This window comes from Pelobates fuscus, chromosome 5 (assembly GCF_036172605.1).
Source record: "Pelobates fuscus isolate aPelFus1 chromosome 5, aPelFus1.pri, whole genome shotgun sequence".
In the NCBI taxonomy this organism is placed as follows: domain Eukaryota; kingdom Metazoa; phylum Chordata; class Amphibia; order Anura; family Pelobatidae; genus Pelobates; species Pelobates fuscus.
In genome coordinates, this window is record NC_086321.1 from 208,849,974 (window position 1) to 208,922,062 (window position 72,089).

The window sequence follows — 72,089 nt, forward strand, 5'->3', positions numbered from 1 at the left end:
AAAGTAAATAAATCCCTGTTTTTTTTTACTGCTTGGGTATTGTCCGTAAATTAAATGCTGCCATGATAAACCAGGAATTAGGAAAATGAATTCATACTTACCATAATTTTCTTTTCCTGGCTATTACTCATGGCAGCATTTGGATTTCCCACCCTTCAAATTAAAGGGATCCAATAGTGCCAGGAAAACAAAGCCATTTTCCTGGCACTATAGGGTTGATAGTTCTCCCCCTTCAGCCACTTACCTGAATCCAGCGTCGATGTCCCTCAGCGCTGGGTCACACTCCTTCCCCACCGACGTAAGCTGGCGGGGAGACCTAATGCACATGCGCGACAATGGCCGCATGCGCATTATTCCTCCCATAGGAAAGCATTATTCAATGCTTTCCTATAGGGAAAATCTGACGCTGGAGGTCAGAGAGGACGCCCAGAGTCAGATAACGGACAAAAAGTCTGTTTGGATTCCGGAAGCCCTCTAGTGGCTGTCTGTTAGACAGCCACTGAGGGCAGACTTAGAGCTGCAAAGTAAACATTGCAGTTTTCTGGAACTGCAATGTTTAACATTGCAGCACTAAGTGCATAAGGGTCACAGCACCCAGACTACTCCAATTAGCTGAAGTGTACTGGGTGCCTATAGTGTCTCTTTAATATGAAAAGTCATAACCATATTTTGCTAGATTGGATACTCTTTACTTCTCCTGATAGAATCCAGGAGGCGGGCATACTCCCCAACCATTCAGCGACCACTTTCAAGTGTACTATGTGCACAATAAAGGGCACTAAATCCTCCCCAAGGTTTTAATCACCAGGTCATTCAAGAAATGTAATGTAGAATCCTTTATAAATTATCTCAAGCACCTCCCATGGCAATGATTAAGTCTAATCCCAGATCTAAACTGCGCATCTGATTTTTTTTAAATCTGGGTTCTTGCGAGTTTGGAATTGGCATACGTAAAGTGAGTAAAACTATGGCGAAATGCATGCACAAAACAACAACAAAAATGGCATATATATCTCCATGAAGAAAGGCACACGCTGGGCTTCTTGAAGAAAATCGACGTTTCAGTCCATCATAGGACAAAACACGTGTGTTGTTAATAAAGACAAATAATTTTCTTCAAGAAGCCCAGCGTGTGCCTTTCTTCGTGGTGTTTTATGTTGATTTGGCTTGATTTTTATGTTGATTTGGCACTGTGGCACTTGTACTACAAATGTGAGCGCAGGATCGTGGAATATATATATATACTTTACGTATGCCAATTCCAAACTCGCAAGAACCCAGATTTAAAAAAAATCAGATGCGCAGTTTATATCTGGGATTAGACTTAATCATTGCCATGGGAGGTGCTTGAGATAATTTATAAAGGATTCTACATTACATTTCTTGAATATATATATACACACACACACACACACACACATTCAATCCCTGGTGGACTCCAAAGGATGAGAGCACATTATGCACATTCACAGGCAGTGCAAGCTGTAGGATCTTGTCATCACTGATGACACCATAAGGTCAATCAATTGTACATGCATGACTAAGTTGCACATGCACAATGCTATTTTCCATGACAGCTAGGGATTGGCTGGATCAATGTTCCCCCCTAAGGTAGTCATGGGAAACGTAAGGATGAAAAAAAATATTACCTGCAGAATGAGAAAACCATCTATTTCAAAAGCAAAGCCTGAGACCGTTATTTCAAAGGAATGCATGTCCCTTTAATGAGAAAGCGTTAAATCATAAGGGAAAGAACACAAAGCTAAAATGCCAAAAAGGACGTCACAAAAGCACAGAATCTCAAAAAAGGCAGTCTCAAAGGTGTTAATAAAAATTAAGAAAAAAAAAACTAACATTAAAAAAATGCAAACGCATGTAAAAGCAGTTTTATTGTACGAATAACCACTGGATTTGAAAAAAAAAAATCAGTGTAAATACTTTATTTAAACATTAAAGTGATTATCATATCAAGTTCAACTTAAGGTATTTAATGTAAGTATATGGCAGGTGAAATGTTAAGGTGCATTAAAGCATAACAATCAGAATGTTTTAAATATCAGTTAGAGACAGATTGTAGTCATTACAGGGAAAGTGTTCTACAACCATGCATTGTGTTCACATGAAGTAGTGTTATTTATTAAAAAAAAAAAAAAATGCAATATACAGTAGAACTGATTTCAGCAAAGTTCTCATTAACATTTGAGCAAGAGGCATATACAGATCTTAGCTTCCTATAAAACAGACCAAATATTTACAATATTCCACGTATTATTAATAAATAATTCACAATAGATTTAACCTTCGCCTTAAGAAGCGCATTGTTTCTACAGTTACTTCTTCCAGAGCTACCACACTGCCTTCAGGCTTTGTTGGATCATATGAAATGGTCATAATGCCACAAAAATCAGTGAGTTCCATTTGGCACTTTTGAAGGCCTGCCTTGAGTTTTTCTTTCTGGGAGGGATCCTTTTTAATTGTTTTCATTTCAGGCACTGAAAATCCAATCAGCTTTCTAAGAACATTGTCACTGAAGTCCACATCTAGATATCCTGTCCCATCTGATATTTTCGCCCTAATATTCCAGTAGCCACCACTGCTAGTAAGATTGCCATTCAAAGTCACTATAAATGCCTTAAGATTTACTAGTTTCATCTCCGTACATTTGTTAGTCAATATAAGTGACAAGTATGTGAATGGAGGATTATCAAAATTATTTTCATTCATAGATGTATGACTGGTATGTGTGGTTACAGATGTGGTTTCAGCTGTGTTTGGACATTTTCTTGTTGTTAAGCTTTGATTTCTATTTATTGCTAAAGGCTGATCCATGGACATTTCCTCTAACTCACGCTGAACTTCCTCCTCCAACAATAAATCATCTTCCAAATCATAGTCTTCTTCCAACCCAACTATTCTGTTTACCTGAACAGTGTGAGTTGACCCAGAAATACTGCCTTGCCTAGATCTTGGGTTTGGTATTTGCGGAGTTTCTTGACGTGATGTACTCTGAGCAGACAGAGTGGACTCTAGAATCCTCCCTTGTCTAGATGATGAGTGTTCCATTTGCTGCGTTTCAAAGCGTGAATTCTCATTCTGGCTATAAAACCCACTGTCTGGGACTGTTCCATTGTTAACAGTGAATTCATCATTGACATCAAGGCTTGCCAAAAGATCTTCATCAGACAATCCTAAGGCTTCTCCTAATTCATCATTACTCCTTGCAGAAACCTGATCTTGAATATTTGAACTCTGAGGTAAAGGATTTTCCTCTACTCCAATCAATCTGGATAGAATTTTGTCTTGTGTATACTCCGCGCCTAGAGCTTCCACTTCTCCACCTAAAACTTTCATATTCTCTGATTTAAGAAGAAGGACACCCAAGCGACAAACAATGGTGCCTTGTAACAAGATTTTGGTACCTGGTGGAAGGTTACAATTAAGCATCGGAAGAGGTTGGTATTCCATCCCCTGGATTTGTTGTATTCCATCAGTAAGTTGTATCATGAGCATTCTATTTGGCTTAGTTTCCCATGGTTTCTGAGAAACCTGAGTAGTAGCTGTAACTTGTTCATTTAAGTTGTCCCTTCCTCTTATTTTCTGAAGCTGTGAATATGCAGGTAGGCTCACATCCACCAGGGAATCTATTTGAATTGCATAATAACCACTGAGTTCACATTTCAGAGACTCCAGTATTCCAACAGGTAATACTGGGTACTGTAAATCCCTAAGATCTGTTAGAAGCCACTGCTCAAAAACCTGTTTATTAATTTCTGCTTGTGACAAGGAAGAGGTGTTTTCTTCTTGGATCCAACTGATGCAAGCTTCTAGCCACTGGTCTGGAACTTTAACATGCCAGGTAGATGAAAGCCAGGTTTTCACTCGAACAGGTACTGCAGCGGTGTTCATAATTTGTGAAGGTCCTAGATTTAAACAAGATTGAAAAAATCCATGAGAGAGCTGTATGTGTGAAGGATTATGCAAAACACACGTATATTACTGCAGCAAATGTACTATTCTCAGACTATTTTAAAAATGAGTCAATCCAACATATGTTGCTCGTATGTACCACATTTTCCAATCTACATATAAATATACATCAAGCACGATTCAGGGAATAAAAGTCAAGTAAAACATTACCAGCCAGGCAATCTTTCTAAAGGGACACTGTAGGCACCTAGACACTTCAATTCATTGATGTCGTCTGGGTGCAAAATCTCATCACCCTTAACCTTGAACATGTAATTATTGCATTTTTTATAAACTGCAATAATTACCTGCTAGATTTAACTCCTCCTCTAGTGGCTGTCTACCAAACAGAGCCTTGACAGAGGTAAAAGCTAAAGTGCCAGGGAAACAAGTTTGTTTTCCTGGCACTATAGTTTCCTTTTAAAGATGAACGCAGTACACAGCCCTTTGAATCACCATGGTAGAATGAGCACACTCCGTCATGTCGGTTGCGATATTCCGAGATTGCCTCTGAAACAAGTTGGCCAAAAGAGTCTGAAAGGTTCCCAATCAGGTATCTCGGCATGCCAAAGTGATTGGTTCTAGGCTGTGCATGCTGCATGTCTGTTATTTGACCCTACATGTCCCTGAAATATCTGATAAAAGTACACCTGTAGAATATTGTTGTACTATGGGGCAGTAGTAGGACATACATGAACTGTGAAATTCTACATGAAAAGGAAGCATGTGTGAAAAAACACAAAATACTAAATATAACCAGTAGATCTTACAGAAATTGGTGACACAACGTTTAACCCCTTAAGGACCAAACTTCTGGAATAAAAGGGAATCATGACATGTCACACACGTCATGTGTCCTTAAGGGGTTAAAGGGAAACTGTAGGCAGAACAGCAGCTTAATCTAATTGAAGTAGTTATAGTCGCTGGAGTTCCCTGGCACCATCCTTCCATTTAGTTTGAAACCATCTTTAATGTTTTAATGCTAAAAGAGTCTCCAGCAGCCCATGCAATCTGTGCTTTTAATTCCAATGAGAAAGTATTAGTATAAGCAGCAATGTGCAGCACTCAAGCAGCTAAGAGTGTCAGTTGACCATTTTAAGCCCATTACAGATGACCATTGTTGATATGGGGAAAAGAAAATGTGTTACTATCCACTTATAGTCTATCAAGTTAACATATAACATAGCAAAGCTGTAATTTTGTTTAAAGGATAGCATTATGTGTTATTTTTTTCCATTTTCATGCACCCCTTTCAACTGTATGACTTTGCAAAAGTTAGCCTGCAGTGACTGCATCAAGGCTTCAAGACCACTACAGGAGATGAAATGTTTTTTTAAAGTGTCCAACCCGCAGTATACTCTTAAGATATATTTACCTAGATCTGTAGTCATGCATGTGTAGGATCAATTGCATAACAAGTGTATAAATCATACACAAAATACCCATACTTTTCACAAAGATTAAAAATATACCCACATAAATATTTATCAAATACTGACTATAGACACTAGAAGTTACAGGTAAATTAAAGTCACCAGAACAACTACAGATTATTGTATTGGTGAGTATAATCATTCCCTTATCAGAGAAAATACAGTGTTTACATTACAACATAGGAACACATCCACCAGCCACTCCTCAGAGGTGCTTCCTGTGTCAGTGCTACTTGACATTTAGTGTCTCTACCCTCTGCATGAAGACACTGACCTTTCCTCATAGATATGTATTAATTCAGTTCATCGCTATGAGGAGATGCTGATTGGCCAGGGCTGTGTTTGAATTGTGCTGGCTCTGCCCCTGATCTGCCTCCTTAACAGTCTTAGCCAATCCAATTCTTTCTTAAAGCGGCACTGTCATGCCGAACTTACCTTTCCTCAATCTCTTCCTCTTCTACCCCTCTCTCAGGATCTGTTCTTCTTTTCTTCCTGTCTCCTTTAGTTTTCTTTAAAACCATAAGACAAAGTAGGGACTCTTTGTCTTATGGGATTCCTCCGCTTGACCAGCTCTGACCAGCGGAGGAGCAAAGTGTGCTTCATTTCCGCTGGTCAGAGCAATTTTCCCATGATCCCTAGCTTTCCTCCCTGTTCCCACAATGCTTCCTGTCAGTATTGCCAAACGTCCTGTCACTTAGACAGAACGCCGGCAAAACTGCCGAATTGCATCCTAACAGAATTCTCCATTGGTGTTAGGATGCAATTCGGTACTTTGTTTGTATCGGAATTTCATTCTAATGAATGAAACTCCGATCCTATTCATTGCCGCGGCTGCATCTTGCAGCCGCTTAGTAGATAACTCCCTAATTCCCACGGTATCAGGGAGCTATCTACTAAAAGGCTGAAAGACCTGAATTGGTCTTTCAGCCAACTTTACTAATACTAAGTAAAGATTACTTAGTATTAGTAAATAATATGCCCCTACTCGCTATACCGCGAGTAGGGGCATGTCTAGTAAGCAGTGAGCAGCCTGTGGCTGCTCACTGTAAAAAACAAAAAAAACAATAAACACCCCCCCTCCCCTGCGCGGGGTTAAAGATTGGGGGGGGGGGGGACCTACTGCCCCCCCCCAGCCCCCACCCCTGCGCGGTGGGTGGGGGCCCTAATAAAACAATAAGGGGGGGGGACCTACTGTCCTCCCCCCCGGCCCCCACCCCTGAGCGGTGGGTGGGGGCCCTAATAAAACAATAAGGGGGGGGACCTATTGTCCTCCCCCCGGCCCCCACCCCTGAGCGGTGGGTGGGGGCCCTAATAAAACAATAAGGGGGGGGACCTACTGTCCCCCCCCCGGCCCCCACCCCTGCGCGGTGGGTGGGGCCCTAATAAAACAATAAGGGGGGGGGGACCTACTGTCCTCCCCCCCCGGCCCCCACCCCTGCGCGGTGGGTGGGGGCCCTAATAAAAACAATAAGGGGGGGGACCTACTGTCCTCCCCCCCCGGCCCCCACCCCTGAGCGGTGGGTGGGGGCCCTAATAAAACAATAAGGGGGGGGGACCTATTGTCCTCCCCCCCTGGCCCCCACCCCTGCGCGGTGGGTGGGGCCCTAATAAAAACAATAAGGGGGGGGGGACCTACTGTCCCCCCCCCCTGGCCCCCACCCCTGAGCGGTGGGTGGGGGCCCTAATAAAACAATAAGGGGGGGGGACCTACTGTCCTCCCCCCCTAGCCCCCACCCCTGCGCGGTGGGTGGGGGCCCTAAATGAACCCCCCCCCCATCAAGGTGACTAGGGGTCCCAAGCCCCTAGTCACCCCCCACCCAAAACATTCTATCCCCTACCTACCCCCCTCACCCTAATAATAGTGAGGGGGGAATAAAATAACTAACCTGTAAAAAAAAAAAAATTAAACTTGCCATTTGACGTCTTCTCTTTTCTAAATTCTTCTTACTTCAGCCCCCCAAAAGGCCAAATAAAAATCCATAAACCCGTCGCACTTTAAAAAAACAAAACAAAAAAAACGAGCGCAAACAAAAATTAATCCATCTTCACCCATGGAGGGCACGCCGCGTACTGAGCTCCGCAGGGCGGGTCAAGGCTTATAAAGCCTTGCCCCGCCCTGCAATTAGGCTTAGAACACAATGATTGGTTGGTTTAAGCCAATCAGAGTGCTCTGTGTCATTTTACACAGCGTGGGAAAATTCAAAAGAACTTTCCCACGCTGTGTAAAATGACAGATCACTGTGATTGGATGGTTTTCAAGCCATCCAATCACAGTGCTCTGTGTCATTTTACAAGCGTGGGAAAATTCCAAAGAACTTTCCCACGCTTGTAAAATGACACAGAGCACTGTGATTGGATGGATTTCAAACCATCCAATCACAGTGCTCTGTGTCATTTTACACAGCGTGGGAAAGTTCTTTGGAATTTTCCCACGCTTGTAAAATGACAGAGCACTGTGATTGGATGGCTTGAAAACCATCCAATCACAGTGATCTGTCATTTTACACAGCGTGGGAAAGTTCTTTTGAATTTTCCCACGCTGTGTAAAATGACACAGAGCACTCTGATTGGTTTAAACCAACCAATCATTGTGTTCTAAGCCTAATTGCAGGGCGGGGCAAGGCTTTATAAGCCTTGACCCGCCCTGCGGAGCTCAGTACGCGGCGTGCCCTCCATGGGTGAAGATGGATTAATTTTTGTTTGCGCTCTGTTTTTTTTTTTTTTTTTTTTTTTTTAAAGTGCGACGGGTTTATGGATTTTTATTTGGCCTTTTGGGGGGCTGAAGTAAGAAGAATTTAGAAAAAAGAAGACGTCAAATGGTAAGTTTAATTTTTTTTTTTTACAGGTTAGTTATTTTATTCCCCCCTCACTATTTTTAGGGTGAGGGGGGTAGGTAGGGGATAGAATGTTTTGGGTGGGGGGTGACTAGGGGCTTGGGACCCCTAGTCACCTTGATGGGGGGGGGGTCATTTAGGGCCCCCACCCACCGCGCAAGGGTGGGGGCCAGGGGGGGAGGACAGTAGGTCCCCCCCCCTTATTGTTTTATTAGGGCCCCCACCCACCGCTCAGGGGTGGGGGCCAGGGGGGAGGACAGTAGGTCCCCCCCCTTATTGTTTTATTAGGGCCCCCACCCACCGCTCAGGGGTGGGGGCCGGGGGGGAGGACAGTAGGTCCCCCCCCTTATTGTTTTATTAGGGCCCCCACCCACCGCGCAGGGGTGGGGGCCAGGGGGGGGAGGACAATCGGTCCCCCCCCCTTATTGTTTTATTAGGGCCCCCACCCACCGCGCAGGGGTGGGGGCCAGGGGGGAGGACAATAGGTCCCCCCCCCCCTTATTGTTTTATTAGGGCCCCCACCCACCGCGCAGGGGTGGGGGCCAGGGGGGGAGGACAATAGGTCCCCCCCCCCTTATTGTTTTATTAGGGCCCCCACCCACCGCGCAGGGGTGGGGGCCAGGGGGGAGGACAATAGGTCCCCCCCCTTATTGTTTTTATTAGGGCCCCCACCCACCGCTCAGGGGTGGGGGCCGGGGGGGAGGACAGAAGGTCCCCCCCCTTATTGTTTTATTAGGGCCCCCACCCACCGCGCAGGGGTGGGGGCCGGGGGGGGGGGGACAGTAGGTCCCCCCCTTATTACCATTTTTTTTTTTTACAGTGAGCAGCCACAGGCTGCTCACTGTTTAGTGGACATGCCCCTACTCGCGGTATAGCGAGTAGGGGCATTGGGGAGATTTTAATCTCCCTTGTCCTATTATGGGGGTCATATTGACCCCCATAGAGTGAGGGGGGACATGGGGGGCTTAGGAAGTGGCGAGGAGCACTGCTCCCTGCCGCTTCTATAGTTACATATTACAAGGAGGGAGCTGCACGCCGGTAGCTCCCTCCTTGTAATAAACTGAACGAACAAACTAACACTGATACACAGTGTTAGTTTGTTCGTCTGATTTTTTCTATTCATTCATTCGTCTGTCTGATGAATGAATGAATAGATGAAATTCCCGTTCGCATGTCCAGGTGTTTCACTGGGCATGTGCGGGAATCTCACAGTCTGTGTAGTGTGGGTAGATGACGTATCCCACAGGGACTTCACCTACCCACACAAAGATGGCGGCGCCCTGAATAAAGATCGGGGCAGAAGATAAAGAATTAAAAAGAGGTAATGTCGGGGGCTTAGGGGCATTTGGGGGTGACTAGGGGGTCGATTGGATGTAGTGGAGGCGGGAGGGGGGTTAAAAAAAAACGGGATTCGGCATGACAGTGCCGCTTTAAGCATTGTGATTGGTATTGAGCAACGCTTCTGATGATGTCAGCCAAGCAGGCAGACCAGGGGCAGAGCCAGCAGCAGCAAACTAGAGTAAAGATTAAACTTTATTTATGGAGGGTAAAGGGGGAGCAGATGGTGGTTTAACACTATAGGGTCAGGAATACGTGTTTGTGTTTCTGACCTTATAGCGTTCCTTTAAAGGGACACTATAGTCACCTGAACAACTTTAGCTTAATGAAGCAGTTTAGGTGTATAGAACATGCCCCTGCAGCCTCACTACTCAATCCTCTGCCATTTAGGAGTTAAATCCCTTTGTTTATGAACCCTAGTCACACCTCCCTGCATGTGACTTGCACAGCCTTCCATAAACACTTCCTGTAAAGAGAGCCCTATTTAGGCTTTCTTTATTGCAAGTTCTGTTTAATTAAGATTTCCTTATCCCCTGCTATGTTAATAGCTTGCTAGACCCTGCAAGAGCCTCCTGTATGCGATTAAAGTTCAATTTAGAGATTGAGATACAATTATTTAAGGTAAATTACATCTGTTTGAAAGTGAAACCAGTTTTTTTTTTCATGCAGGCTCTGTCAATCATAGCCAGGGGAGGTGTGGCTAGGGCTGCATAAACAGAAAAGGTGATTTAACTCCTAAATGACAGTTAATTGAGCAGTGAAATTGCAGGGGAATGATCTATACACTAAAACTGCTTTATTTAGCTAGTAAGTAATTTAGGTGACTACAGTGTTCCTTTAACAAAACATACTAGATATTGTTATTTAGTGTTAGTGAGGACTTATAAAAGGCTCCAACATTAATATATTAGAGCTCCAACAACTAAATGTTGTCAACAAATCTCAGAGATTATTCATTCTGCGCATGGACACTGGGCATGTTTTCTCATTGTGTTACTTCTGTTGCAAAAAACTGTTATTGTTACAATAGTACTTTGAAAAAAGAAAATTGTGAAATGTGTTGTTCAGTTTTAATTTTTAATATCTAGTTTGGAGTTTTCAGCATGTATAAGTTCAGCTGCTGTTTTACACGGATGAAGGTTCCGGAATGTTTCTAGTGTGACACAGGTGCTTAACCCCTTTAGGACGGAGTCAATAGTGCACGTTCTGATCAAAACAAAACGTAAACAAAAACTGGAATTTGCGCTATATGTCTATTCATCCGTAATTCACCGCTGTCACATTAAGTGCACCCCCACTTATTATATATCATTTTGTTCAGGAGAAACAGGGCTTTAATTGATCATTAACTATTCATTTATGGAACATAATTTATTATGAATAAAATGTACAAAAAAAAAAATGTAAGAAAAAATTATTTTTTTTGATTTGTATTTCCGTCTGACATTTTAGCTGTGAGTGTCATAATACGGTTTTACTGCAAAAAATGCACATATTTGTAATCAGCGATGTTTGCCCTTTAAAAGGACATGAATCAATTGACAATCTTTTCTAAACCTGTAACGTTCACAAGGGAACCCTAATACGCAGACAGGACAGAGCAGAGAGAATTGCAATACCGTTCCTTAGTATGGTGGGGTTATGCAAAAAGGGATAGTCAAAACACGAGCCGAGGTCAAGGGAAACAGAGACGGAATAACGAGAGACAAAGCCAAATATCAGTAACCAGGAAATCCAAATAACAAGTGCAACGCTCAGGGGTAAACCAAAGACCACAACAGGGCACTAAGGCAAGGGAGAGGTTAGATTATATACACAGGGTGTGTCTAATTGGCTAATCTCCAATTAGTGTTAATCACAACACTTAGAAGGAGTTTCTTCCTTCCCTTGTGGTCTCTGAGGTCATCAATGTGTGCCAAGTCACATGACCGGGTGCAGCACACATATAAGGAAGCTGCACTGGAGCGTGTAGCGTCAGACACGCTGCCAGCCTGGAGACAGGCACCAGATGACGCCGCTCGCTGTAAAGAGGTAAGCAAGGTAGCCGCGAGCGGTGTAGGGGCCAGGGACCTGACATAACCCCCCCACCCCCTTCCGACGACCACCAGGAGTGCAGGAAGCTGAAGGCTTCAAGGGAAAACGAGCATGGAAGGTCCTAACAAGACGAGGGGAGTTCAAATCAGAGGCGGACACCAGGAACGCTCCTCCGGGCTGTAACCCTGTGAACCAGGTACTGTAAGGTGCCCCTGAAGAAGCGAGAGTCGAGAAGGGACCGCACCTCGTACTTCTCGCTAGAGTTGTCACGGACAGGGCCAGGGTGCCTAACAGGCCTCGAATACCGGTTACACAGGAGGGGCTTCAGAAGGGAGGTATGAAACGTATTAGGGATGTGCAGGGATGGAGGCAAGTCCAGAGTGTAAGAGACAGGATTAACCCTGTGCAAGACTTTATAAGGCCCAATATATTTCGGTGCCAACTTCCTGGAGGGGACACGGAGGCGTATGTTTTTCGTGGACAGCCATACTCTGTCACCCGGCACATAAACGGGAGCCGCAGCCCTATGATGATCAGTGAACTTTTTCTGGGATTCCACAGCACGTGTTAGAGCAAGGTGGACCCAGTCCCACATCTCCCAAAGAGAGGCTTGGTGTTCGTCCAAAGTGGGTATTCCCTTGTTGGAGAATACACCGGGAAGGACATGAGGTTGTGCACCTTAAGCCACCTGGAAAGGACTCATGCCAGTGGAGGTATGGGAGGCTGTGTTTCTGGCAAACTCAGCCCACGGGAGGAGACGGGACCAATTATCTTGATGCTCGTTCACGAAACAGCGTAAATTGAATTCCAGTGATTGGTTCGCTATTTCAGTAGCCCCGTTTGACTGTCGGTGATAAGATGAGGAAAAGGACAAGAATATACCCATTTCAGTAGAGAAACCCCTCCAGAATCGTGAGATAAACGGAGGGCTCCTGTCAGAGACAATATCGATGGGTATGCCAAGAAGCCGGAATTCCTCTTTTGCTAAGACATCCGTTAAATGCGCAGCAGAAGGAAGCTTCTTCAGCGGAACAAAGTGAGCGCTCTTAGAGAACATATCGGTCAGCATAAGAATGACCGTGTGACCCTCGGAGGGGGGGGGGGGAGAAGATCCACTATAAAATCCATGGACAGGTGCGTCCAAGGCGTCTTGGGCACTGAGAGTGGCATAAGGAGACCAGGTGGCTTGCTTGTGGGAGACTTGGCCTAAGTACAAATTTGACAAGCCATAACGTACTCTTTGACGCCCCTCCTAACAGAAAGCCACCAGAACTGTCTTGTTATATTATCATAAGTTTTTGTGATGCCTGGGTGTCCCAATGTTTTGGACCTATGAAACGATGTCATGACTTTTTCCCTGTCCCTTCCCTGTACAATAAACAATAAACCTGTAGGTGTTTTAGGTAGTGCTTGGCTTTGATATCTCTTCACTTGATCTAAAAAAGAGGGAAGAGATAACCAGGTGTGTAGCTGCAATAATGTTGGCAGAAGAGACTATGGGTTCTGGAGGGATGGGGTCGACCTCCAGTGGTTCAAGTTGCCTGGATATGGCATTTGCCTTAATGTTGCGGTATCCAGGTCTGTATGTTATGGTATACTGGAAGCAAGACAAAAATAAGGACCACCTAGCCTGGCGAGAAAACAGACGTCTGGCTTCGGCAATGTAGGAGAGGTTCTTGTGTTCTGTAATCAACAGTGCAGGGTGTTAAGAAACTTCCCATAGGTGTCTCAACTCTTTAAATGCCAAAACTATGGCCAGCAATTTCCTGTTCCCCACAGCATAGTTTTTTTTCTGCATCAGACAGTTTCTTGGAGACAAAACAACATGGGTGAAGAGGATTGTTGTGGGTTTTTCTCTGAGAAAGTATTGCACCAACACCTGACAGACGCATCAACTTTGACAATAAAGGGCAGCGAAGGGTCAGAGTGGTGCAAAACAGGAACTGACATATACGCTTCTTTAAGTGTTTTGAAAGCCTCAAGGGCTTCAGAACTCCAAACACAGGGATTACCCCCTTTTTTGATCATCTTGGTTATTGGGGCTACTACAGAGGAGAAATTCTTTATGAATTTTCTGTAGTAGTTCGCGAAACCCACAAATCTTTGTATGGCCTTAAGTCCCTGTGGAAGCGGCCAATTCTTGATGGCTTCCATTTTCATAGGGTCCATACTGAAACCCTTCTCAGATATGATATACCCCAAGAACTGCACAGAGGTCTGATCAAAGAGGCACTTCTCTATTTTGCAATACAGACCGTTTTCTAGCAGTTTCTTTAGTACTGATCTGACATGTTTATGGTGGGATTCCAAATCAGGTGAATATACCAATATGTTATCCAGATACACAATAGCACATACGTGCATGTAATCTCGGAGGACATAGTTGATAAAGTCCTGGAAGACAGCAGGGGCGTTACACAGGCCAAAGGGCATCACTAAATATTCATAGTAGCCACTGCGAGTGTTAAAAGCGGTTTTCCACTCATCTTGTTCTCTTATCCTGACCAGGTTATACGCCCCCCCCCCCCCCCCGAGCGAGATCCAGTTTAATAAACCACTTGGAACCTTTTAAGCGGTCAAACAGTTCTGTGATAAGCGGAATTCGATAAACATTCCTCACCGTTATCTTGTTCAGACCCCTATAGTCTATACAGGGTCTGAGATCACCCTCTTTCTTCGATACGAAGAAAAAGTCAGCACCTGCCGGAGATGAGGATCACCTGATAAGCCCTTTCTTTAGGGACTCCTCAATATATTCTTCCATGACCTTATTCTCATGCTCAGAGAGGGGATATACCCGACCTTTAGATGGCCTAGTCCCTGGTAGTAAATCAATCACACAATCATAAGGGCGATGGGGAGGGAGTTTCTCAGCCTCTCTTTTCTCAAAGACCTGGGCTAAATCAGCGTACTGTGGAGGCACTGAGGTAGATGGGGCCGAGGGCGGGTTAAGTGAACAAACGGGATGCATAGGTATGAGACACTGTAATCAACAGGTAGAACCCCAAGACAATATGTCCAAAGTGACCCAATCTATAACGAGGTTGTGCTTTCTCAACCACGGAAACCCGAGGACTATGGGACATGAAGGGAAAAGCAATGCTCTCCCATTGTGAAAGGCAATGCTCTCCCAGTGTAGGGCCCCATATGGTGAGTTGCACCTCCTGAGTTTCGTGAGTGGCTTGCCATCGAGTGCTTCCACAGTTAGAGGTGAGGCCTTGCATACCAAGGTCATGGCGTGGGACTCAGCGAAGGAGTGGTTTATAAAGTTGCCAGCTGCACCTGAGTCTAGTAGGGCCTTGGTATGTATGGTCTCACCGTTAAAGGTGAGGGTTACCGCTAGAAGCATTCTAGAGTTTTTGTTGTGAGGGGATAACTCCATAACACCCAAGACCAACCCCCTCCTCTGGTCTCAGGTGCCGGCGTTTCCCTGCAGGTCAGGACATGTCCTTACATGCCCCTTTTTGCCGCAGTAGAGGCATAGGCCTGGTCTCTTTCTGCGTTGTTTCTCCTCTTCGGGTAACTTAGTGGTTCCTAATTGCATAGGTTCTGGTGGTGGAGCAAAAGGAAGCAAAGCAGGTAGAGAAGCATAGGGCAAGGTTTGAACCTGCATCTAGTTATAAGACTGTCGCTGAGAGCATCTCTCTCTAATGCAATTGTCTATAACAATGCAAGTCGATGAGATCATCTAATAAAACGGGTACCTCTCTGGATGCTATCTCATCGAGTAGGTAATCAGCTAATCTTACCTGAAAAGCGGTTACCAGAAAATCGTTATTCCATGCCACTTCCGCCATTAGAGTAAGGAATTCTATGGAATAGTCTACCACTGTTCTGGAACCATGTTTGATGCGTAACAAGGCTTTCCCAGCGGAAGCTATCATACCAAGCATGTCAAACGTTCTCCAAAAGGACGACAGGAAATCAGCATAGGTGATGTTGGGACCAGATTCCCATATAGCATTTGCCCATGCTAAAGCCCAGCCAGAGAGATGATTAATGGCAAAGGCTATTTTTGTCCTTTCAGTAGGAAAGAAGCGTGGGTTCATAACCATGTGTATATCAACCTGGTTCAGAAACCCACAACAAAGGGCAGGATCACTATTATACCTTTGGGGTGGTGTCATGTGTACCGAGTGAGAGGAACCTTCCTGTACAAGTATGCTAACAGGGGCTGGTGGATCGACTTGTTGTGCCCCCGCTTGGAGGTGAGTGGTGTGCTGAATAGTCTGTACCGCCTGGGCGAACTGATCCAAGCGGTGGTCTTGGAATTCTGAGCAGCTAAATGCTGCGAGATGTCTGTTGGGTCCATCTGGCCCTGTCGTAATGTAACGTTCATTAGGGAACCCTAACATGCATACAGGACAGAGTAGAGAGAATTGCAATACCGATCCTTAGAATGGTCGGGTTATGCAATAAGAGAGACGGAACAACGAGAGACAAAGTCAAATATGAGTAACCAGGAAATCCAAATAACAAGTGCAACGCTCAATGGTAAACCAAAGACCACAACAGGGCACTAACGCAAGGGAGAGGTTAACCTATATACACAGGGTGTCTGATTGGCTAATCTCCAATTAGTGTTAACCACAACACGTGGGAGGAGTTTCTTCCCTCCCTTGTGGTCTCTAAGGTCATCACTGTGTGCCAGGTCACATGACCGGGTGCAGCACACATATAAGGTAGCTGCTCTGGAGCGTGCAGCGTCAGACACACTGCCAGTCTGGAGACAGGGACCACAGGACGCTGCTCGCTGTAAAGAGGTAAGCAAGGTCGCCGCGAGTGGCATGGGGCTTGACAAAACCAGCAAACAAATACTTTTAAACAAATATGCAAACCAAAATAAAGCAAGTAAAATTTGAACAGAATGTAATAAATGTTTACAAACTTGGTAAGCTTGCACTGTTGCACATGCCTCTCAGCTAAGGGAGTTTCTTCAGCCTCCCCAGCTCCATGCCAACCCACTAAACCACCCATAAAACTATGTGCACTTTAATGACTTTAACAAACAAAAGAGCAAAGGATGCCAAATGTCATGAAAACAATAGGACACTGGTATGGCATCCAGATCACTTAATTGAGATAACATTGTCTTTGTGTCTGTAGAGTCCCTTTAAGTCCCCATCCGACCAGTGATAGGTTGCTTTCTGATAACTTACTGGTCTCATCCTTATGGGATCAGGCATTTATAGCAACTGGGCAGTAATATATGCCTGGTTTCTAGTCTTAATAGCCGCTATCTGCTTCCTAATGCCCTAATTTCCTTAAACTTATTATTATAATTCTTAAAGTCATAAATAATTTGTATTTTACACTCCGGGTCCTGATTTTTTTTTTTTATTTTTTTTTACATATTTGTTTTACATGCTTGCAATATCATCAGGGGTATTCAATGTTGACAAATAAATCTGTTTTAATAGATTAGCAATGTTTCACATCCATAGCAACGAATATTAAGTCATATCGGGTCCTGATTTTAAAGGATTACTCCAACCCTTTATTATTGATGGTTTAATTTCCTTAATAATATGCCCCATTGGGCATTAGTGACTACGTCCTTTAATATAAAAAAAAAAAAAAAAAAACACTATAAAATAAAGATTAAACTTATATTGAATCCCGCACCAAGAGAGGGTCTTCCACTCCCCGCAACACTAATTTTCTCTTTGTTGTCCATTCAAACGCTTCTCACAGAGGAGCATTTCATAGGACTGTTTAATCAGTTTAAGGTGCATGCAATTGCTCTGAGCTGGTAGATGAAGGAAATGGGGGTTGACAGGATTTTCCAGAAAAAAAAAAAAAGAGGAAGATGAAGTTGATAGGGAGGAGGTAAATGAGGGAGGGGAGATAGGTGTTGCCCACAAGGGTAGACGTTCTGTTGCCAGCACACTGCAAACAGATGTAAATTTTGCACAGAATTCACATTCACATCAAGTCACATGTGTTGTGATGTAAGTAGCCCTAGCACAAAAGTGAAAATAAATCTGCATCTGCAGCATTTCAAGCAGAAATGGTACACATACAGACTAATACAACAATGACCACGTAAAAGAAAAAAAACAGAAGTGGTCATGGAGGTTGGAGTAACTCTTTAAACCAAGCTGTCCATAAGCTTTCATTCCAGCTAAAATCTTGACCACATTCAGGCTCATTTGGAACATATTTTGCAAGCTCCAGTTAAATACTGTCAGGATTTTGTATAACCATTGGCCCCATACTGCATCGAATACTTTACCCTATTCATTACGGGTCCATCGGGCTTTAGTAAATAGACCCCAATATTTCCAAAACCAGACACATTAGGGGTTATATCCAAAAGTGACTTTTTCTGAAAAATTGTATAAAGTACAGAAAGTGGGGTAGCCACCATGTAACCAGCAGGCAAATAGTTTACTTTCTTTTTTCTTTTAATTCAGGCCCAGATTTTAAGCATTTCATTGGATTTCATCTGTCCGGTGTTGTTCGAGCTTAATTCTGAATTGGTAAATCTGGACATTGTTAAATAGTGTGAACAACAACCGGATGGTAACCTCTGCAGGCCACAGACTGAGCGTAACTTTGTATGTATATTGTACCAGGTAATTTTGCAGAGATGTCCACTTAATATTTCTTGACCATCCAATATGCCCTTCACAACCTAGTAACTACAAATTAACCAAGGTGTAAGTGCACAATGCAGAATACATACACAGCATGTATAATATATACTTATGCACAATTTATTTGGACATCCACAATTGAACCAAAGTGTAAGCAAGCAATGTTCAGTGTATACGTATATACCTATAATAACCAGGAGACAGTTTTTGATTTCTCTAGAGGCAATAAACATAGTGTAATATGTATATGCAACAAAAGGAACTTTCACTTTAAGGAACCACTCACACGGTACAGATCCATGTCCGGGCTCTATGAATAGAGCACAGGGGTGTCCTATTCTAGGTCTAATGACAATGTGTTAGTCCGTTTATAAATCCACAAAAAAAAAGGATTCACTTCATATCGGCAATAATCTCCACACCAAAATATATTAAGAAGCCGCTTACATAAAAGAATATAAAGCAAGCCAAAATTTAAGTCGAGAGTCTATTCAAAGAAAAGCCTCTCACCGCTTCCTTCATAGCTTACTCATGTAAAACCTTAGTCACGCAAGATTTGTGGCTTAAAAACTACCTTTTCCCTTACAGACCCACTCGAGGCACCATAACAATGTGTTTCAATGAAGCTGCTACTAAGCCAGGAGAACCTGGGCACTGTCTGGTCTTAAGGTAGTGGAGACAGTAGCTATCCACTCTGATCCCTAATTTCTGACAATATCCAAGTTTTCAATAAGGAAGCTTTAGAGAAGTCGATGAGTCAGCACTGCTGTTAGGCTGAAAGCGTCAGCTCTTTAATTTCCATTAGTTCCCCTGGGTAAGTCCAGGAGTGCAGGGCTAGTTCATTGGCTGAGATCATAAATTGATCACTGTCCAGCCAATTAGCAAATGCATTTAATGCAGGGCTTAGCTTAGAAAGGCTAATGCAAACTCCTGCTTAGAAACTTCCGGCTGTTCGGCATTAGTAGTGGAGGTGGGGAATGGTGGCTGGCAAATCCCAAGTGAGAAATAACATGTTCAAAAACAGTTTGAACACATTAAATGGGTGGTGCCAGGGCACTCTTGGCACCATACCTACTGCAGCAAACCGTAGTGGTTATGGTGCTGAGAGTTGTAATAACTTAAATAAGATGCTTGACAAATTGCCTCCAAGTAAACATGGAGATAGACGGAGAATAGCACAGTTTGCAAATGAACAGTCTTTAGCGAATAGCTAAAATTAACTTTTTCCCACAGGTTTGTAACTGTATACAAGCAATTCCGATGCAAATGTGAAGTTTAGTGAATAAGCGTCTTAGCATTAAGCTCTTTCAGTCTCCTTGCAAACAAAGAAAATAATTAAATAAGGAAGTAGTTGTCATTTCCTTACAAGATGCAAATCTACTCTTATCAAAAACACTCAAAACTATTCTAGAACGTAGTATTATGTTGTCACTATTTTTACATTGTAACCAGCTTAAAATATAATATCACCCACTGATTAATTACATTAGCATCTTTATCTGATCTAGCATAAGTTATTTGCTAACCAAAAACCTGCAGTGGCAGATGTCTTTTTGTATCCAATTGGTACACATACGCATATGCAAATATTCTAACTACCTGCATTACCAAGTGTGTGCAGTGATTCCAGCAAACTGTGAATAACATAATGTTATAGTGATCTGTTAAATAGGGTACTGGCCTCCCCCTGTGTAAACGAAAAAAGTGAGTTTGCTTTTCTTTCCTCCCTCATCGCAGTGCTCTCTTCGAGGCTCTTCATCAATAAGGGATAAGCCAAATGGCTAATAATTTTGGTAAACTAGAAAAATGGTCAGAGTTGTGGCAGCGGACATTTAATGTGGATAAGTGCAAGATAATGCATCTTGGACGTAAAAACTCAAGGGCAAAGTACAGAATATTTGACAGAGCCCTAACCTTAGTCCCTCTATAAAAGTTTAAAATTCACCTTATTTCCAGCGCCGCGCAGGTCTGCCGGCGCTGGCTCCGCCCCCCTTGGTGACAATCGAAATTGCAGATTTTTAGCCAATCCAATGCTTTCCCATTGGGGGCTGGGGCCGCACGTTCAAGTGTCCCATCGGGTGGCCCATGCTGTTAGGGCCACCCGATGGGTATGGATTTCCATGGGGCCCAGTCAGCGCTGCTTCGCTTTAACAGCGCGACCGGGCCCCCTGTGATGACATCACAGCTGGGAGGAAGTGACTGCTCCAGTGTCTCCTCCCAGATATCAGAGAGCCAGCGCGAGAGGAAGGAGAGGGAGTCAGAGTGGGAACTCTGACACCCATCATCCTGAGCCACCACTGGACCCCAGGGAAAGTACCCTCCTGCACCTACAAGGTAGGAAACAGGAGGGTGACTTAAAAATTTTGTATATGTGCGTGTGTGTGCCTTTGTATGCATGTGTGTCGTGTGTGTATGTATGTATATGTCTGTGTCTATGTATGTATGTGTCCGTATGTGTCTCTTTGTGTGTGTGTGTGTGTGTGTGTCTCTCTGTTGGGGGAGTGAGAGGAGGGGAGAGAGGAGCCCATGGATCAGTTTCGCACCGGGGATTGTGTGTACGCCACTGATGCAAAGCGTAGGGATGCTGAACGTCAGGGCTTCTTTTCGGCAGCACTGACCCAGGAAGCATCTCCAGTGGCCATCTAAGGAGTGGCCACTTGAAGGTGTCCCTAGAGGCAATGTAAACACTGAATTTTCTCTGAAAAGGCAGTGTTTGCACGCAAAAAGACCGAAGAGAACTAGTATAATCACCAGAACTTTGTACAGAACACTGGTGAGACCTCACTTGGAGTACTGTACACAGTACTGGAGACCATATCTTCAGAAGGACATTGATACCTTAGAGAGAGTTCAGAGAAGGGCTACTAAACTGGTTCATGGATTGCAGGATAAAACTTACCAGGAAAGGTTAAAGGTTAAAGGATCTTAACATGTATATCTTGGAGGAAAGACGAGACAGGGGGGATATGATGGAAACATTTAAATACATAAAGGGAATCAAAACAGTAAAGGAGGAGACTATATTTAAAAGAAGAAGTGAAGGAGTTTAAGCATGCGTGGGATAGGCATAAGGCTATCCTAGCTATAAGATAAGGCCAGGGACTAATGAAAGTATTTAGAAAATTGGGCAGACTAGATGGGCTGAATGGTTCTTATCTACCGTCACATTCTATGTTTCTATCAAATGGTCTCTATGATACCATCTTGTTAAAATAGCCGAGTTTCACTTGGCTGTTTCAGCAGAAGTGCCTCTACTTTCCGTCAGAGGCGGAACAACCGCCAGCGCGACTGCACCAGGTCCCTATACGATCGATGATGCCGGGAGTAAGTTATTTCCTCATAGCTCCTTACTGAGCGCGCCATGCGGGAGGAGGAGAAGGTCACACAGGCACCTTGAGAGAGAGCAACTCCAGACACAACACACCCATCAACCTCAGCCAGCAGGAAGCACGCCATCCTCCTGGATACAAAAGGTATACGAACAGGCGGGTGGCTGCAAATATACAAATTATGAAATTTATTTATTATGACATAAATGTGTATGTCACATTGTGTTTATTTATGTGTCAAGGTGTGCATCTGTGTGTCAGGGGGGGTGGTGGTGGTGTGTATCAAGATATGTGTGTCAGTGTGTGTATATTTCAGTGTGTTAATGTGTATGTATGTATGTATGTATGTATGTATGTATGTGGCAGTGTATTTGTGCCTGTGCATACATCCAAGCAATCAAACACCAACTCACATATAACATATAAACACACCCCTGCATTCAAACTCTAAAAGTATATACAAATATACCCCTTCACTCAAACACCAATACTACATACAAATATATATCCACATTTAAAAGCCAACATTACATCTAGGAATGCACCGAAATGAGAATTCTGGTCCGAAACCGGAAATTCAGGATGCCCTTGGCCAAAAATTACTTTTTTCCCACCAAATGATTTTTTAAAAGTTTTTTCCTATAATTTTATTAATATTAGACTTTTTAATGAATTTAATTAATCTAATATGAAAAACTTCCCTTATCTTTTAGTGCCCCCCCCTTAATGTTCCTCTCTTCCCCCCTCTAGTGTTCCTCTCTCCTCCCCAGTCCCATAGTGTTCTTTCCACCTCCCTTGTCCCATAGTGTTCTTCCCCCCGTCCCGTCCCTCACTAAGTGGAGACACCCCAGAAAAGGTGCAGGTTGTGCTACCTGCTACCAGAGGGGCATAAGGATGGAAACCAACCAGCTTTTATTGCCCCTCTCAGTCGGCCTTTGTATTGGCAACTGTTTTAACGTTTTTCACACCCAGGGAGAATAAGTTGCACTTTGTTTTTATATATATCAGGGTGGATAAAAATCAACGATTTAAAAAAAAAAAAATCTGATTGTTTTGATTTAAATGCTTTTTGAGGAAAATATATTACCATCCAAAGGTTATAACATATGGTTGCAGTGCTCATTTGCTGCACCTCTTAGCCTTAAGTGTTCCCGAAATAAAGACTAATGTTGTTGAAATTGCTAAATACTTCCATAACAATCATTTTGCTGCAGCAGCTCTGAAAAGGATGGGTGGAACCAAGCTAACGCTCCCACAAGATGTTAGATGCAACTCTGTGGTGGGCTGTTTTTAGCAGTATATCAAGAACTTGCCTATTCTGATGACAGTTTGTGAACAAAATCGAGATTAAATAGATGGCACTGTCACGGCCAAAATCCTTAAAGGACCACTCTAGTGCCAGGAAAGCATACTCGTTTTCCTGGCACTAGAGTGCCCTGAGGGTGCCCCCACCCTCAGGGACCCCCTCCCGCCCGGCTCTGGAAAGGGGAAAAGGGGTAAAACTTACCTTTTTCCAGCGCTGGGCGGAGAGCTCTCCTCCTCCTCTCCGCCTCCGTTCCTCCCCGTCGGCTGAATGCGCACGCGCGGCAAGAGCTGCGCGCGCATTCAGCCGGTCGCATAGGAAAGCATTCATAATGCTTTCCTATGGACGCTTGCGTGCTCTCACTGTGATTTTCACAGTGAGAATCACGCAAGCGCCTCTAGCGGCTGTCAGTGAGACAGCCACTAGAGGAAAAAGGGGAAGGCTTAACTAATTGATAAACATAGCAGTTTCTCTGAAACTGCTATGTTTATAAAAAAATTAGTTAACCCTAGCTGGACCTGGCACCCATACCACTTCATTAAGCTGAAGTGGTCTGGGTGCCTAGAGTGGTCCTTTAACATTGGGCTTAAGAGAAATGTTGAACATATGCTGAGCATCCTGAAACCCATCTCTGAAGCTTTAAACAAAATACAGAAAGATAGCCGTTTTATTGCTGATGCTATTGAAATTTGGAAGGAACTGAGTGAACACTTAAAAACAGAACTACACATGGACAGAATTAAATTACAAGCATTAAAAAACGAATGGGACAAGTACTGTCTCCAGCTAATTTTTTGGCAAATGTCAATATTCAGTACCAGGGTCAAATCTTAAGTGCTGAGAAAGAGGAGTTAGCTATGACATGGGTATCCAGCAAGTATCCATTCCTTAATGCCAACTATAATAAACTTCAAAGCTAAGGGGGAACCATTCAAGAAATATATGTTTGCTGAAGATATTTTAAAGAAAGTCCCACCAGTGAACTGGTGGAAGTCACTTAAGCACTTGGATTTAGAGACTGTTCAAGTAATGATTTCACTTTTAACAGCAGTAGCTTCTTCTGCAGGCGCTGAAAGAATATACTCTTCCTTTGGACTCATTCATTCTATATTGAGAAATCGTTTGGAACCCGATAAAGCAGGAAAACTTGTTTTTCTTTTCCAGATTATGAACAAAGGAGAAGATGAAGATGACGAGTGAGCTACAGAGGACAGTATTTAAGTTTTTCATGTGTAGGCTGGGCTGACAGTCTAAGTTTCTTAAAATATATATATTTTGTTTAGCCAAATTTGTTAACAAACATGGATGTTTGTTTAACCCCTTAAGGACACATGACATGTCATGATTCCCTTTTATTCCAGAAGTTTGGTCCTTAAGGGGTTAAGCAAATAACATATGCTGTAATGTTGTTGTTTCAGTTGAATAAATCTATTTATTATTAAGGTAATGATTATTTTTCTCCTTCCTAAGTACAACAGAAAAGTTGTCCAAATATGAATGATTAACCTATTAAACTGGGGATAAAAAAAACTAATATGAAAAGTTGTTATTCTAAAAATCTACATCTACTTGCATATTAAAGTTATAACAGCAAGAATTAGTCTTTATGTAGAAAACTATGATTTAAATCAAGCCTTACTGACTAGTGATTTAAATCAAATCCACCCTGATATATATATGGTACAAAAAGCCATATTTGTTATTATTTAGTTCTTCCATTTTAAAGTTGCTGACGACGTTTAGGGCCAAGGAGGCTTCTGCAATCCTCTGATTATTTCATATTTCTAATTTTATTTAGTTAATTAGGGTGCGTGGTAATTCATGGGAATTTGGGGAGTTTAGTGTTACGGTGAAAAGATTTTAAAAAATAGAGAAAAAAAATAATTTTTAACATTATTTAGTTAAAGTTCTTGTGTAAAAAGTAAAAAAATACTCAGGAAGTTCTGAACTCTATCAGCAGACAGAGTTGACAGACAGTGCCTCAGAGTTTGATGCAGGTTAATACAGTGATTAATACCTTCTTTTAAAAAAAAATGGTAGGCCTTTGTGGGGTACTTTAAATTATCAGCCTGCTAAGATGCTCTAAAATTGCACATGGACCCAGCGTCACACATAAGGATTGCAAAATATACAGTAACATCTCCAAGTGTGTGTAAAAAAAAAAGGCAGAAAAAATGCTAATTGCTACTAGACTTGGTACAATCTAGCAAAAAAACTATCCTACGCTAGGGTTTAAAATATGCCATTTGAAATACCCTGGAGTGTCTACTTTTACAAATGGTAGGCCTTTGTGGGGTTATCTCGAACAGTCAAACTGCTATAATGCCCCAAATTAAAACATAGGCCCATCAAATCCGTCTCTCAAAATTCTACTGTAAATACTGAAATGGACTGGTCTCCTATATGGCACTGTAGCTTCACGAAATAGTGCCAAAGGCATACAATGGGGGTATTGTTGTACTCAGCAGATGTAGCTTAACACAAAATTAGTCACACACCAACTTCACGAAATACACATGAGAAGTTCTTTGTTATAAGTTTGTGTGTCAAAAAACACCAAAAAACCTACATTTTAGTCCAATATGTAGCAGAGATTGGCGGTGAAATGGCTACTTAAAAAGTGTCAAAAACGTTAAATAGCCTGTGAAGTCTGCTTTATATAAATATATACTTGTGTGGCAATTTTGTTTTCTCTGATGGCTATTAAGCTTACAAGACAAACATGCCAAATTCTAAAATCGCTCCACATAAAAAGTTTATTTTACTCCTTGTGTTTTGTGACCTGTAACTATCCAAAAAAATCTGAAAATCCTAGGCACATTATATAGTCTGTAAATCAGAAAAAAACTAAATTAATTTATTTTTAATTAATTTTCCTAACCTGCACTAATTATGCACACATTATTATGGCAAAAACTGAAAAAATATATATATAGATTTTTTTATAATAAATAAGCATTTATATATGTATGTGTTACATCAATTTAAAGCCCTTTTTGTCCTTTAAAAAAAACGGCATATAATATATAGTAAATAGTAAAATGCAAATTGCAGTTGAACGCAAACAGCAAAAATTTTTAAAATATATTGTGCCCTTAAGTGCAAGACAAGCTTTTGAAGCTGTGTCCTTTAGGGGATAAACACAAACACATCCTGTATTAAAACACACAAATTATATACAATCACCCCTTCATCCAAATACCACCACTACACACAAAAGCACACATGCATTTAAAAGCTAACACTACATATAAAACCATACTCAAGAATTCAAACTCCAAAATATTATATAAACACAACCCTTCACTGAAACACCAATAATATGCACAAATGTACATCCGCATTTAAAAGTCAACATTACATTCACAACACACCCCTGCAATCAAAGGCATAAGTTACATACAAATACACTCCTGTCTTAAAATGATAAAATTATATACAAACACCCTTTCATTCAAACACCTACACTACACACAAAGAGCACACCTGCATTTAAAAGGCAACACTACATACAAACACACCTCTGCATTCAAACACAAAACCCAATACACAAGTACACCGCTGCATTACAATAGTATATACAAATACACACCTATATGCACACAAACTCTATGCAAAAACATGCTTACATTCAAATGCACAAACACTGCTCACAAATACAACCCTGATGGATCTCGGCGCTGACTGCGGCTTCGAGGGGGCTCTAATGCGCGGGAGTGTCCCTTTATGAATTGTATTTTTGTTTATGAAAATAAAGCTAAAAAAAAAAAAAAAAAAAGATGGTTCCTAACTTTTTTTAGGTGGGATCAAATAAGTTGCAAGAGAGTACTAAGAACGGACAACAGCTCAAGGCAGTTTGCATATCAGACTGATCCCACACAAAAGGGCATTCCAGATCCAAAATGCAGGCTGGCTCTCTCTGCATTAGAGATACAGCAATCCCAGACAACTGTTTCAGTCTTGTTAGGCCTTGTCAGTGAGGTATAGCTGTTACCCCTCTAGGCACTGTGAACAAGGGGTCCACTTCTGGATTACCCTTTCAACTTGGGGAGAGCAAAGAACAAGGTGCAAGAGAGTACGGAGACTGAACAACAGCTGAAGTAGCCTGCCCTTTGGTGGGTCCCCTCTCAGCTGATTTTAGCTCATCTTGTGTCATTAAAAAAAAAGAACCAGGGACATTTGCCTATCAAACTGATCCCAACCAGAAGGGCATTCCAGATCCAAAATGCAGGCAAAATGGCTCATAGATTCCAAGTAATTTTGTCAAGCCCTGCCTTATCTTGTATCTGTTCCCCCAATTTCAACATCTTAAACTGCATCCTAACCCCAGTATCAGCATCCAACAATCAATAAAAGCAGTAGAACCCCTATTGGGAAAAGAGAATAAAAACTTATTTGTGCTGCAGCATGGAAAAAATCCCCTAAACTATGTTCCGGGTTGAAACAATAGGAATCCCATTAAACAAAATTTCAACAGGCCAATGAAGTAACCTCAATAAGCTAAAAATACATATCAAAGTATCTTCGAAGGTAAACTGATAAATAAGTGGAATGAAAGAAAAAAAAGGACTAGAGCCTAATTAATGTCCATAGTTTTGTATCCCATGCTGCAACCCTACATTAAATAAATACTATAGTCAGCCCTGCCACTTCATCTAAATAAAGTTGTCTGGGTACAGGCTCCTTGCCCTCTTAAATGGACACTATAGTCACTAGAACAAGTGCAGCTAAATATATTTGTTCTGGTGTGTATGACATATGTTAACTAGATGTATATATATATGTAAGTCTGTAAATAAGCTCATCCTCTCTTAAAGGGACACTCCAGGCACCCAGACCACTTCTGCCCATTGGAGTGGTCTGGGTGCCAACTCCCACTACTCTTAACGCTGCAAGTGTAATTATTGCAGTTTTTTATAAACTGCAATAACTACCTTGCAGGGTTAACTCCACCTCTAGTGGCTGTCTATAGACAGCCACTAAAGGGCACTTCCGTGTCCATAGCACTGTGCTAGAGCGTCGCTGGACGTCCTCACGCTGTGTGAGGACCTCCAGCGTCGCTCAATTCCCCATAGGAAAGCATTGAAAAACATTTTCAATGCTTTCCTATGGAGATCTCTAATGCGCATGCGCGGCATTGCCGCGCATGCACATTAGGGTTCCTCAGCCGGCAGGTGGGATCAGTCTCGCCCACTGGCTGACATAATCACTGGGAGGAGCGGCGGCAGAAACCACCGCCGAGGGACATCGGCGGGGTCTCAGGTAAGTGACCTGAAGGGGCTTTCACCCCTTCAGCTACCAGGGGATGGGTGGTGGGAGGGAGAGGGGACCTGCAGTGCCAGGAAAACTGATTGTTTTCCTCCCACTGGAGTTTCCCTTTAAGCAAATGTTAATTGACAAACCTGATGTGAAAAGAAAAAGTCTAAAAACATAATCTAAGAAAATAATCAAGTTTTAGTTTTATCCCAAAGTTAAAGGGACACTACAGTTATCAGAACAACTACAGCTTAATATAGTTATTCTGGTGTGTATAGTATGTACATGCAGGCATTTTAATGTAAACACTGCATTTTCAGATAAATGACAGGGTTAATATTACTGCCATGGAAAATCTCTAGTGGCAGTCACTCAGACGGCCACAAGAGGTGCTTCCTGGGTCAGTGCTTTGCATGGAGATGCTAAACGCTCCCCATAGAGATGCATTTATTCAATGCATCTCTATGAGTAGATGCTGATTGGCGCAGCATTTTGCTATGCATGCGGAATAGTCTCCCAATGCTTTACAATGGAAAAAACATTGGATTGGCTAGAATCATCAATTTTGAGCGTATCAAGGAGGCGTAGAATGGCCAAGCACAGTGAACAAGCGCAAGAATAAAGGTACGTTTTAACCCTTTTTAAAGCGTGCAAAGGGGGTCTGGAAGCCTAAACAATGTTTTTAACACTATAGTGTTACTTTAACATTGCAGAATTAAGTCCACCTCTAGTGGCTATCAGTATGACAGCCACTAGAGGCACTTCTGCTGCACTAACCGTGACAGAGAAGCCTCCCGAGGAAAGCACTGCTTCAATGCTTCTACGAGAAGCATTGGATTATAGCACTCCTCCGTGACATGATGAGAGGAGAAGTGAGCAGTGCTGCCTAGGATGCCACAGCACTGCACAAAGTTCAGCTGAAAGCGGCGCTGTCACCCTCCCACTCCAAAATTAGTATTTATGAAATACTCAGATTGACTCTCTTTGAAGATATACTGAGACAAAGTAGGGACTACTTAAGGGTACCTATAACAACATATGCTCTTCTAAAGACCATAAAATTTGATCTATACATTGAGGTAGCAAAAGTATAGATTGGAAGAGAAAAAATATAATTAAAAATAGGTCTCTCACTGTCAGTCAGTTTTTCAATGTGGTCTTTATGCCAAAGAATTGACTGACAAGGGAGAGCAAAAAAGACCCTCCACAGCGGTCCTTCTGTTCTCCACACTTAATCGCACAGTGCATGCGCCATGGTTGCTAGGATAACTCCCAAGCCGACACTCCTAGCATGGCAAGGGAATATAGGAATGGAGCGACTGATGTAGAGGCGAGCATGCTGTTAACGAAGCCAAACAAAAGCTGTATTCCTAACACTATATTATCCCTCTGACCCCTCCTCAGCAATTAAAGGGTTAAAAACCCTTTTTCCACTTGACTTCATTCCAATGCCGAGATCCTTAGGGGAGGCTTCCTCCGACATCAACAAAAGTAGGAACCAAATGTGCATACTTGTAGGTTGCCGAGCACGTTAGGTCTTCCCTATAGGAAACCATTGACCATTGAATACTTTCCTGCCAGGAGCAGACATCACTGCTGTACTCTAGTACCGCGGAGGGGGACCCTAGAGACCTTATAGTGGTCTTTTTACCTCAGTGGTTAACCCATCAACTTTACCCATCTACTTTTAATTGAGACCAAGACATCAATAAGGAAGCCTTATACTGTGTGCAGGTGGTAGGCTGAGAGCATCAGCTGACACTGTCGGGATGTCCGTAGCTCCCAATGTCAATAGCTTCCCTTTTCATTCCGTTTTGTGATTCTGGAGCTACTGGTAGGCGGACGCTACGACAGCGACAAGTCCCAGGATTCTTGATTGAAGCCTCTGACTCAAATGGAAGTAACTGGGTATAGCTCACAATCCCAGGAATTGAAACCTTGAGGTTAAACCGTTCATTAACAGTTTAACTTCTGAACGTAAACTGGCACCTGGGACCTTTTCACACCATAGCAACTTCATTCCAATGTAAATTGAGTAAAACTCACTCAAGTAATGTACAGGCTGCCATAGGAAAGTGCTGCTTCAATGCTTTCCTATAGGAAAGCTGCGCAGTAAGTCCTCAATGCTCCTAGGAGTAGCTTTTGATCGGACCGTCCCACTGGAGGCCATTGGAGGATGCGGACAGGTTAACACTGCCGAAGGAGCCTTGGTGTTGGTAATGGGCAAGGAAGAAAACCTTTGTTACATTTTTATTGCAAAGGAGGTGGCTGCGTAGTTCTACCAGGAACTATAGCGATAGGAATAAAGGTTTGTATAACTCTATAGCAGGGGTCCTCAAACTCCGGCCCCCCAGATGTTGCTGAACTACAACTCCTATGATTCGCAGGCTATGTAATACAAAGAATCATGGGAGTTGTAGTTCAGCAACATCTGGGGGGAGGGAGGGGGCAGAGTTTGATGGCCCCTGCTCTATAGTAACCCATAATCTTCCCACACAGTACAGCCCAGCATCCCACACATACTGCCCAACAGCAAAATAATAATAATTACATGTACAGAAATACACCGCATGTGGCAAGCCTATAGCAGGGCCCCCCAGGGCAGCATACAATACTGGGCAATTTTATTCCCCATGTCACAGTGTGAGCGGGTACATACTGGCTGCACAGGGAGGGCACATTATTGGGGTGAGAGGCCCACTACAAGCACGATCACAGCTCGAGGCAGTGGTTATGGTGCCAGTAGTCGTCAAACCTTTTAAAGACGACTGTGCGCAATGATTTTATAACTATGTCTGCACAGTCATAATAAAATGTTACACTGCGCAGATACTACCGATACAATAGTCTGAAATAATAAATTGTGCGATACTGAGGTAATTCCAGCCATTTATAACAGGACAATGAGGGCAGCGCGCGCCGCTCCCACTCTACCCCCGTACCGGCTCACTGTCCGCGTGCAGCACTTCCAACCTCGCGCCACCGCCAGCTCCCACGCGCTCACCCAAGACGCGGCGAGAGCTCACTGATTGGCAGTCACCGCGCCAAACACCGCGAGACTTCACCGAGCCAACCGCCACTTCTATTGTCTTGGCAACGAGCTGAAAGGGCACCGGATGTGACTAGGCCTTTTTTTGTTTTATTTTTTATGTTCCTCATAGAACAACATTGACCGCTTCTCCTTTATCAACAGTCAATAGAGGTTTCTTTACAGTGAGTGTAATATTCGTCAGAGTAGTATTTTTTTATTATTTTATTTTACTATACCGTGTTTAAACAGCGATATCCTACCATACTTTAAGCCAGCGCCATCATACTCATATATTCATTTTCTATTAGCTCTGGGGAAAATGAAAGAAAGGGGAGGGAGGGGGAAAAAAAACCGCTTTCGGTTCAACCAAGCTTGAATAGAATAGCTCGAGGCATGTGGGGTGGGCGGGCTTATCCTTGGATTGGCTGTTGGCTCAGCTAATGGGATCTCTCCTATTGTAATTCGGCCAATCAATAGCCGCCTAGCACTCAGAGCCCGGGCCATTTGGGTAGGTTGCACTGCGTTGTGGTTTCATCTTGTGCTTCGGCCGCGGTCGTGGAGGTAGTTCGTAGACGGCGGAGGAGCAACGAGGTAGGTAGCTAATATAGAGCTGTGACCCGGGGATGTTATCGCTACCTGTAGCTGGTTAGTTCACGGTGTGTTTGGCTCTCGGTAGACTCGGCCAGAGCCCTGATGAGCCCTAATTCTGTCTGCGTCACTGCCGACCTACTGCGGCCTTGTGCTAGCAGCGTACATCGTGTGAGCCCTGGCTCGCTGTGTACCGGGAGGGCAGTATTCGGGGTGCTCCCCGGCTAGTTTCAATGCGCCTCCCTTCCCTGTGTAATTGGGGGCGCCCCCTCGTGTTGGTGCAGAGCGGCTGCGGTTGGAGGAAGGGATTTGGCCATGGTGCTGCTGGCTGATCTGTACCCTCACACTATGGCGGCCATACTTGGCTTCATCCTGTATTACTGCTAATAATGAAAGATAACTGCTATAGTGTGTGACCATAACCACCGCCAGATATAGCTCTACAGGGGCTTGTGGTGATAACCGTACAGTAATCATGCTGCGTGTTTTACCGATAACCGGGAGGGCGGATTGTTATCTACCCCTTCCTCGCCTCCTCTATGGAGGTTATTTGCTAAATGGTTTGTGGGGCCTACAAGTGAAGCTACTGAAAATTTTAGACACTAGTGGCTAATTCATGGACATCTTCCAAACTGACTTTAATAGCCGCAACAACGGCCAAAGGTTGTCATGCGACACAATGCGTAGTTTGGTAACTAGGTCCGGAGTCCTTTGTTATGTAATACACGGATACAGTGTTTGGGGGTGGTATCAGTGTATTGCAGCCGCCATGCTGTCTATCAGTCTTCTTCCTCAAACACAAAATGGCTGGTGGCGGAAGCTCGCGGCAGAGGGGCGGGGCCGGGCTGGCCGGTGTGATGGGCTGGCGCTCAGACAAAGGAGCGGGGAGCTGTGAGCCGGGCGGGGGAAGGGAGCTCTGCGGGCTGCCGACAAAAGCTTAACTCACTCCCAATACATGACGATGGCTTGTTTCCACCCTGTGCTCTGTGAGACCAGGTACCCGGGCTTTGTTACAGCAGAGGCAGCGCTTCTACCGTGGAAATAGCTAGTGTTTTGGGTTGATCGGGCGAGTTATTCATAATTAATTGGAGCATGGGGATGGTGCTGATTGGACGACAAATGGAGAAATAATTTTGATTACGGTTTATGAGCCAGTACAAATCAGAATTGCAAATTATGGGGTTAATGCAAGATAGTCATAGGCTGTCCTTTCATTATGATATTATCTGTTGGCCCCACCCAGCACGAAATTTCATTTATAACCGTGTTGTGCAGCCCAGTGGTTTTATTGGTTCTTGGGGATAGTGCAGCAACCATGTCTCCAATGACTCTTATGATGGCCTTTATTCCTGCTTGGTTTTTGACAGATAACAACCACCACTTTAAAAGTTTATTGAAAGAAAATGGAGACAGAGCAGGAAGAGGTTGAATTCACCAACACAGAGACTAACGGTGAGTTTTGTGCTCTTTCACAACATGCTATTGTTTATTGCATTAATGTTGGGATCTTCACCATAAATTGTTGCATATTATAGAATGAGTAGGTCTGTTAGAATCATCCTGATATGTTTTCTCATCCAGGTAAACGTCCAGCTGAAGATATGGAGGAGGAACAAGCATTCAAGAGATCTAGAAACACTGATATGATGGTTGAACTCCGTATTTTGCTTCAGAGCAAAGTATGATTTTCTTTATTTTTCTGTTTTGCAAACTGGCATGTCATTGTGTGGTGACTTTATTTTTGAACAATTTTTCTTTTTTACCTTTCAGAATGCTGGTGCAGTGATCGGAAAAGGAGGAAAAAATATTAAGGCACTTCGGACAGACGTGAGTTGTGGTGTCTTGTTCTTAAACGGTTTTGTTTTTTGGTACAGGGCGTAAGACTTTTTTTATTTTAATGTTTACATTTTATGTATAGTATTCAACAGAATTATATAGTTTACTTTAAACTAGTTATTTTTATTTTAATATTTTGCTGTAAGCTACATCTGAATCAGTTCAGCGTATAACGTAATATATTTATGAAACATTTTTTAACTTCAACAATTATTCCTGAAAGTGTAATGTTGGGTTTTTTTTTTTTATGGGGAGGCTAACTGGGATATACTGTGATGTTTTTGTTTATTTTCAGGTTTCCATCCCCCAGATCTCTCAAAGTATCTGGAATTGGTTTTTGTTTTTTACCAGATTTTATTGTAAATCTGTTGCATTTGTGGGATATCTACATTCAAAAACCAGCCTACTTCAGTTGCTTAATGGAACTGAAAGAGAAATGTAATCCCATTAGCACTAAGCTATGTGCAACTTAGTCCAATTACACGCTTAATTGTATTAGTACAGTATGGCTTTATACTGTTTAATTGAAGAAAAATGAGTTTAGTTTTGTATTAAATTAAAATGTATTGCTTTTCCCCCCCTCTTCCCTCTCCTTGTTTTTTTGGCCACATATCTCCGTTGCCCATGTACTGGATCGTCTTACCCCGCGTTGCCCACCATGACGGCCCATCTATCCCTGAACGCCCATGTGAAAACCCTGGTTGGCTATGCCCAAAAATGTGCTCGTTGCCCAACGGGTACTTTTCCTGACATCTTCTGATTGAATGCCCTTGCCCAATGCCAACATCCACGAACGCCAATGACAATGCAGTACAATGCCAGTGTTTCAGTCCCAGACAGCAGTGGCCCCGAGCGGTATGTCCCAACAGTTTATGCCTCACTGCCTGATTAGAAAGATAAATGTATGATAACCTGCCTTTTTTAATATGATTAGTATCCCCTACATAGTGTTGTTTTTTTTCTGTCTTTACTATTTCTCCCTTCCCCATTTGAGATTTTTATTTTTTTCCTTTCTTCTTTACTTCCACAGATCTTCCTTAGTTTTGGTCCAAAGGCCCACTAATTTTAATTGATAATAAAAAAAACTTTATTCTAAGAGTAGCATATTTACCACATTGTACATCTAGTTGTTTTCTACTTGTCTTCGTGGTTCATCTGATTTCTCCAACATTGCCTGTCTCATTTTTTTTATTTTTCTCTTTATTTTTTTTTCCTAATGAAGCGCTAACTCTTTATCACTGCACATTTATGTTGCTTTTTTTTTCTCCTCTTCAAAGCCCATTAGTATGTAATTATTTTTTTGAGTGGTTTCATCCGTACAATGTCCACCACTTGCATTTTCCAGCTTCCCTTAAAGTGACAGCATATCATTCAGAAAGATGCAAACTAGTGCTGACAGGGAATGTAATTGTTCTGTGCCACTTACTTGCCAGCTTAATCTGTTTCCTTCCAAAAACCCTTCCCTTCACGAACATCTAAACATTTTATTGCCCTATAAAATTTTACAAATATGCATGTATAGACTTTAGAAAACTGGAAGCGTTTTGTAATTCAGAGCATCCTTTTTAAGTAAACTGCTTTATGGAATACATTAATGACATCTGCCTTTTCCCTTTCTGCTTCATGACTTGTATCCAGTATTTTAAGCATCAGTGCAGACATCGAAACCATTGGAGAAATATTAAAGAAAATCATTCCTACTTTAGAAGAGGTATATATACTTGTTTTTATTTTTTTATCTCCACTGTTTCCCAATCTATTTTGTATGCTAAATATACATCTTTTTGCAGTACCAGCACTACAAAGGAAATGATTTCGATTGTGAGTTGAGACTTTTGATCCATCAAAGCTTAGCTGGAGGTATTATTGGTGTGAAAGGTGCAAAAATCAAAGAACTGAGAGAGGTTGGTATATATATATTTTAATGTGACTTGCTGAGTTGGTTATTTTACACAATACGTCACAGTGACTTAAAATTTGGAAAGTTGTTCACTAATCATTACATTGCTGTATGTAAATCAAAATGCATATTTTTGAACATCTCAGTTTTTGTTTAATATTTATTACTCTCTTCATGATTGCAGAATACACAGACTACAATTAAGCTTTTCCAGGAGTGCTGTCCCCATTCCACAGATCGCGTTGTGCTTATTGGTGGAAAGCCAGACAGAGTGGTTGAATGCATAAAAGTTATTCTTGATCTAATATCTGAGGTAATCCTTTTTAATTTTATCCAAGCAAGTGAAACCACTTGAATCACTGTTCTGGACATTTCATTAATTTTTCCCTTCTCTCTTAAGTCTCCCATCAAGGGACGAGCACAGCCTTACGATCCCAACTTCTATGATGAAACATATGAATATGGTGGTTTCACAATGATGTTCGATGACCGCCGTGGACGACCGATGGGTTTTCCTATGCATGCCAGGGGTGGCTTTGATCGAATGCCTCCAGGCCCTGCTGGTCGCCCAATGCCACAGTCAAGAAGAGACTATGATGATATGAGCCCAAGGCGAGGACCGCTTCCACCTCCTCCAGGTCGTGGAGGCAGAGGTGGCAGTAGAGCCCGCAATCTTCCACTTCCACCGCCTCCACCACCTAGAGGAGGGTAAGAATGTCTGTGTGTGCGCACGCTGTTAACATTTCTAATTTTGTCTAATTTATATTTATAAAACTTAAGTATCTGATTATCGTAAAAATCTTGACTCTAACTGTGTGACTGCAGTGTGGAAATGAAAACAAATCCATATAAAGCTTATGTGGTGGTTTTGTTAATACTAAAAAAAAATTCTCCCTGTTATATTTAGGGACCGAAGAGGGAGACCTGATCACTATGATGGGATGGTAAGAACAAAATGTTTTTTTTTTTTGTTTTGTTTGTGTTTTTTTTTTTTTTTTTTTGTTTTTTTTTTTTTAAATTGCTTGGATTTGGGGATTTGTCTAAACTGGCTGTTTATAGGTAGGGGGTTACTCTGCAGCTTGAAACAGAATAAGGTGGGGGGAGGGCGGGTGCTTGTCAATTGATCACCTGTATAATTGTTATTAAAAATTTCTCTTCTCTCTTTATTTTATTTGTTTTCCTCTTCAGGGTGGCTCTGGATATGGTAAGTGTTCAATCTTAGTGTAGCACTCCTACATTTTTACCTTGGTTAGAATAATTATCTTAACGTGTTTTTCTTTTCTCTTAAAAGGTCGGGGGTCATATGGAGATCTTGGTGGACCAGTCATAACAACACAAGTAACCATTCCTAAAGATGTGAGTTGCAATGTTATCCCCTTTTTTATTCCCAATCTTGGCCAGTGATTTAAAAACAAAATATCTAACATAAATGTTTCTTTAGTTGGCAGGTTCAATTATCGGAAAAGGTGGTCAGAGGATTAAACAAATCCGTCATGAATCTGGCGCGTCTATCAAAATTGATGAACCTTTAGAGGGGTCTGATGATCGCATCATTACCATCATAGGCACCCAAGATCAGATCCAAAATGCACAATACTTGCTTCAGAACAGGTTAGTGTGTAATAGACCCGGATTTTTATTTTATTTTTTTCTTAATACTAATCACATGATATTTTCACTTAACTTTTCCTACTGCTTTTTTCTTTTCCCTTGGTTTCCTCTTTGTTACTAAAATGAAAAGCTTTAAAAACAAATTCTGCTTAACATTAACAACTCTGCTTTTTCTGTTGTGAAACAGCTGCTGTATTTGTAAACCTTAATGTGCCTGTAGATTAACTAAAATGTAGAAGATATCAGTGGATGTTGGTTTAGTTCTGTGTGGAAGACTAGTGATTTTGTTGTTTTTAGATAACCATATTGACAACAAATCACGGTCTGCCATATGGCACAGACCATGCCTCTACAGGACAAGTTGAAATGAGTTTTGATATTTGGTGTCACCGCAGCGTTTCACATCTTACCTATTTTCTAACCACACTTTATTTTATTCTCTCCTTTTCTTCCCCCTTCTCTCCTTTTGTGTGGGAAGGGGGATTTTATTTTATTTCAATAAACTTGCACTTCTACCACTACATTTCTTTTATAATATTTTAATGTTTATGCACTTAAATGTTCTAATGCTGGATTTTCTTTTTTTTATAGTGTGAAGCAGTATTCTGAAGATTATGCTTATGGGTTTTGACTTCTAAACATTTGAGAGGCACATGCTCAAGGTTTCTAATGTAAGATTCTCTTTTTTTTATAGTGTGAAGCAGTATTCTGGCAAGTTTTTCTAAGACTAGTGAAGAATGGTGATGGAATCCTGCATCATTGTTTATTTTACCTTTTCATCTGTTTTAAAAAAACAAAAAAAATTAATAATAAACAAGCCAACACTCCTCTGCTTCTTAGGTGTACTACATTTAAGGTGTAGCGCTCTCTATTCAGTGTGTTTATCATCGTGCAGTTCTTTTTTTACTGAGTTGGGAGTGTATTTCATTAGTGTAGTTTGGAATAGTTTAAAAAAAAAAAAAAAAAAAACAGAAAGCAGGCTGCTGACTTGTTTAACTCTTTTAAACACTGCCTTGCCTTTTTATATAACTGGTTACTTTCAGTGTGTGTAGCTTGGTGGTATAAATATATATAGATATATATATTAAAAAAAAAAAAGAAATCTATGGTTTTGGGTCACAGCTTTTTATTTTTCTTCTCCTTAGGGAATGTGCTGCTCTTTGGTTCAAATACTTTTTTACGTATAGCAGCTGGATATATAGCTATATATATATTTTTTATTTTTTTTTTGGCTTCTTCCCTTGATAGAATATCTGTTAAATAGCACACAGATCTTATATACACCGTATAGAATTACTATGTCCGATTTGGTTGTCTCCCCTACCCCCACATTTTAATCCTATTGTAGGGAGCAGTGACTTTTTGGGGGGGGGGGGGGGCCTATGAGGTGTGAGTGAGTTATCTTTCCCACCCCCTACTGCCTCTATTTAAAAACTTGTAAAATTGCATGTCACTATAGAGATGTATATTTTTAACAATTCATGTAAGTTGTTCAAGGGAAGTGTAAAACTTGCTAACTTAATTGCTATCTTGTAGCTTTACTTTTCTATTATATAGACTATCGTGCTATTGGTTTTTATCTCGCTCAAGCTCTAACTTAAGTGAAGTAAATTACTACATAAGCAAATATTTGTACTTAAAGTGCTCCCCCCCTTCAATCTTTTCATGGCAATTGTGAATGCTGACATAAGTGCAAATTGAGTACAACCTGCACAATTTACTTTTATCTTTATCAATTGATAATTTTATCTGATCCACAGCCCCTTTTATCCTGGCAAAGCATGCAAGTTCATTGTCTTCCAAACACACCTCCTTGTTTTAACACCCTGGAATGAGCATAGTTTTGTTGAAACCTCTAATTTTGCCTATTTTGTGCTTGGGATCACCATTCTGTATACTTTATTTTTATGGGTTTTTTTTTTTTTTTTTTTAAATATCAGGAACAAAATATAATTTCTTTTTCAGGCATAAGTGGATTCCAAAATATTTTGTTTAGATCAGCTACAACGAAAAAAGCCTGGAATGCTTTTCTTCCCCTTTCGTTGCTCTTGGAATACAACTCAAGATCTGGATGTTTTGGATGCATTTGTTAATAGTAACCAGCAGCGCCAAGAATCCAGAAACCAAGCCGAATTTCCCACCTCCAAGAATATTGTACAGAATTAAGAGCTGAAAAAAATTGTTAAGAATTTTTGTTTTCTGCTAAATTCAGTTATATGACATAAATTAATCTCCACTTTAGCTTTCTTGTGAATTTTCAGTTAACTTTTTTTGTGTGAAACCTTTGGGGCAACAAATGAAGTTAAACTTTTTTTGTTTTTGGTTTTTTTATTCTAAATGTTCTAAAGTTTTGGGCTTCTTTTTCTGAAATGTCTAAAGTTTGGGGGTTTGTGTTCACTGTAACAATGTGCAGATTTGTACACATTGATGTTTTTATCACTTTTACATTGATCTGTTGTAACTGAATTTAGTCACATGTGTAGTGTATTGAGAATTGACCAGCTGTGCTCTCAGTTTTTATCAATATAATTAAACGTTAAAGGATTTTTTTTTTAATCTTTCTTTCTTAGCTTTAGTAAAGTAGTTTTTTTTTTTGTTTGTTTGTTTTAATCCTAACTATATAAATTACATCTGGCGTAGCCAATGTTTATTGCATACTGGTTTTGAGATGCTACTAGTGCACTCAGTAGAATTTTTTTAATGGTCAGTCATAAGGTAGTTAATGTGTAAAGACGCTACAGCAATTTTTTTAAAAGCGTTTTATCTCCACATAGGTGCTTGAGCATCTGTGTTATAAAGAAAAGAGGGGTAAAAAAAATCTAGGTTCTAGTTTTAATGGTATGCAAATAATAAACGCCTCTGAAACATTTTCACTGTGACTTTGAAAATCCTACATTTTCACTGAAAATTAATTTAAATTTTACTATTCGGTGTTGCTGCATGACTTAATTTCTATTCTAAGAACTCAATGTTGATTGAGTTACAAGTTTACAGAATAGATTTAAGGTACATTCAATTCTGAATTGTTTTGATATTTGTAACAATTTATAAGCATTATGTTGCTTTTACGCTATATTCTTGCACTTCTCCCATTTAACATTGCCTTACAGACAATACAATGTTTAACTATAGTATCTTCATAGTTTCCTTAAACATTGGAGACAGGAATATAAATGTGTATTCCTGTCACTATAGCTTTAATAACACTGTTTAGGTTACTCCCCCAGCCTAACAAAGTTAAAAACGTTTTTTTTTTTTTTTTAATTTCAGTGCTGAGTGGGTCTGAGGCTGGCTCCTCCCCATTCTGACTCCTTGGTTTATATAATCCAAATTGACTCTTCTTCTATCCAATGCTTTCCTATAGAAAAGAACTGGGAGGTTATTGGACATATGCTGCGCTACTTCAATCAGCATCTCTTCTCCAAGATGCATTGAATCTGTGCACCTCTATGGTGAGCGTTCAGGATCTCTCTGCAAAGAGGGGAGAAGCTAAACGTCCATGGTGCAGCACTGACCCAGGAAGCACCTTTTTAGTGGCTGTCTGAGTGCCACTAGAGGTGTTCCAAGGCAGTAATGTAAACAGTTTTTTCTCTGAAAAAGGCAGTTTATATTAAAATGCCTGAAGGGACTTGCTATATATATATATACACATACACATACACACATACACACACCAGAACCACTATTAATATTTAGTTTTAGTGAATATAGTGTCCCTTAAACATTGCGGTAAAACTTTGATTTTGCTTTTCACATAAGGTTTGCCATTAACTTTTTTTTTTTTTTTTTCTTTGAGGATTAGCTTAGTTACCGGTGGTATACATCTAGTTAACAACAAATTTTTGAGGTGTGAAAATTTAATGTAGAAATCCACACCTCCAAGGTTCCTCCAAAGTGGGTACCTGCGAGTCTTGTGCTCGGCAAACAGATGTGTTGTCTCTATGCAGCATGATGGGTGCAATGTTTTGGCCTGGTTTTGCCATCTGAGCTGGATTGTCATGTGACATTTTGATAGAAAACTGAGCATTGTATGGGGGAAAAGGTAAAAAATCAAATTTCCAGGACATTTAATACTCCTTTCTGTCTCATTTTCCCCACAGTGGATAAGAGATTAAGAATTTGCAGGCATATGGAGTAATTAAATTGATGGGGCTATTTTGTCTTAAAAGGAAATTTCAGAAAAAATAGTATGTTCATGAGATGTCTTCTCAAATTTCTGTGAATGACAGGATTTATATTTTAATTTGAGAGGATTGACTTTTCCCTTTTTTAATATGGGTTAATGTCATATTTATTCACTTGAGCCAATGATCACAGTATAATTTTCTCTAACTTAAAAATAACACCTACACGTAGCAGCAACTTTTTCAGAGTAATCTTTCCTGAATCCAAACAATGTGTTTTACTACCCACTGTATAACACCTATTATTTAGTATGACTTAATATAGAAAGCTACATTTATAGGGTTGTCCAGTTTCCAGCATGACTGTTAACCAAATACCATGGCAGCATAAACCCTTTCTTCCTGTTTTTTTTTTTTTTAAATGTTTATCCACTGTTCTGTGGTTTGAATTGTACTTTTTAAAAGAAACATACCACCCGATTGACATACACTGTGTAGCTCTTTTACTGCGATAAAGACTATCATAAAGGGTCACTCCAGTTTGACGTTAAGTTTAGTTATTAAAGTCATTCTGTACATACCCATGGTTAATAGAAATTAGTTGAGACATATCAAGCCATCCTTGCATTGAGTATTTGCAACACTGTAATTTAAAGGACAGATTTACTTCCCCATGTACCATAATTGGTTGGGGGGGACGTAACATTTTTAACTGCTGGTTAATAGGTTTATTTTTTATGAATGAAAATACTAGCAGTTGTATATCCAAATAGCTGCTTCATTAAGGTCTCATAGACTGCATTCATCAATCTTTGACAATGCACTCAATCCTTTTACCTGTCCGCTTGTGGAAATTGGGTGGACATATGGCAGTGATATTTGCAACATTCTGTAGTACTAATTAAGTGGAAAGCAACTGGGAGCTCTTGCACAGAAAACTCATAACCAGACAACATTAAAGGGACACTATAGGCACCCGGACCACTTAATCGCAAACATTTAGGTGCACTCTCTCCTTAACCCTGCAATCTAAAATTTGCAGTTTTGGATAAATTAAAATATTTATATTGCAGGATTAAATGTATGCTGTAGTGTTTTAAATACAAATCTGTATTCCTAACGCTATAGTCCCCTGTGTTCGGCAAATGCATGGCATACTCATCCAATGCGTGTTCGGTTTCACCCTCGTTGCTGATATGGGAGGAGGCAGTGAGTGAGTTCCTCACCGCCATAATAAGGTGAGTGTATAAAGGAACACCGGAGTCACTATAACCACTACTGGTTAATGTGGTGGTTTGGGTGGCTGTAGGCTTTTCAATGTAAACACTGCTTTTTCAGAGACTATGAGCTGAATGTTCACCATAGTGATGCATTGATTCAATTCCATCTATTGTACAGCGGGATGGAATCTGACAGGGCTATATAAGTAATATAATAATGAGATGCTGATTGGTGCCGTGTGATATTTTCTTCAGCAGCAAAGTAAAACAAATATACAAATCTCTATTTTCTGACTGCATGTACTACTTCCTCAATGCAGCTGCTTGGACAGACACAATTAAAAAGATTAGAGGAGCTGTAGAAAGTCTGAAGGAAAGGGCTTGAAAATGTATACCCTTTTGTTTGAAACCTAATTGCCAAGCAAAAATATTCTGGCTGTAGAAAAAATGTGTGGATACAAAAGGGGAATTGTCATTTTCCAGCATGTTTAATATTTACTAATTACTCTGTTTATAGAATATATTTGCAAGGTACTAAAATTAAATTCAATGTAGAACTCCAGGCCTCATCATACAATTGTAGATTATGATAGCTTTAGTGTAAAACAATTTTAGTTTTAGGAGATAATTATTTTGCAATTATCTAGTTAATTTGCTCAAATACCAGCACAGTTCATAACATCAACTATCAAAGGGACACTGTCGGCACCTAGAACATTTCAGCTCAGTGAAGTTGTCTGGGTGCCATCACCCATAACCCTGCAAGTGTAATTAGTGCAGTTTTTATAAACTGCAATAATTACCTTGCAGGGTTAAGTCCTCTTCTAGTGGCTGTCTACCAGACAGCCACTAGATGGACTTTTGGTCGTTTAAGCGAAGCATGAGGATCTCTAGCGTCACCAGAATCCCTGTAGGAAAGCATTGTATAATAATTGATACGAACACACCGAAAAAAACATACCAACACACCGAAAAAACTGAAACACTACATTGTGAGTAGAATGCCCAAAAATTTCATAAAATTTGCTCCAATTGAAGTTATTCAGAAACAAAAGAGAAATTATTGGAAAGACATCTAATTAAAATTGGAAGGCATAATTTTTATAAATAATAGCTGTCATATTAGCAATCAAAGTATCAGATTTTAATATAATATATAACCAAATATATATCTATATCCCAACCTAAATGTATAACCAAATAATACAAACCCATAATACCATGATTAAACACATAAAAACATCCACGTGAAGCAGAAACAGATAAAAGTTTTAAAATGGAAACTAGGTCCCAAGAGGAAGGAAAAATGTTTACCTCCTGTCATTATTAAGTTTACAGTACACTAAAGCTAGCATTAGCTACAATTTTATTACATGACTGCTTCATGTTTTGCATTTTAATGGGAAGAAAGAAGAGCAAAAAAAGCGCGGGAGAAGGGCCAAAGTAAAAATCCTGTGTGAACGAGCTCCCTAGCCAGTTTCAGGGACCCTGGAACGCTTGAGCCCCAGCTTGGCTCGGGTCTCTCAGAAACTCTTCTACCCGACCAGACTGCAGCTCTCTTCTTCCAAGCAGGTATCGTCCCCTCTGCCTTTGGTTCTTCAGCTCCTTTCCCAGGCAGGTATCCACAACTCTGTCTGTACTGTGACAAGCTACTGCTTTTACAAAGGCACTTGTGGCTCTCAGGCCTAGCTTCTTTTTATTTTTTTTATTTATCCTGACTACAGGGACCATGCAGCCAGCCAACAGGTATGACGACTCTGTAACTGATAAATGCAAATAATCGTATGGGAAATCATACAGAGACTCATAATAACATTTCTAAAAAGGTAGGGAAGACAATAACACAAATGGAATACATGCTCCACAGCTAAATCCACCTAGTTGGTTGAGAGCATCAGCAAGATAGGAGAGCACGCAAAACATTTAGGACTAAACAATTACATTCCACACACATACCCTGCACAGATAATGGGCACAGGGTGACTTAAACATAGGAGTCATCCAGATACCTACTTCAAGTGTCAATCTAATGCTCCCAGTGATGGTGACTACCGTCACACCCTGAAAGTATCTTTACGTGACCCATATGCTGAACACATAATATCCGATAAGGAAGCTCTTGACACAAAGGCTAGTGTGCCCCAAACTGAATGAGACCCTAAATGGAAGTCCACTCCTGCCAGGGAAATAAGCCATCTACCCCATCTCACTAAGATGATTGTTAAGGCAGGTTTGCGTGGTCTTAACATATGACAAGAGAGAGGATGAGGTAACCCTTTGTGAGAAGCATTTGAAGCGAGGGTAGGATAATGGGATCCTCATGTGATAATTCCAGCAGATCTGGGTACCAGGCCTAGTTCTGCCACCATGGAGTGAACAATAGGACTGACAGTTGTCATCTGATCTGGTGGAAAACCCTCTCAATCATTGCAAAAGGTGGGAAGGCATATGCCATTGAATTGGTCAGTCTTGGAGAAATGCGTTCACACATTTCGGATCCAGGAGCCAACAGAAGAAAGTAGGAAGCTTGTGGTAGTTTCTGGAGGCAAAGAGGTCCAGCGTGAATTGCATTACCATTCCTGCACGTGTAGGAGTCACCATTAAAGTTCCAATCAAACCTTCGAAGTGATCGGTAACTTCTGATCATACGATGGTCTGGTTCTGAGGTATTTACTATCCACCCATGGCACATACCTTTAGTGAAGGGCTCCCGGCCTGTATGGAGGCTAATAGCAGTTCGCCATTGCGTGCTAGAATGTGGAAGGGGATCTGCTTGAGTTGAAGAATGCGCAGCATCTTCTTCCGAATAGCTGCGATCTTTGATTGTGTAAAATGGAGGACACAGTTTCTGCAGTCTATTTCAAAACACAAGAATTGAACAACTTGAGTGGGGATTGTCACGAACACACCCTACTTCAAGAGTGTGTGTGATGTAGTTGTGGTGGTGAAGGGGTTAAATTTCACTATTTGTCTACACTAGACTGGAAATAATGATAAAATCACACTTAAGCATAATAATACAAATATTACTATTTTAACGCTGCCACCACCAAGATAATTTATAAATGGGGTGCCTTGGTCCCCCAGGTAAATCAATTATAAAAAAAACACCAAATACAACTTAGCACAATATTCATGGAATTGCAACAATACTCATTAGTCTCTTCAGGCAACGCGAAGGCAGAACATAATAAAGGAATATTTATTATGAACCAAGAATAGCCACAGTGCATACAAAAATATAGATGACAATCAAAATTCTTTACACCAACAACAGATAAAAACAAAAGGGATAAAATAACAGAAAGTCCTAATCACTTACTCAGCTCTTCAAAGTAAAATACTTCTGCCGCAGGGGGTCTATGGTAGGAAAGATGGTGACTCCATTAGAATTAGATTCTGCCCCTCAAGCACACTTGAGTATCACTAGAGATATACCCTGTGGATTACCATGCCTCACCCAGAGGTGGAGTTAAGGCATATCTATAGAGACACTAATGCCTCGTTTCCACTGAGCGGATCGGTTCAGGTCGGTTCGGTACGGTACGCTATTTTGAGTGTTTCCATTATGAAAGTGGCCCATACAACCGAACCAAACCGCACCATTCATGGTCCCCCTTTAGATGTAGGGCCATAGGAAATGGTACGGTACGGTTAGGGCGGAGCTACTGGCGTCACACAATACATTCCACTGATTGGCGGACAGAAAAACGTCAATGCTCACGTCAAAGGCAAGCGCGAAATAAACACCACGTCGCCGTTTAGTCCAGATAATAGGAGAAGGATGCCTGCAAACAACAGCAAGCTCTGGTCGGCTCAGGAACTATCCACTTTCCTAACTATAATTGGCGATAGCGTTATTCAGAGTGAGCTTGATGGATCAGTGAGAAATGAAAAGGTGTATAAAGATATTTCTCAGCGGATGGCTGCTGAGGGATTTGAACGGACATCGGGTCAGTGTAGGGCAAAGCTTAAAAAGCTGAAAGGCCAATATAAAAAAATTAAGGATGCCAACAGCCGTAGTGGAAACAGTCGAAGTAGTTGGAAGTGGTACGACGCCATGGACGCCATTTACGGTCATAGGCCGGCAAACCAAGGCAGGGAGGGCGGTCTGGACTCTGCATCTACACTCAGGGCCGCCATCAGGGGGTGACAACCGTGACAGTTGTCACGGGCCCGGCGGCCCTGGGGGGCCCGGACTGCTCGGGCCCCACTTTCCCTCCCTGCACACATAGATAGCGAATATCGCTATCTATGTGTGCAGCCCCGGGCCCCCGGCTCCCTGTTACCGCAGAGGGGGCCCAGGCAGCACACTGCTTCTTCTCTTCTCCTCTCTGCTAATAACGCTCGCGAGACCCGGTTGCCATGGCAACGCTCCGCTTGTCTCGCGAGAGTTATTGGAGGAGAGAAGAGGAGAAGCAGTGTGCTGCCTGGGCCCCCTCTGCGGTAACAGGACGCCGGGGGGCCCCACCATGCCACCGGACCACCGGGGATGGAATCTCCCCCCTCCCTAGACACAGGTAAGCAGGGAGGGGGGAGAAACAATTTAATTAATTAAATTATTATTATTTTTTAAATAATGTTAAAATGCCCCCCCTCCCCCTCCTCATTGGACATTTACACACACACACTACATACACTGACACAACACACACACACACACACACTACATACACTGACACAACACACACACACACTACATACACTAACACAACACACACACACTGCATACACTGACACAACACACACACCACATACACTAACACAACACACACACACTGCATACACTGACACAACACACACACTCTGCATACACTGACACAACACACACACTCTGCATACACTGACACAACACACACACTCTGCATAGACTAACACAGCACACACTGCATACACTAACACAACACACACTGCATACACTAACACAACACACTCTGCATACACTGACACAACACACACTGCATACACTAATACAACACACACCGCATACACAAACACACACACTGCATACACTAATACAACACACACTGCATACACTAACACACACAGTGCATACACTAATACAATACACACACTGCATTCACTAATACAACATGCACTCTGCTTACACTACACACTAACACACTCACTGCATCCACTATACTGACACACACTCTGCATTCGCTACACATTACCGCACTCTGCATTCACTACACTAACACACACTCTGCATCCACTACACACTAACACACTCTGCATTCACTACACTAACACACACTCTGCATCCGCTACACACTAACACACTCTCTGCATTCACTACACATTAACACTCTGCATTCACTACACTAACACAGACTCTGCATCCGCTACACACTAACACACTCTCTGCATTCACTACACATTAACACACTCTCTGCATTCACTACACTAACACACTCTCTGCATTCACTACACTAACACACTATCTGCATTCACTACACTAACACACTATCTGCATTCACTACACTAACACACTCTCTGCATTCACTACACATTAACACACTCTCTGCATTCACTACACATTAACACACACTCTGCATTCACTACAAATTTACACACACACTACATTCATTACACTGACACACTCTGCATTCACTACACCCTAACACACACTCTGCATTTATTACACACTAACACACACTCTGCATTCACTAAACTATGCACACACTCTGGATTCACTATACTGACACACACTCTGCATTCACTACACTAAAATACACTCTGCATCAACTGTACACACAGCATCCACTACACAAACATCCTGTATTCACAGTACACACACTACATCCACCACAAATTGAAACATTCTGCATTCACTATACACAGACAGTGTCTAATACACACACTTCATCCACTACAGACACTGCATCCACTAAACACATTTCATCTAGTACATACAAACACTACCTCCACTACACAAACACACACTACATCACTGTACACACACTACATCCACTACTCAAACACTCTCTGCATTCACTACACTAACACACACTCTTCATCCGCTACACACTAAAACACCCTTTGCATTCACTACACATTAACACACACTCTGCATTCACTACACATTTACAAACACTCTGCATTCACTGCACTAACACACGCACTACATTCATTACACTGACAAACTCTGCATTCACTACACACTAACACACACTCTGCATTCATTACACACTAACACACACTCTGCATTCACTAAACTATGCACACACTCTGGATTCACTATACTGACACACACTCTGCATTAACTGTACACACAGCATCCACTACACAAACATCCTGTATTCACAGTACACACACTACATCCACCACAAATTGAAACACTCTGCATTCACTATACACAGACACTGCGTCTAATACACACACTACATCAACTATAGACACTGCATCCACTAAACACCTTTCATCTAGTACATACAAACACTACATCCACTACACAAACACACACTACATCACTGTACACACACTACATCCACTACTCAAACACACTCTGCGTTCACTATACACACTGCATCCGCTACGCTAACACACTCTGCATTCACTGCACAAACAGTATCTAATGCACACAAACACTACATCCATTACACACATTCTAATTCACTGCCACTATACACACCACATTCAGTCCCGCATCATTGTCAGCGGACTAGGTAGGGCGTGGGCGGGCCCGGGAGGGAGGGGGAGGGGGGGTAGAGGAGGAGGGGGGGGGCCCAGACCTTGTGCTTTGTCAGGGGCCCCAAAATTTCTGATGGCAGCCCTGTCTACACTTCTCGAATCCATGATAGAACCCGTTGGTAAGATTTATTTTTTTCTTAATTTGCATTGGCTTTCGCTCTGCTAACCATTTATAGATTCACTGAACAAAACCATTAACTATTTGCACCAAAAAACACATTTTATTTGTACAGTGTACTGAACTATTGATCTGTGCATTTTCAGATACAGTTGAAGGACTCTCCAATGATACCTCAAGCTTTTCATATGTTTCTGACGATGGTCCATCAACGTCGTTCAGCAGCACCAGTACGATTACGTCAACACCGACCACAAGACCCAACCGCAGAGTATGCCCAGTGCACCCCGGCACACTGGTAAGACATGCTGTTCAGAGTGAACATTGTAATTGTGCATTTTCCTTACTTTTAATTTACAGCAAACTGTGAACTCACTCAAAATGCTTCTATATGTAGTTTGTTTGCATAATTAAATCCATAATCATAATTGTACATTGTCTGTATATACTGCTATTTAACCCCTTAAGGACCAAACTTCTGGAATAAAAGGGAATCATGACGTGTCAGACACGTCATGTGTCCTTAAGGGGTTAAATTCCATTGTATTTTGAGCTTATCTTAAGTATATTGTGTTTAGGGTGTTTATTTTACTTTGTGCTTATACTGTTCTTATGTGTTACATATTTTCCTTATTTACATTATGTTAAATGATAGATATCCACCTGTTTTTTGTACCAATTGCTAAAAAAAAAAAGCACTATTATGGCCTTTTGTATATTCCAGGTGATAGGAGACGGTTTCAGCTGGATTTGCGCACAGTCATGGAGGATATGCGGGCAGCAGAGGAAAGGCAGCAGGAAAGGATGGAGAACCTTTCTGAGCGGCGCTTTCAGGCACTGCATCAAGATGCCCAGGAAGCGAGGCGCCAGGAGGCAGAAATCGCCCGGCAGCAGATGGAGCAGTTGGCTAACTTCAACCAGGCCTTCCTTGGTGTCCTTGGGCAGCTTGTTCAAGTGCTGGGAGGCAGTCGTGATCCCAGGTCACCGCCCAGGCAGTAGTTCCTTTCCACTAGCACATGACCTGTACACTTCTTTATTTTATTTTTTTGATAATTACATTTATTTTTGCTTTTTGTAAATAATGTTTATTTGTAAATATATTTTTTTACTCTGTACTTGTGAGTATATTTTGAAAGATCACTTTTTTATTAGAATAAAAAACAGGAGAGACTTTTTGTGTGTGTCTGATTAAATTTAAAACTTTATTAAAAATTTCTTAAATGTAATAAAACCGTAATAAAACGTTAATAAAACCAGGGTAAGAAATTAAAGGTTGAGGTGCCGCATGAGAGCCTGACGTATTTCACTGCACTCTTCTTCGCTATCCAGTGTAATTACCCGTCCTGGCTCTTCTGCAGACGTATTCCAATCCTGGTGGAAGTCTTCTCCATGTCTTTCACAAAGATTGTGAAGAGCACAGCAAGTAAGCACCATGGATTTGACAAGTGCAATGTCACTGTCATTCCTCTTCATAAGACAATGCCACCTACCCTTAAGTCTTCCGAATGCATTTTCAACTACGACACGTGCCCTGGATGTTTTCTTGTTGTAGGTTTGTTGTTCTAGTGTCAGGCGGCCATTGTCAGGAAATGGTTTCAGGAGCCAATTTTGTAAAGGGTAGGCAGAGTCCCCGAGCACATAATAGCCAACATTCACCCCCCCAATGTTCTTAGTGCAAACAGGATACAGGCCTCCCTGGCCAACCCAATCCCAAAATGTGGACAGTCGTAGAACCCGAGCATCGTGCAAGCTCCCAGGCTTTCCTACGTTCACACTCCAGAATAGTCCTTTTCCATCCACTACTCCTTGGAGGATGATGGAATGCCACCCTTTTCTGTTGAAGTAGTCAGTGTGGTATTCTTGTGGTGCTATTATTGGTATGTGTGACCCATCAATAGCACCAACACACTGTGGAAGGCCCCACCTGTTCTCAAAGTAGTCAGCCATGTCTTTAAGCTTTTGCCAGTCCGGAAAATGAATAATTTCAGTAGCTAGCAATGTGCATACAGCCTTACAAAAGTTCTGCACACACCGGCACACTGATGATTTACTGACACCAAAAAGATGACCTATACTTCTGTATTCACTGTTGGTAGCCAGCTTCCACAGTGCAATGGCAACTCTTTTCCTCACAGGCACACAAGCTCTGAAGTTGGTGGTTTGCTTCTCCATCGCTGGACCTAGCTTTGCACAAAGGTATAAAAATGTTTCCTCAGACATTCTGAAATTGTGCACCCACTGTGTGTGTGTGAATCCAGGGACGGTCACATCCCACCACTCATTGGCGCGGCGGAGAGCCCAAATGACTGGTCGGCGGCGCTGTTTTGACAAAAGGAGAAGCATCTAAAAAAATAAACAAACAAAAAAGGACAGATGTTACTATATCACTATTAATACAACAAAATACTTTACACGGACAGATAGCATCATGTATAAAAGCGATCAACAAAAATAACATAAGGAGTATTTATGTATAAGGTGTAATTCTTGATTTTTACAAATGTGTGCAACATGATGTTGTTAAATACATAATGTATTTCCTTCCCATCTTGTATTAGATTTTTAACATATTCAGTATTATTTTTAATTTTTAATACGTGTAGAACTACATGACATATGGCATAAAGTTGCTTACCCTATAGCGCTGCCGTCTTTGTCTTTGCCGCACAAAGGTGTACTTCTCCTCCCGGCTCAAGACCCAAGCCATAAGTTTTCTTCTCTTTTCTGCTGTGTTTCTCTTCGCCGCTCGCAACCTTCTCTCATAAAGTGCGGCATGTACTTTGATTTCAAAGAACCAAAAGCCAAATAGAGCAAAGACGAGCTGCTGGATGACCTCCATTATTGTTATTTGTAGCGTCACGTATGTTGTCGACCAAGTGTGTCGTCACACGCATTTGGCGTAAACCACGCAAGCCTCCAGGCGTTCCAACTTGCAGTGGAAACGCTCGCTGGAATAGGCCGGACCATTCAAAACCTTCCAAAATGTACCGACCCGAACCGATCCGCTCAGTGGAAACGAGGCATAAGTGACCACCTCCTTGTGTCCAGACCAACATCCATATGGTAAAACCCTTTTCACATTCCTATGCAATTTACATTAACCCGTCTGTCATCTGACCTTTCATACAATCAAATTAACTAGGGATGCACCAAAATGAAAATTCTGTGCCGAAGCCGAAAATTCAGGATGCCCTTGGCCTAAAACCGAAACTGACTTTTTTCCCCCCAAATGATTTTTAAGTTTTTTTCCTATAGGTTTTTTAATCTTAGACTTTTTAATGAATTTAATTAATCTAATATGAAAAACTTCCCTTCTCTTTTAGTGGTCCCCCCTGCTTAATGTTCCTCTCTCCCCCTCTAGTGTTACTCTCCCCTCCCTCTTTTTTTGTGTTCTTTCCCCCCTCCTCTCCAGTTCCATAGTGTTCTTTTCTCCCCTCCCCTGTCCCAGTGTTCTTCCCCCCTCCCCTGTCCCATAGTGTTCTCCCCTCCTCTCCTGTCCCATAGTGTTCTCCCCCCTCCCCTGTCCCATAGTGTTCTCCCCCCCTCCCCTGTCCCATAGTGTTCTCCCCCCCTCCCCTGTCCCATAGTGTTCTCCCCCCCCTCCCCTGTCCTATAGTGTTCTTCCCCACATCCCCTGTCCCATAGTGTTCTTCCCCCCTCTCCTGTCCCATAGTGTTCTTCCCCCCTCTCCTGTCCCATAGTGTTCTTCCGCCCCTCTCCTGTCCCATAGTGTTCTCTCCCCCTCCCCTGTCCCATATTGTTCTCCCCCCTCCCCTGTCCCATATTGTTCTCGCCCTCCCCTGTCCCATATTGTTCTTCCCCCCCTCCCCTGTCCCATATTGTTCTCCCCCCCTCCCCTGTCCCATTTGTTCTTCCCCCCCCTCCCCTGTCCCATATTGTTCTTTCCCCCCTCCCCTGTCCCATATTGTTCTTCCCCCCCTCCCCTGTCCCATATTGTTCTTTCCCCACCTCCCCTGTCCCATAGCGTTCTCGCCCCCCCGTCCCATATTGTTCTCCCCCCTCCCCTGTCCTATATTGTTCTTTCCCCCCTCCCCTGGCCCCTAATGTTCTTTCCCCCACCTCCCCTGTCCCATATTGTTCTCGCCCTCCCATCCCATATTGTTCTCCCACCTCCCCTGTCCCATATTGTTCTCCCACCTCCCCTGTCCCATATTGTTCTTCCCCCCCTCCCCTGTCACATAGTGTTCTTCCCCCCCTCCCCTGTCCCATAGTGTTCTCGCCCTCCCGTCCCATATTGTTCTCCCCCCTCCCCTGTCCTATATTGTTCTTCCCCCCCCTCCCCTGTCCCATAATGTTCTTTCCCCCACCTCCCCTGTCCCATATTGTTCTCGCCCTCCCGTCCCATATTGTTCTCCCACCTCCCCTGTCCCATATTGTTCTTCCCCCCCTCCCCTGTCACATAGTGTTCTTCCCCCCCTCCCCTGTCCTATAGTGTTCTTGAGAAAGGCTTTCCTATGGACTGATTGAATGCATGCACGGCTCTTGATGCCCTTGGCCTAAAACCGAAACTGACTTTTTTCCCCCCAAATGATTTTTAAGTTTTTTTCCTATAGGTTTTTTAATCTTAGACTTTTTAATGAATTTAATTAATCTAATATGAAAAACTTCCCTTCTCTTTTAGTGGTCCCCCCTGCTTAATGTTCCTCTCTCCCCCTCTAGTGTTACTCTCCCCTCCCTCTTTTTTTGTGTTCTTTCCCCCCTCCTCTCCAGTTCCATAGTGTTCTTTTCTCCCCTCCCCTGTCCCAGTGTTCTTCCCCCCTCCCCTGTCCCATAGTGTTCTCCCCTCCTCTCCTGTCCCATAGTGTTCTCCCCCCTCCCCTGTCCCATAGTGTTCTCCCCCCCTCCCCTGTCCCATAGTGTTCTCCCCCCCTCCCCTGTCCTATAGTGTTCTTCCCCACATCCCCTGTCCCATAGTGTTCTTCCCCCCTCTCCTGTCCCATAGTGTTCTTCCCCCCTCTCCTGTCCCATAGTGTTCTTCCGCCCCTCTCCTGTCCCATAGTGTTCTCTCCCCCTCCCCTGTCCCATATTGTTCTCCCCCCTCCCCTGTCCCATATTGTTCTCGCCCTCCCCTGTCCCATATTGTTCTTCCCCCCCTCCCCTGTCCCATATTGTTCTCCCCCCCCTCCCCTGTCCCATTTGTTCTTCCCCCCCCTCCCCTGTCCCATATTGTTCTTTCCCCCCTCCCCTGTCCCATATTTTTCTTCCCCCCCTCCCCTGTCCCATATTGTTCTTTCCCCACCTCCCCTGTCCCATAGCGTTCTCGCCCCCCCGTCCCATATTGTTCTCCCCCCTCCCCTGTCCTATATTGTTCTTTCCCCCCTCCCCTGGCCCCTAATGTTCTTTCCCCCACCTCCCCTGTCCCATATTGTTCTCGCCCTCCCATCCCATATTGTTCTCCCACCTCCCCTGTCCCATATTGTTCTCCCACCTCCCCTGTCCCATATTGTTCTTCCCCCCCCCTCCCCTGTCACATAGTGTTCTTCCCCCCCTCCCCTGTCCCATAGTGTTCTCGCCCTCCCGTCCCATATTGTTCTCCCCCCTCCCCTGTCCTATATTGTTCTTCCCCCCCCTCCCCTGTCCCATAATGTTCTTTCCCCCACCTCCCCTGTCCCATATTGTTCTCGCCCTCCCGTCCCATATTGTTCTCCCACCTCCCCTGTCCCATATTGTTCTTCCCCCCCCTCCCCTGTCACATAGTGTTCTTCCCCCCCTCCCCTGTCCTATAGTGTTCTTGAGAAAGGCTTTCCTATGGACTGATTGAATGCATGCACGGCTCTTGCCGCGCATGCGCATTCGTCAGAAGAGGGTGGAGAGCCCCGGCGCTGGAGAAAGGTAAGCCTTTAACCCCTTCCACCCCCTAGAGCCCGGCGGGAGGGGGGCCATGAGGGTGGGGGGAGGCCTCTCAGAGCATGTTACAGAATACATCTACCAAGGTCAGTATAATTATTTCAAACATTATTTTAAAGCATATAATGCAAAAAGAGTTAACTATTTCATATCCTTACATTCCCCTCTTTGAGCAAAACTTGCTCATATTATCGGTTAACATACTCCCAGAACAGAGAAATTTTCACATTATGGCATTCCTAAGCAATCATGTGGTCCTCAAGAAACAGTAACCCGGGGCGGGGCCGGACCGCCGACGGGATCAGACGTGCTCAGTCTGAGCTCCCGCCTCGGTGCCCGAAAATCGGCACAAACTGGAGGCTAAAGCTCCCCAACCACCCGCTATACGGACCATAATGCTCCCCAGAGTCTGGGCTATGCAGCGATACCCTTCCAGACTCTGCCCGACACCCACAGTGAACCAAAAAAAGCCCGAGGCGTGATGGAGCTTGAGCCGGGACGAGACGGCCGCTCTCCTGGGTCTCCGGCCGGCGTCTGGCTCCCCCCCCCCTCTGGACCGGGGGGGACATCCCGGTCTACACAAACACCAAGTGTCCTGCCAAGCTGGGCTGTTGGCCACCACCTTACTGCGGCACACTCTCCAACGGCAACCCGCCAAGATGGCTGCCACACGCCAGCAACATGTGCGACCTGCTAGCAAAATGGCGCCTGCCGCAGAGGCGGCCACCTAAGGCCCTCAGACCACCACAGAAACCTGCCCCAGGAAGGTGTGGGCTGACTACGAGGAGACAACAACCCCACAAGCCTGTCACTACACATGCAGGCCCTGCTGGGGAGACGCGAGCGGGAGAACACTAAAACACTCTGCAAATCTAAAATGGCGGCGGTACTCACCACAAAGTCTCGTGCAAACAAGCTGGCACACACATCGGAGTAACATGCTCTGTACAGGGATCGAAAGGCGGAAATGGAAAAGGTCGGTGGCAATTAACTCACTGCAGCAAGCAGAGGAGAAATCCTCAGGACCAACTGCAACGAACAGGTTATCCCACTCCCTCAATCACCAAGCGACAGAACGCAGCGGCTGCTGAGCGACACTGCAGCATGCTGCCCCGGCCCTCCATAACCAACCTTGGACTGCTGAGAACTTTCTCCCCTACAGATAAGCACAGTTTACAGGGACTATATCATCAGTTTATGCTATAACAAGAGTTAATATGTCTAAGCCCTGGTTTCTCTCACAATGCTTCCCATCAAGCATTTAATCTAGCATGATTACACGAAATGCATATACCATGTATAAGCCTCATGAGACTTCACATTTCTCTCACCACTCTGAATCCTACTCCCTAGCATGACCACACACAATATAAGCATGAATATTCTGATGTTACGTGTAACCATAACTTATGCTATTCATTCGCTCGTACCTACCTGTTAACAAGCTTCATTAACATGTATAGCTAGTGATCAGCTGCCTATCTTAACATATGTTCTCATACTTTGTGTCTTAACATGTATACTTAACATGTATAGCTAGTGATCAGCTGCCTATCTTAACATATGTACTCATGCTTTGTGTCTTGACGTGTCAGAGCCTCACCATACCATAATCCTGAAAGATGAGGGCATAACATAGATGTGGAGGAAGACCATATGATTATATATAATAACATGCATCAAGCTACTAATCTCATACAAGCGACTGCACACATGCCTTAGTTTACCACAACTACTTCACAGCGACACAGGAAATATTTAGATAATAAAGCTATGACACTCAACATAAATACCACTGTTATGCTATGGTTACCAATCGACGAAATAATTAATTCAGACAAATACAGATACCCAGCCTGTACTTAGCTTGTCTTATAAACCAAAAAATGTGCGTTTCAATCTGAATGCTGTACAACAGTTAACCAATATGTGTTTCTTCAACTGTTTGCAAATGCTGTTGTGGCATTATTGACATATGGATGTTATTTCATGCACAACTAAAATAAAGAATTAAAAAAAAAAAAAAAAAAAAAGAAACAGTAACTCAGCAGGAAAAAAGACACTTAATACTTTTGCAGACAGATATATAGAAACTGGATGTTTAAGACAAAATGGAACTTGGGCTTATAGCAAATATATTATTGCAAATAGCTGGGGTCTAGGATTACCAGTCCACCCGATGATCTGGGGCCAGGCAAAAAACCCAGTGGCAAAAACTCATATTTGAGGAAAAAGCACATCTGGGGAAAACCTGAGTGGGGGCCGCGATCGTGTTAGACATGTCATCCCCTCACAGTTGACACCACTTGTGACTTATAATACCCGCACCTGGGGGCGTGGCTAGCCGTGCATGGAGTGAGTCGCACGCAGCCGGAGCTCCGCAACCTCGGACCACAAAGCCCCGTATCTATGCCACACTACACCTCCAAAATGGGGAAAACAAAGCGCCAGGGCACCCCAGGACCCACAGGCTCTAGCCCACTAAGGAAAAACGCCGGACCGCTGGACGATTTTCTGGCCTACACGGACGGCCCCCGAGCCGCGAGACACGCGGACAAGATGGCGACCGCATCCCCAGAGGTGGAAAGCAACGCAGGCCCAGAGCCGGGCCCGACGGGGGTGACCAGCTAACACACATCACCGCCGAACTGGCAACTATATCTGCCAACATGCTCTCAAAGAGCGACAAAACTGCGCTAGTGACGGAACTGAGGGCGGCGATCAGAGAAGAGATACAGGAGGTGCGCAGAGACCTCACTGCCCTGGAAGAAAGGGTCACAGAGCTGGAGGGGGAGAACATCAGGGCCATCCAACACTCCCAAACCGCTGACCATGCCACAGCTAGGCAAGGCTCAGTCCTGCTCGAGCTCCGCAGGCAAGTAGAGGACCTGGACAACAGGGGGCGACGTAACAACATAAGAATCAGGGGCCTGCCGGAGGTTGAACAGGAAAACCTAGGCGCAGTTCTCACACAGCTTTTTACCCACATCCTGGGCGAGGAAGCCCCAGAAGATTACCAGATAGAACGCGCCCACAGGGCCCTTCGTCCCCCCAGAAGAGATGGCCTCCCACGTGATGTCATTTGCTGCCTCCTGTCCTTCCAGCTCAAAGACGCCATCATGAGAGCTGCGCGCCCTCAGACCATCACCTTCCATGATGCCGCAATCTCGCTCTACCAGGACTTGTCCGCCCTCACCCTAGACGCAAGGAGGGCGCTGCGGCCACTCACGCACATCCTCCAGGAGAAGCGCATACCCTATAAATGGGGCTTCCCCTTCAGCCTCCAGGCCAAGTGGGGGAACACGTGGTGCTCACTGAGGTGGCCCAACGACGTATCCAGCTTCCTGAGAACAATGGATCTGCCACCTGTCACCATCCGCAACTGGATACTGGATCAACCTCCGCCACGCCCGGACCACCCTGAGGTGCCCGAACCATTCCGCAACCAAATACGAAGAGACACGCAGCCTACCCGCTGGGGAGGCCCTAACGGGCCTGAAGAATAGCTGAACCCGAGCTGATTCCGAACCCCGGTGCCACCCGGCCCTCCCGAGTAGACCTTGCTTGCTGAAGTACCCCCTTGGCTTCCACGATGACAGCTAAGTACACACACTATAATACATAAGGGGTACATTACCATTACCTTCACCACACGGGCTAGGGGGGCCCCGGGGTCTACAGTTGGGGACACTCCGGACAGTCGGGGGGGTCTGTGCTTTCCACGTTCTGTGTGGCTCTTGGGAGGGGCACGGGTGTGGGACCTTACAGTAATACCCCGGGCCAGACTTGCAGTCTTTTCATGCCCAGGAAGCCGGGGCGCAACATCCGCGTTGTGCCTCCTACACCTACAATGCCGGTGTCCGGGACCCTATCCACGGACAGCCCTTAATCCACCGACCGTCCCTAATATCCGGCAGGACCCCCACAAGTAAACAGTGATCCCAGGAGCCACCTGCCAACTTTCTTGCTAGAGCTGGGGGAGTCCGCATCAGGCTGGGGTTGGGTGGTGGGAGAAATGAGGGACTTGGGAGATACTTGATTTGGGTGGAATATTGCATGTCATGTGAACTGTTCCCTGTTATGTAAGGTACAAGCAAACTCGTTCTCCTCAAAGTTATTGCATGCATTTCTTAGCCTATACAGCCGCCATGTTTGCCATGCTACCACTATTTTCTTACCCCCGGACGCCTGCTGGCCCCCTCACTAGAGACGGGGCAGTCCACTTCATTCCATGGTTGGGTTGGGAGGGGGGAGTGGGGGACCAGTGGGATGCTTGATTTAGCTAGAGTACTGCACGTTACGTGAAATGATGCCTGACATATAATGTACACACTAATTCGCTCACGTCCGACCATGCTATATGCATTTCTTGGCCTATCCAGCCACCACGTCTGCCATGCTGCTAAGCTGCCGCAGTTTTTAATGCCCCCGGGTTCCTGCGGACCCCCCTGTCGGAGACAGTGCAGTCCGCATCACCCTATAGCTAGGTTGTGGGGAGTTGTGGGACCTAGGGGAGGCTAGACTTGGTTAAAATGTTGCATGATTTGTGAAATGTTGCCTGATATGTAATGTACTTGCAAACTTGTTCTCCTTTCACCGTATTGTATGCACTCTCTCTGTTTCACCAGCTGCCATGTATGCCAGACGACCGCAGTATTTCCCCCCCTCCCCCCGTCGCTTCCCCGGCCGACTGGAGACAGCCCATGGCCCCGGCGACGAGGCCGCTATTAGCGCCCCACCCTCCCCACCATATTCGAGACGCCCCAGGAGATGCCCCTCCTCTGGAGGTATGCTGGACGTGATTGAGACCCCCCCCGACTCCCGCTGCCCCGCAACCCCGGTAAATGGCCCGCCACACGCTAGACTACACGGAAAGCCCACTGTTCGACATTCCAGAGGTCCCCTAATAGGATTGCTAAATCCGAATACCCTGTCCACCGAATACCCTGTCCCAATAAGGGACAGCACCGATTCCTAGCAAAAACCCTCACACTGTTGGAGAGATTCCGCGAAGGAACCTTGATCCTGGCCGGTGATCTCAATATCCCCCTGGACCCCCGGATGGACTCATCCGCGGGCACCAGCACCATTCCCCCACACTGTATACGTCAGGCCAAACAAGCTCTGGCTAGATCAGGCCTGATTGACTGCTGGAGGGTGGCGCACCCCGATGACAGAGATTACACATGCTACTCTGCAGCCCACACCAGGTATAGCAGGATAGACTATATCTTCCTAGCGCAGGAATACCTTCCCTTCCTGATAGATTCCTCCATTGGACTTCAGCACGAATCAGACCACGCCCCGGTCCAAGTCACAATTAAATCACCGCTCTTCAAACCCAGTGAACGCCACTGGAGACTCAATGAAAACATACTGATGGACAACGACATTACCACACAAATAGCCCAAACACTGACCCAATACTTTGAAGATAATGTCACACCAGACATCGCCCCCCTCACAGTATGGGAGGCACATAAATGCGTGATACGGGGACACCTGATCAAACTTTGCACCCAGCGGAAAAGGGAACACGCCGCCAAGATTCAGGAACTGACGCACGAGATAGCTAACCTAGAGACACGACACAAAATGGACCAAACAGACGATACCTACTGCCACTTCACAGACACACGTAGACAACTCAGGGACCTACTATCCCAGAACTTACTACACACCATTCGCAAGTCCAACAGAAACTTCTATGAGTTCTCCGACAAATGCGGTAGGACACTAGCACGCACCCTGAAACAGAGACAGAGACAACACCACATACATGAGATCAAGGGGCGGGATGGGACAATGAAAAGGGCCCCGACGGATATCCTACAGGCCTTCAGGCTCTTCTATGAGGAGCTATATAACCTGGATACTGCCGCGCGGCGTGCAGACGCGCCCCAACACCTACGTAAAATAGACGATTTCCTCTCGGAACACATAGGCCGAACGCTCCCAGAAGACCTGGCCGAGGAACTGGAACAACCACTCACGGAGGAAGAACTAGCCGCTGCACTCAAAAGATCTAAGTCCCACAGGGCCCCGGGCCCTGACGGATTGCCGGTCTCATACCTGTGCAGGTTCAGGGACGTATTGCTCCCACACCTGGTACAGGGCTTCAACTCCTTGCTGGAAGAAGGTCGGTTCCCAACAGATTCCCTACGCGCAACTGTAACGGTCATACCGAAGGAGGGGAAGGACCCCACTGACTGCGGGAGCTACAGGCCGATCTCTCTCCTCAACGCTGACCTCAAGCTTTTCGCCAAAACCATAGCCATGAGACTCTCCCGTGTGCTCCCTACCCTTGTCCACCCGGACCAGGTGGGATTCATTCCGGGGCGTGAGGCTCGAGACAACACCATCCGAGCCCTGCACATGATCCACTCTGCCCGGTCGACGAACAGAAACCTAGTCAGCAGGGCGCTACTAGAACGCCCCAAAAGAAAGGGGGGCGCAGGTCTACCATCTCTCCTGGGATACTACCACGCTGCACACTTACTCAGGGTGATAGATTGGCACGCCCGCCCCACGGCCAAACTTTGGGTCCCCATGGAACAAGTGCAAGCGAGGGGCACGCTCCCCTCCCGTCTCTGGCTCAGCTCCCTCACACTAACATCGCTGCGAACAGGCAACCCTCTGATCGATGCTACGCTACGGGTCTGGTGCACATTGCGGTATTCACGTCAACTCACTACCACTGACGGCCCCCTTACACCCATTACACACAACACAAGGGTAGGAGGAGGACTCCCGCCATCAGACCTACACTCATTTACCGACTCCGATTGGCTTAGCTTCCGACAACTACTACAGGGACACCAACTCAGACCCTTCACAGACATCATGGGTGACAAGACACCTACTGGCCTAGATCACTTTCACTATACTCAAATACGGGCTTACTATGCATCCTTCCCAAACAAACAGTGCCTACACAGACCCCCCACGCAGTTTGAATCCCTGTGCATCACCCGAACCCACCCTGAAAAAGGAGTTTCATTGCTATACGCAACACTCCTAAACAGCGAACACCAGACACACCCCAGATACGTAACAAGGTGGGAAGAAGAGATAGGGACCACGCTCACATACCAGGAATGGGACAAGATCTTTATACTGACACATAAATGTTCCATCAGCTCCAAAATTCAGGAGACAGGCTTTAAGATCCTCACGCGCTGGTATAGGACCCCTGATGTCCTACATCGTATAGATCCTGGGATTCCAGACGAGTGTTGGAGACCCCTCACCATGCTCCTACATCACACAGACATGTCCATCTCAGCCTACAAAAAATCCCTACTCAAACACCTACTGACCGCAGCCTTAGCGATAATCCCAACTAGGTGGAAACAAAAGGATGCGCCTACCCTCCGGCAGTGGTTAGACAAGGTGGGAGAGATACACCACATGGAATCACTCACGGCAGCTCTGCAGGGCAGACTAGAGAAATGTGACCGCACCTGGATGCCATGGCTGTGGTACATCATGATGGACGGGGCGGGGAACCAAGGGTCTCCCTCCCCTCCCCCCTCCCCCTCCTCCCCTACCCTCCCCGCTCACCTGATATGAGGTACGGGCTATCCGTCCCCGAGCTCTAACCATCCCTAATCCTCAGACACCCGCACCCCTAGGTCAGACACAGTGACGTCGACACCACACGCTCTTGTTCACACTGAGCCACCACTGATGACCATACGCACCTACGGGTCCTGCACGACCCAGCTCCCTCGACCGCAGACCCCGACAATACCTACCCAAACTTACCTACTTACCCCGCATCCACCTTCTCAACCATACGCAGTGGAATGGACGAGCGCTTCCTCCTACATACCATAACCCCTAACCCGCTCGCTGCTTGCCACAAGCCACAGTTAGGGGAATATCTTTATTCGCCCCTTTAGTTCAAGATACCCCGTCTTTCCCTTACATAGCAAGGCCTAAGCCACTCACATGCGACAGTAGATATTTACAGTCACATAAACTTAAATGTCTATCAGTTCCCTATTACGTTAAGTCTGAGGCACCCCATTTATGACTCTCACTTGATATTAATGTGCCGTGAAGCAAATCCTTACACCGTTTAATTACGTTAACCTCTCTTGTTACTGAAGTTATGTTACCTATCATTTGTAAATCGAAATAAAGATTGTCAAAAAAAAAAAATAATACCCGCACCTGTGAGTACAAAGCTCGGGTATCGGGAGGAATTGGGAAACACTTCTTACATATTAATTCATGAGATAAATTATAATCTAGCTTGAAATTCTGACAATAATCACAACCAGGACCTTGCGTCCTATATCTTTTAACCATTTCCCTATTCCAAAGGTCCAGTCAAAACCAGTCATATCCTCACACAGTTCCTCAAAACATGGGAATCCATCCTTGGCACACTCAACATATATCAAAAACACACATAGTACATCCATCCCTGGGTCAGCTAACACTTCCTCTCTCTCCGGCTAACTCTACAAAAATAAAAGTAAAAATAGTTCAGCATAGTTCAGAAAAATAGAATAAGTCTTTCACTGAGTATAAAGAAATCAGTTTAGACACCAGACATTTTGTTCCATAAAATGGCTAAAGTTAGCAATATGGCTGACAACAAGACAATGTCAGCTTCCACATAGTTCTTTTGTTTGCTGGATTTTCACCACAATGCTCTGTGCAACGGTTGAAAATGGTTGAAAGGGTTATTACAGAACCAGCGGTATTAGACAGCACTGCACCTTCAGGACTTTCCAGGTTCTTGCGTGCAAAGTTTATGTTTAAACCCTTAACTTGTGTAACATGTAATTCTCTTATATTTGCTTATATTTTATGCAATCTGTCTTCTATGAAGTTTTACATAATACCCCTTTGGAATGCCTTTGTACGGATGAGAGAAGCACTCACTCTATAGAAATGCTTGTTAGGATGAATATTAAAACACGAACATATACATATGGGGATAATTCCCAATAAAACTCTGTTCCTAAACTTGAACCTTGATTTGATACTCAAAATGAATTACTTTAATAATCCCGAATAATTCAATACTCTTGGATTAACACCTAAAACTATATAAAATATTAAAAACATGGACCATCTGTGTATTAGGCTGGGGTTGTTGGGTGTGGGTATAGGTTGGAAGCTGTGGTTGGTATTGAGGAATCTGTGGGGGTCGTTTTGGGCACTCATTTTTCCAGTGACCCTGCTATCCACAATTAGAACAGTGTGTTCCACCAATGCTACAGTTGCTACCTCTAGAAAAGTTAGACCTTTTGACCAAATCCTCTACCTCTGCCTTTAAAACTTTTCTGATTCAATCTCCTATCACTTTTACAAATTTCTTTGTCTCGCCTGCTTAGGATCACAATCCTTGTGACTAATACAACATACCTTTTCTTTCTTTCTTTCTATCAAAACAACTTGCTGTATCTTTCTCATGAATCTTCCCAAGAAATTAATTTGGTGTCAAAAAGGGCCAGTCACAGGGGGCGGAGCCTAGACTGCAAGCAGGCAAGACGTGCATCACACGAGCTCCTGCTGGTAATTCCAAATACTCGATGATATCCTGGGTTGGCAACCTGGTAACCTCGACCGAAGGTGATTTCCAAGCTGGGGGCACAAAACCCAATCGGTGGATACCTAAATCGACGCCCTGAGGCAACGGAAACCGCAACGGCAGGTTGAGGCCTACTGGACTCAGACCGGGGGAGAGACGGCCGCTCTCCTCCAGCTGAACAAAGCTAAGTCTAGCTCCACTCCAACCCCCCCCCTTTGGACCGGTGGGGGAGTGCAGGTAGCTACATCTGCAGCCCGCTAAACTGACCGCACAAACACTCATATCCCCACAATGGCGGATGAAGCCCGCACAATAACACATGGCACAGCTACCATAGAGGGAACACCCAGCAACGCCTATACCTACACAATGCGGCGGCTGGATCAAATTTTCCAAGCCTTTTGGCTTAAACTACAAGCCCGTCTGTAAGCCACAGGTACTCACAGCTCAGTGCCGCGGAAGGGAAGAGGGAACACGAGACACCCCAACGTGGTGAAGCCTTCGCAGAGCTCCGCTCTTAAAACGACGCTCCTAAGACCTCACAACCGCTCACCCAGGTGGAGATCCACACGAGGCAAGTCCTCCAAGCATCACCCACGCAGGCGGAGAACCAGGCACCGACTGACGAGACTCACTACTACCTCCGCCACCCCTGAAAGGGGGAAAGACTTGGTCCCTCACAGAATCCAAGTCTATGGCTCAAAGATGCCGGCCTCCCTGCAAACCTGGGGCCGAGGAGACAACACGCATCACAGTGCTACCAATCCCAGCGACCCAGCTACCTTGCCTCCTGTCGGAATCGGTTAAGCTAACTTAAAGGACTGGCACCGGGCTGGACTTTCCCACCTAACGATCTGAGCAGCTGCTCTTGCCCTTAAACGCCATGCACCGTATCTTGAGTTTTATGTTCTTTTATAACTTGACTTTAATTTCTGTTGCCTCTCCATATGCGGTCTCATGATGCTGCAATGTAATTTGCTATTAACACTGCGACCAGGGGTACACTTACACTGACGTGATAGCATGCCTAATGTCATTCACACTTAGATACACCAATGTGCATAGCTAGATGTCTTGTATACTATAATTGTTTTCCGTGTTTCATAGCGTGTTCCTAATTTTAAGCAATAAGCCTCTACTACACACATGCTTTACCAATGCAGTTATCTTGCAATTTGTACTTTACTTAGGGATATTGGCTTAGCCAGAATAGCAAAGCTTACTTACTTTAACCTTTATGTCTAGACATAAACCAATGCTTACTGCATCTAAAGTGCAGAAACTCTCTAGCAGTGGCGGATCCAGGGGGGGAGCAACGGGGCAATTGCCCCCCCCCGAGAAAATTGACGGTCTCCCTCACCCCTGCGAGCATATGCAGGTGCCTGCGGACTGGGGAGGGAGATCAGAGATCTCCCTCCCTGGTCCACAGGCACTATGCTGACAGCCGGCAGGGGAGAGGGAGAGGGAGGAGAGAGGACCCGGGAGCTCTGCCTGCAGCTCCTCCGGGTCCTCATCTCGCGAGCTTGGAGCGTTGCCGCGGTAACCACGGCAACGCTCCAAATCTCGCGAGAGTGAACTCTAGCCCGGGAGCTATGGGCTAGAGTTCACTCTCCCCACTGGGCCACCAGGGAATCACCCTCTGACCACCAGGGATCAAGAAATGTCCCCCCTCCTCCCGGCAAAGGTAAGAAGGGAGGGGGGACATCAATATTTATTTAAATTAAATTAAAAAAAATATATATATTATTAAAAAAGAAAAGCCCCCCTTCCCTTATCACACACAATCTACACACATACACTGCCCCCATACTGCCCCCATACACACACATTGCCCCCCATACTGCCCCCATACACACACATTGCCCCCCATACTGCCCCCATATACACACATTGCCCCCCATACTGCCCCCATACACACACATTGCCCCCATACTGCCCCCATACACACACATTGCCCCCCATACTGCCCCCATATACACACATTGCCCCCCCATACTGCCCCCATACACACATTGGCCCCCATACTGCCCCCATACACACACATTGCCCCCCATACTGCCCCCATACACACACATTGCCCCCCATACTGCCCCCATATACACACATCGCCCCCCCATACTGCCCCCATACACACATTGCCCCCCATACTGCCCCCATACACACATTGGCCCCCATACTGCCCCCATATACACACATTGGCCCCCATACTGCCCCCATACACACATTGCCCCCCATACACACATTGGCCCCCATACTGCCCCCATATACACACATTGGCCCCCATACTGCCCCCATACACACATTGCCCCCCATACTGCCACCATACACACACATTGCCCCCCATACTGCCCCCATACACACACATTGCCCCCCATACTGCCCCCATATACACACATTGCCCCCCATACTGCCCCCATACACACATTGGCCCCCATACTGCCCCCATATACACACATTGGCCCCCATATTGCCCCCATATACACACATTGCCCCCATACTGTCCCATATACACACATTGCCCCCCATACTGCCCCCATACACACACATTGCCCCCCATACTGCCCCCATATACACACATCGTCCCCCCATACTGCCCCCATACACACATTGGCCCCCATACTGCCCCCATATACACACATTGGCCCCCATACTGCCCCCATACACACATTGCCCCCCATACTGCCCCCATACACACACATTGCCCCCCATACTGCCCCCATACACACACATTGCCCCCCATACTGCCCCCATATACACACATTGCCCCCCCATACTGCCCCCATACACACATTGGCCCCCATACTGCCCCCATATACACACATTGGCCCCCATATTGCCCCCATATACACACATTGCCCCCCATACTGCCCCCATACACACATTGGCACCCATACTGCCCCCATATACAAACATTGCCCCCATACTGCCCCCATATACAAACATTGCCCCCATACTGCCCCCATATACACACATTGCCCCCATACTGCCCCCATATACACACATTGCCCCCCATACTGCCCCCATACACACATTGCCCCATACTGCCCCCATATACACACATTGCCCCCCATACTGCCCCCATACACACACATTGCCCCCCATACTGCCCCATACACACATTGCACCCATACCGCCCCCATATACACACATTGCCCCCCATACTGCCCCATATACACAAATTGCCCCCATACTGCCCCCATACACACACATTGCCCCCCATACTGCCCCATATACACACATTGCCCCCCATACTGCCCCCATACACACACATTGCCCCCCATACTGCCCCCATATACACATTGCCCCCCCATACTGCCCCCATACACACACATTGCCCCCCATACTGCCCCCATACACACACATTGCCCCCCATACTGCCCCCATATACACAAATTGCCCCCCCATACTGCCCCCATACACACATTGGCCCCCATACTGCCCCCATACACACACATTGCCCCCCATACTGCCCCCATACCCACACATTGCCCCCCATACTGCCCCCATATACACACATCGCCCCCCCATACTGCCCCCATACACACATTGCCCCCCATACTGCCCCCATACACACATTGGCCCCCATACTGCCCCCATATACACACATTGGCCCCCATACTGCCCCCATACACACATTGCCCCCCATACTGCCCCCATATACACACATTGGCCCCCATACTGCCCCCATACACACATTGCCCCCCATACTGCCCCCATACACACACATTGCCCCCCATACTGCCCCCATACACACACATTGCCCCCCATACTGCCCCCATATACACACATTGCCCCCCCATACTGCCCCCATACACACATTGGCCCCCATACTGCCCCCATATACACACATTGCCCCCATACTGCCCCATATACACACATTGCCCCCCATACTGCCCCCATACACACACATTGCCCCCCATACTGCCCCCATATACACACATCGCCCCCATACTGCCCCCATACACACATTGGCCCCCATACTGCCCCCATATACACACATTGGCCCCCATACTGCCCCCATACACACATTGCCCCCATACTGCCCCCATACACACACATTGCCCCCCATACTGCCCCCATACACACACATTGCCCCCCATACTGCCCCCATATACACACATTGCCCCCCCCATACTGCCCCCATACACACATTGGCCCCCATACTGCCCCCATATACACACATTGGCCCCCATATTGCCCCCATATACACACATTGCCCCCCATACTGCCCCCATACACACATTGGCACCCATACTGCCCCCATATACAAACATTGCCCCCATACTGCCCCCATATACAAACATTGCCCCCATACTGCCCCCATATACACACATTGCCCCCATACTGCCCCCATATACACACATTGCCCCCCATACTGCCCCCATACACACATTGCCCCATACTGCCCCCATATACACACATTGCCCCCCATACTGCCCCCATACACACACATTGCCCCCCATACTGCCCCATACACACATTGCACCCATACCGCCCCCATATACACACATTGCCCCCCATACTGCCCCATATACAAAAATTGCCCCCCATACTGCCCCCATACACACACATTGCCCCCCATACTGCCCCATATACACACATTGCCCCCCATACTGCCCCCATACACACACATTGCCCCCATACACACACATTGCCCCCATACTGCCCCCATACACACACCTTGCCCCCCATATACACACATTGCCCCCCATACTGCCCCATACACACACGTTGCCCCCATACTACCCCCATACACACATTGCCCCATACACACATTGCCCCATACACACATTGCCCCCATATACACACACTGCCCCTCATACACACATACTGCCCCCCATACACACATACTGCCCCCCATACACACACACTGCCCCCATACACACACACTGCCCCCATACACACACACTGCCCCCCATACACACATACTGCCCCTATACACACATACTGCCCCCATACACACACACTGCCCCATACACACACACTGCCCCCCATACACACACACTGCCCCCCATACACACATACTGCCCCCATACACACATACTGCCCCCATACACACACACACTGCCCCCATACACACACACTGCCCCTCATACACACACACTGCCCCTCATACACACACACTGCCCCCCATACACACATACTGCCCCCATACACACACTGCCCCCCATACACACACACTGCCCCCCATACATACACTGCCCCATACACACATATTGCCCCCATACACACATACTGCTCCCCCATACACACACACACACTCTATATACATACACTAACCCCATACACACACACTGCTCCCCATACACTGCCGCCCCATACACACACGTTGCCCACACTCACACATACACTGCCGCCCTCACTCACACACTACAACCTTCACACACACACACTGCTCACACACTGTCCCCCTCACACACACACTGCACCCCTTACACATTGCACCACTCACACACACCACTCCTACTACAGCCCCAGTTCCCAGCAGACCTCAGGTAAGTTGTCAAACTGTTCTTAAACGGTTTGACTACTTACTCTGGGAGGGGTCCCGCCACTATTGACACCATAACCACACATTGCCCCCCATACTGCCCCCATATACACACATTGGCCCCCATACTGCCCCCATACACACATTGCCCCCCATACTGCCCCCATACACACACATTGCCCCCCATACTGCCCCCATACACACACATTGCCCCCCATACTGCCCCCATATACACACATTGCCCCCCCATACTGCCCCCATACACACATTGGCCCCCATACTGCCCCCATATACACACATTGGCCCCCATATTGCCCCCATATACACACATTGCCCCCATACTGCCCCATATACACACATTGCCCCCCATACTGCCCCCATACACACACATTGCCCCCCATACTGCCCCCATATACACACATCGCCCCCCCATACTGCCCCCATACACACATTGCCCCCCATACTGCCCCCATACACACATTGGCCCCCATACTGCCCCCATATACACACATTGGCCCCCATACTGCCCCCATACACACATTGCCCCCCATACTGCCCCCATACACACACATTGCCCCCCATACTGCCCCCATACACACACATTGCCCCCCATACTGCCCCCATATACACACATTGCCCCCCCCATACTGCCCCCATACACACATTGGCCCCCATACTGCCCCCATATACACACATTGGCCCCCATATTGCCCCCATATACACACATTGCCCCCCATACTGCCCCCATACACACATTGGCACCCATACTGCCCCCATATACAAACATTGCCCCCATACTGCCCCCATATACAAACATTGCCCCCATACTGCCCCCATATACACACATTGCCCCCATACTGCCCCCATATATACACATTGCCCCCCATACTGCCCCCATACACACATTGCCCCATACTGCCCCCATATACACACATTGCCCCCCATACTGCCCCCATACACACACATTGCCCCCCATACTGCCCCATACACACATTGCACCCATACCGCCCCCATATACACACATTGCCCCCCATACTGCCCCATATACACAAATTGCCCCCCATACTGCCCCCATACACACACATTGCCCCCCATACTGCCCCATATACACACATTGCCCCCCATACTGCCCCCATACACACACATTGCCCCCATACACACACATTGCCCCCATACTGCCCCCATACACACACCTTGCCCCCCATATACACACATTGCCCCCCATACTGCCCCATACACACACGTTGCCCCCATACTACCCCCATACACACATTGCCCCATACACACATTGCCCCATACACACATTGCCCCCATATACACACACTGCCCCTCATACACACATACTGCCCCCCATACACACATACTGCCCCCCATACACACACACTGCCCCCATACACACACACTGCCCCCCATACACACACACTGCCCCCCATACACACATACTGCCCCCATACACACATACTGCCCCCATACACACACACTGCCCCATACACACACACTGCCCCCCATACACACACACTGCCCCCCATACACACATACTGCCCCCATACACACATACTGCCCCCATACACACACACACTGCCCCCATACACACACACTGCCCCTCATACACACACACTGCCCCTCATACACACACACTGCCCCTCATACACACACACTGCCCCCCATACACACATACTGCCCCCATACACACACTGCCCCCCATACACACACACTGCCCCCATACATACACTGCCCCATACACACATATTGCCCCCATACACACATACTGCTCCCCCATACACACACACACACTCTATATACATACACTAACCCCATACACACACACTGCTCCCCATACACTGCCGCCCCATACACACACGTTGCCCACACTCACACATACACTGCCGCCCTCACTCACACACTACAACCTTCACACACACACACTGCTCACACACTGTACCCCTCACACACACACTGCACCCCTT

The 72,089-nt window shown here is 44.7% G+C and overlaps 3 protein-coding genes across 4 annotated transcripts; 1 reads left to right on the forward strand and 2 right to left on the reverse strand.

Annotated features, from left to right (window-relative positions):
* Positions 1-1,925: 1,925 nt before the first annotated feature.
* Positions 1,926-31,109, reverse strand: RMI1 (RecQ mediated genome instability 1). The gene is made up of 2 exons (XM_063454996.1): positions 31,035-31,109; positions 1,926-3,920 (listed from the first exon to the last, which is right to left on the reverse strand). The coding sequence occupies exon 2, from the start codon at positions 3,904-3,906 to the stop codon at positions 2,284-2,286; it is 1,623 nt and encodes a 540-aa protein (XP_063311066.1). The 5' UTR covers positions 3,907-3,920; positions 31,035-31,109; the 3' UTR covers positions 1,926-2,283.
* Positions 31,110-31,613: 504 nt separating this feature from the next.
* HNRNPK (heterogeneous nuclear ribonucleoprotein K) lies at positions 31,614-39,614 on the forward strand. 2 transcript variants are annotated; one of them, XM_063454997.1, is made up of 15 exons: positions 31,614-31,714; positions 33,079-33,163; positions 33,293-33,390; positions 33,482-33,538; positions 34,359-34,402; positions 35,186-35,258; positions 35,338-35,451; positions 35,632-35,760; positions 35,848-36,155; positions 36,355-36,391; positions 36,636-36,651; positions 36,739-36,803; positions 36,889-37,058; positions 37,650-37,729; positions 39,024-39,614. In XM_063454997.1, exons 2-14 carry the CDS (start codon positions 33,115-33,117, stop codon positions 37,687-37,689), a joined length of 1,200 nt encoding a protein of 399 aa, XP_063311067.1. In that variant the 5' UTR covers positions 31,614-31,714; positions 33,079-33,114; the 3' UTR covers positions 37,690-37,729; positions 39,024-39,614. The 2 variants fall into 2 exon arrangements, with proteins under 2 accessions (XP_063311067.1, XP_063311068.1); XM_063454998.1 differs by having other exon boundaries at positions 35,848-36,059.
* Positions 39,615-50,479: 10,865 nt separating this feature from the next.
* LOC134612176 (putative nuclease HARBI1) lies at positions 50,480-52,052 on the reverse strand. Its single transcript, XM_063456531.1, has 2 exons — positions 51,849-52,052; positions 50,480-51,556 (listed from the first exon to the last, which is right to left on the reverse strand). Exons 1-2 carry the CDS (start codon positions 52,050-52,052, stop codon positions 50,480-50,482), a joined length of 1,281 nt encoding a protein of 426 aa, XP_063312601.1.
* Between the last annotated feature and the right edge of the window lie 20,037 nt (positions 52,053-72,089).

Coding starts and splice junctions, on each gene's coding strand:
- RMI1 (XM_063454996.1), bottom strand. CDS start 3,906: ATGAACACCGCTGCAGTACCTGTTCGAGTGAAAACCTGGCTTTCATCT.
- HNRNPK (XM_063454997.1), top strand. CDS start 33,115: ATGGAGACAGAGCAGGAAGAGGTTGAATTCACCAACACAGAGACTAAC. Junction 33,164..33,292: donor CACCAACACAGAGACTAACG/GTGAGTTTTGTG, acceptor TTTCTCATCCAG/GTAAACGTCCAGCTGAAGAT. Junction 35,452..35,631: donor AAATCAAAGAACTGAGAGAG/GTTGGTATATAT, acceptor TCATGATTGCAG/AATACACAGACTACAATTAA.
- LOC134612176 (XM_063456531.1), bottom strand. CDS start 52,052: ATGGAGGTCATCCAGCAGCTCGTCTTTGCTCTATTTGGCTTTTGGTTC. Junction 51,557..51,848: donor AAAGACGGCAGCGCTATAGG/GTAAGCAACTTT, acceptor TTATTTTTTTAG/ATGCTTCTCCTTTTGTCAAA.